The sequence below is a fragment of the Ammodytes marinus genome (assembly GCF_949987685.1).
Source record: "Ammodytes marinus genome assembly, chromosome: 22".
Lineage (NCBI taxonomy): Eukaryota > Metazoa > Chordata > Actinopteri > Uranoscopiformes > Ammodytidae > Ammodytes > Ammodytes marinus.
In genome coordinates, this window is record NC_137226.1 from 20,130,923 (window position 1) to 20,203,011 (window position 72,089).

The 72,089-nt window shown below is 41.9% G+C and overlaps 3 protein-coding genes across 4 annotated transcripts; 1 reads left to right on the forward strand and 2 right to left on the reverse strand.

Moving 5' to 3' along the window:
* Positions 1–580: 580 nt before the first annotated feature.
* krr1 (KRR1 small subunit processome component homolog) lies at positions 581–12,426 on the forward strand. Its single transcript, XM_080050778.1, has 10 exons — positions 581–675; positions 1,238–1,419; positions 1,684–1,818; positions 3,158–3,283; positions 4,830–4,913; positions 5,122–5,178; positions 6,340–6,510; positions 7,026–7,103; positions 11,203–11,299; positions 11,446–12,426. The coding sequence occupies exons 1-10, from the start codon at positions 600–602 to the stop codon at positions 11,595–11,597; spliced, it is 1,158 nt and encodes a 385-aa protein (XP_079906904.1). The 5' UTR covers positions 581–599; the 3' UTR covers positions 11,598–12,426.
* Positions 12,427–13,306: 880 nt separating this feature from the next.
* Positions 13,307–18,324, reverse strand: glipr1a (GLI pathogenesis-related 1a). The gene is made up of 5 exons (XM_080051229.1): positions 18,104–18,324; positions 17,721–17,960; positions 17,435–17,553; positions 15,724–15,809; positions 13,307–15,249 (listed from the first exon to the last, which is right to left on the reverse strand). The coding sequence occupies exons 1-5, from the start codon at positions 18,266–18,268 to the stop codon at positions 15,122–15,124; spliced, it is 738 nt and encodes a 245-aa protein (XP_079907355.1). The 5' UTR covers positions 18,269–18,324; the 3' UTR covers positions 13,307–15,121.
* Positions 18,325–19,507: 1,183 nt separating this feature from the next.
* cmah (cytidine monophospho-N-acetylneuraminic acid hydroxylase) lies at positions 19,508–60,396 on the reverse strand. Of its 2 annotated transcripts, none has more exons than XM_080051170.1 (15): positions 60,290–60,396; positions 51,607–51,817; positions 51,433–51,524; positions 43,542–43,651; positions 34,220–34,410; positions 28,860–28,940; positions 28,322–28,388; positions 28,055–28,136; positions 27,814–27,951; positions 27,159–27,294; positions 26,781–26,924; positions 23,424–23,598; positions 22,693–22,809; positions 22,424–22,539; positions 19,508–20,900 (listed from the first exon to the last, which is right to left on the reverse strand). In XM_080051170.1, the coding sequence occupies exons 2-15, from the start codon at positions 51,810–51,812 to the stop codon at positions 20,762–20,764; spliced, it is 1,794 nt and encodes a 597-aa protein (XP_079907296.1). In that variant the 5' UTR covers positions 51,813–51,817; positions 60,290–60,396; the 3' UTR covers positions 19,508–20,761. The 2 variants fall into 2 exon arrangements, with proteins under 2 accessions (XP_079907296.1, XP_079907297.1); XM_080051171.1 differs by having other exon boundaries at positions 60,295–60,381.
* Between the last annotated feature and the right edge of the window lie 11,693 nt (positions 60,397–72,089).

The window sequence follows — 72,089 nt, forward strand, 5'->3', positions numbered from 1 at the left end:
TATTTCTCTCATGATTTCTCTCCCCGGGGACGTCTTCAGCCAACATCTCTATCACGTGACTATTTCAACCAATAAAAACCAGAGTAAACAAAGCAGGACGAGCTCCCGTCAAGTTGTTATGTTGCTTAGCTACACACTGCAGGTTTAAGTAATAAGGTTGATAATGTAACAAAGTACACCAACATTTTGTATGTGTGATAACAACCTATTACATTATGTAAATGTAGATACTAATTATCACACTTATTTTGCTCCCTTCATAGTGTGATAACTGATGCCAAATGTGATATGATCTTCCTTTATGCACTCAACGTTTTGTTACATTATCAACCAGTTATTACATTATTAGTTTTACAACAAAAAAATGTGTATTACATTATGCGTCCTTATTAGTTCTTATAGGCCTCGCATGAGCATATGTTGGTCTACTTGTCTTATTTACTTCTGCTCGATAAAACAATGGAAGTTGTTATAACGAAAAACTGCCTCAATGTGGCAGCCTAACTACCCTGTGGGTGGCAGCAGTGCGCTGCGTCTGCCGCAGAGTGCAGCAAGCGCCTGAAGAAGAGTTCTCGCGTCACTTCCGCTTCTCCTCAACAATGGCGTCCTCCACGACGGGAGACGGCGTGAGTGAAGCACAAACTGAGAAAAAGGGGAAAAAGACGAAAAGTCAAGGTAAGTCACCTATTCTGCCAAGGCGCACACGATTAATTGACACCAAGCGACCCTTTCGCTGTGAAATAGACCTGAAGTTGTCGGTTTATTGGCGTGTTTACATGTCTTCTGCAAGGCACGCTGGGATTAGCACTAGACTAGCATGTGAAGGGTCGCGTGTTGTAAACATCTGTTGATTGTTATTTTTAAAGATACTTTCCCGTTGTCTGATCCGCTTTGAGCTCACGAGAGGAAAATGACATTGGCAATTCTGTTCGTTTATGTGCTGATTAATCTTAAGGATAAGCCTTTATAAGAAGTATACTTCATGCCCCCAGTCACTACTGTAAACTAGACCATCGCCTCCATGTCAGCTTCCACCACTGTTCTTAAGAACTCTTCATGTTCTTATTTGTCTTTGTACATCGTCACAAAGCTGTGGTGCATTGGACCCAAAAGTAGCCTTTTGAATGATTGGGCCAATATACGAAGACAGCAGTGTCGCTCCTAAACTGACATACATACAATTGTTGTACTTGAGATGTCAAACTTCACCATTATAATCCTGATGTCCCGTGTCAAGCTGTCGTGGATGAAACTGATCTCCTGACTGTTCCTGAGGGATGGAAGGAGCCGTCGTTCACCAAGGACGACAACCCCCGCGGTCTGCTGGAGGAGAGCAGCTTCGCCACACTCTTCCCCAAATACAGAGAGGCGTATCTGAAAGAGTGCTGGCCTCTGGTGGAGAAGGCCTTAGGAGACGTGGTAAGTTGAGAGTTGTTCCCTTAAACAAAACATCTGGTCTGTTTTGTTAGATGAATTCCAATTTCCATATTTTTCTGTCTCTTACGTAGATTCACAAGCACAATAATTGCTGATGGTTATAAAAATGGAAATCGGTCTTTCTTAATACAGTATTTGTGTTTGCTATTTTAGTGGATTCTATTGGCCTCGTCGGATACAATGCAGATTATTATTTTTTATTATATTCCCTGTGAGGTTCCCAACATGTGTTTCTTCTCTCCCCAGCACATCAAAGCCTCTCTGGACCTGATCGAGGGAAGCGTCACCGTTTGCACCACCAAGAAAACCTACGACCCGTACGCCATAGTGAGGGCCAGGGATCTCATCAAGCTGCTGGCCAGGAGTGTGCCATTCGAACAGGTAAGAACAGGGGTGTCCAAACTTTTTTCACTGAGCACCCTTTCATCAAAGATTTGGTTTCTTGAAGGTCGTTCCCTTTGCTTTGGAAAAAAAAACCTTAAATCGGTTTGGCAAAAGCAGCAAACGCAAATACCCTGCGTTCCAAATCACATGCTTTTTCTTTTTACTACACTACATACTAATGTACAGAAGAGTTTTAGGGCCACAGGAGAGAGAAAAAAATCAGATAAGGAAGATTTATTTTCATTATGTCGATAAATGTCAAGAATAAAGACGAATACTCCAAAGTGCTATTGGCGTTGGTGGGGCATTTGTGTATTTTCAGCATACTACAATTGACGTGCATGTATTGGGACATCATAAATCTTTTTTCTAGGGATGCACCGAAATGAAAATTCTTGGCCGAAACCGAATAAAATGAAACAGTTGGCCGAATGGCCGAAGCCGAATACCGAAAGAGGCTTTTGCAGTTTTGTTTATTTATTTTGCCACTTCTTTCAACATTGCATACATGAACTCCCAAATGTTCTCCTCAAACATAGCCTACAACTAAAAAGCAACCTTAAATAAATAAAGAAACAGTAAAACCTTCAAATCTAAGAGTAAAATTAACATTTTACTAGGAATGTGATTGTGAACCACTCATTGATTTGTACCTTGACTTATATGAGGAAGAATCTACAAAAAGATCGACTTATTGCCATTTTTTTGACAATGACAATATGATTATCATTTTCGCCGTCAAACCCGTTTTTTTTTTTGCGCTGCGGCTCTCACCGGCGAGGTGTCAGTGAATGACACCGTTACCAACCGTTAGTTTCACTGGGTGAATCGCTGCTTCGCTCACGCAAGGCTTTTGTGTTTCTAATGTGATAAAACATCAGTCTTGGACGAGCGTTTTATCTTAATGCTGCTTAAAGCATTGCAATGCGCCGTGTTTCATCCAGTTTGAAAAAATGCTCCCACACTGGACTCCGACATAATCATGCACGCAGCCTACAGACTGCTTCTGCTGCGCGCTCCCGACCAGACGTGGACTCGCATACACGGTTACGTCTCTCTTTACTTCCATTTCCTGGTTTGCAAGCGCGCAGCTCTTTTAAAAAAATATTTCCTTATTGTCATTTAGTTTGTCAATATTCGGTAATTTTGTTCGGCCTTTTAACTGTTTCGGGCCGAAACCGAAAATTACTTATTTTGCCATTTTCGGTGGCCGAATGTTCGGTGCATCCCTACTTTTTTCTGGCATACTAATGCCAATCCCCATACTAAAGTATGGGGATTGGAACGCAGGGACAGTAATGCTGGCTCCCTGTACATACTACTCTCTTGCTTCTAGGCCGTGCGGATATTACAGGATGACGTGGCGTGTGACATCATCAAAGTTGGGACGGTGGTTCGGAACAGAGAGCGCTTTGTGAAGCGGAGACAGCGGCTGATTGGTCCCAAGGGCTCCACCCTCAAAGTGAGTTCCACTGTAAAAACAAATGTACATGAACACAGGTCTTACCTCCTGGGAATGAGCAGTTATCTCTGAGTTACTACTTTCCTTTTATTTTTGTTTGGAAGGAAAAAACCTTGATGGTGACTTGCTTCCATATCCAGGCTGACCTAATATTCCTTCATAGATTGAAAACCTGTGTAATATGAATAGGGAAATACATTGCCGTTACAATGTTTTGCACTAACTCCTCACCAAACATGTGCCCTCTAAACTGCATTTTGGGATATGTGTCACTAGGTGGCAGCATTGTATCTTATCAGCCACAAAATCAGTGTTGGCTTTCAATAGAGCATTGAAGCAACTTTGTTCACAGATCATTTCTTTTACAGTTTTTTAAGATTGCTAAACCACAGTGGGCACAACTGGAGAGACAAGTGCAAAACTCTAACAACAGTATGCAGAGCAGCGGTTCATTCGGACCAAACTGTAGCTCGTTTTTCATTGCTTAAACACAATTTTCAAAACTCTACACACCTATCTCATGGCTTAACCACAGCCTGCACAACACTGTAGATTTCCAGCACTTTTTTCAAATGCTAACACACTGCTGCCACAACTGTAAACCACACATTCAAAACAGAATGAATGCATTTCAAACACTGCAGATTGCAATTTCAACTGAAACACTAAATTGTCTTGTTTTAGACTTGTTGGTGAACATTTATACAGTATAAAGGGAAAGCTCAAAAATATATATTTTTTGGGAAATGGACCAAGTAAGACAGGTTGTTGGAGGGTGAAGAGTGGCAGTGAGAGTGTGGATGTGTGGAGGAAGACATAGAGCTGTAATGTCTGATGAAATACAGTAAGGGCTACACTGATAGACCCTGTTGTGAATCATGGTCTCTCATTGAGAGAGGCAGGGTTGAGAGTGCAAAAATCTAAAGTTGCATCTGTAATATGAATTTTCCAGCAAACAAACAGCTTAGAGTTGCATCCTTACAAGTAGAAGTAAATGACAACATTACAGGAATTGATTTCTGTATCACAATAATAGAATATTTACACAGATGAATACTACATTTGGAAATGTTTTCAATAAAATATACAAAATGTGTATCTATTGAAGCAAACTTCTGATTTTCTTTTCTTTGTTTTCCTAAAAAAAACTGGTATGTTATAAAATAAACAATTTCATGTGAAAGAATTTCACCCTTTCATCAAAGAAAATATTACATAATTTGTGTGAAATAACTAAAATGATTCAAACTGTTAAGATTAAAAGTTTGTAATTTATGTATTGGGGTTTGATGCTAGTGTTTGTACTCTGAGCAGGTTCTGAGTGACAGTGTGTGTTATCTCAATGAGGCTGGTTCATAGTGTTTGCTGCACTGAACCTGTTTTGCAGGTGAAGTGAACTGTTCAGCTCCAGTGACTGTAAATAGTACAGACTGTAGTTAGAGTTTTGCACATTGAGCTACAGTTGTGCCCACTGTGGGTTAGCGATCGAAAAAAACTGTAAAGTCAGGAGTTAAATTAACTTGGTGTATTGTCCCCTTTTCCCCAGGCACTAGAGTTGTTGACCAACTGCTACGTGATGGTGCAGGGCAACACAGTGTCGGCCCTGGGCCCATTCAACGGCCTGAAGGAGGTAAGAACTACACAGAGAAAAATTGTAAAGAAACAAAATCATACTCGCATGAATTATAAAATAAAATGTCCTGACAATTTGTACGTTCCTCATCTATTATATATAAAAAATAAATCTTAATTAAGACTGAATACTCAAATCAGAATATTTAAAACAAAAACACAGCGGCTGTACAAATAATTTATCATTTTCTCTGTTGTGTGTAAAGGTACGTAAAGTGGTGATGGACACGATGAAGAACATTCACCCCATCTACAACATCAAGGTATGTTGACAGATGTTGGCAATAGCTCTACAGCAACACACACACAGATGTATTCATGCCCAATGAAGATACTTTCCATCCTTGTTCTTGATATCCTGACTGAGAAAAATCTCTCTGGGATTGACGCCATGGTTGGCTCAACCTGGAGCTGAGGGCATCCATTATTTAAATACTGTCAATTATGAGTCTGACAGCGTTATAGAAGGACAATGCTGATCCGGTGAAGTTGGTTCAAATCATTGTTATCATATATTAACAGAGGTCACCAGTGCTTGTGGTTTAAATAAATGACTATATGACTACTGGAGTAGTTGGCCGATAGCATTATGTTCTTGCGTGGTCCGCCGGTACGTACTGTCCGTCCAGACCATTCTTGTGAGTGGAATATCTTAAGAATGCTTTGGGGGATTTCTTTTTTTAAACTTAACAATACTTTCCACTCTTCACTCAAAGGTAAAGTTCACTGTGCCCTCATGTCTCTCTTAAGAAAATGGTGCACAAACTCACACTTTTGATTAGAAGATGAACTGATTACATTCAAAGGTCACTGTGACCTAACGCATTGTGAACGCATTATCTCAAGAATGCAAGTTGGCACAAATGTCGACTCCGACTCAAAATGAACTGAATAGATTTTCCAAGTCAAAAGTCACTGCAACTGTACACATTTTCAGGTGGCAGAGAACTTGGACCATATTGTATCTTCTAAGGATAAGCTTATTTTTTGTGATCAGTATTTGGACTCACGAAAACAGTTGTTATTTGCCACTGAGATACAGTATGAGTCCATCACATGCTACCTTATTTGAAGAGAAGAGTCTTGTATTAACTGTTGCCTTGCTGGTTTTTACTCTTAGGCAAATAAAATGCTTCCTAATATTTTCCTTGCACTAGTTTTGTCTGAAACAGTTTCGGTTGCTATTGAGAGATTATATTTGAGATTCAACACAGAATTAACATCTTGCTTTAACCACTAAACCTGTGTAATTCCGTATCTAAATCCAGTGGTGATAAAATAAAAAATAAAAATACATTTTAATGCAGACGTTGCTGACTGCATGACAATACACCGAAGTATCACATTTTTTTAAATTCCTTTTACTCCACCCACTCCCCAACACCCCCGTTCCATATTGTGTGACTTGTCTGGAACCAAACCAGACCCTGATGATCAAGCGCGAGCTGTCCAAAGACCCCGACCTGAAGCTGCAGAGCTGGGAACGCTTCCTGCCAAAGTTCCGCCACAAGAACCTGGCCAAGCGCAAGGAACCCAAGAAGAAGAGCGTCAAGAGGGAGTACACACCCTTCCCCCCAGCACAGCCCCAGAGCCAGGTGAGAGGATGAAAACACACTCGTACATTGTCTATTATTAATGCAGTAAAATGGGCTGCTCCGATGGCATAGTGGATAGAGCGCGTACCATATTGGCTCCGGCCTTCGTAGCAGTGGTCGCGGGTTCAAATCCGAACCGTGGACCTTTACTCCAGGTCATCCCCCCTCTCTCTCTGTCTCCCCATTTCAACTCTGTACTGTCTAATAAAGCTTGACAATACCAACAAATATTCTTTTAAAAAAAAGAATGCAGTAATATTAGTTTACTTCATTTAAGAGCTTTAGATAACTTGTAGCGTATCACGTTTATGCTTACTTGCTCGTAAAGTGTTCAGATTTAGAGAAAAGCTACTTTAAAAGTTTTTGTTGACTGTTCATCGTATAACAAGATTTACCTGAATGTGAACTAACCCATAGGAATGTTTTCCCAATGTTTGAACCCCCCTATTTGGACTAATGAACACATTGAGACGATATGTTCAGATATATTTTAACACTGTGTATCATCTTTGCAGGTTGATAGGGAGCTGGCCACAGGAGAATTCTTCCTGCGTGACAGTGTGAAAAAGAGGAAGAAGATGGAAGAGATCAAGGTGAGTGATGAGTGGACTCAGTGCCTGTTATCATGAGGGATATAACAGTAGATAAAGCCAGCTGTCTTCAGGCCACGAGACCACGTTCTGTGTTAGAGCCTGTCTCTTTAAGCCCCGCCTTCCAAAAAGCCCAGTCTGCTCTGATTGGCCCTGAATCTACCTGTCGGTTTGGATCTAACTGGCAATCAGACTAGAGGTATCTGGGGGGTGTGGCTTATCACAGGTGGAGGTAGTGTTAAGTTAGGTTGGTAATGAGATGGCGTGGCTTCTCCCCTTACGACGTCATAAGGGGAGTGAAATCTGACTGGGGTTTTTGAACTGTGGTGAAGGAAAAAGAGAGGGTTGTTTTTTCCTCATACTTTGGGAGTCTCCAGCAGGCCCGTTTGCAGAACATAATGACTCGGGGTGCATCTGAGATTAGAAGGGGTGCAAAAAAAAATTAATTATGCAATTTGAGAAATATTTCAATGTATAATTTCTAAATTTCACTATACCTACTATGTTTGTTTAACATAGTAATCTCCGTCTTTGTCTAATACTGGATTTTTATTTTGAGATTTTCACAAGCTCTGAATAAGGTGACGTGTCAGAAACTAAACCCCTGTAGGTAGGTCTGGGGGCATCGTTTGTGTTTTTAACATGTAATCGGAGCATTCTGGTGCATTCTGGGGAAAAGAATAAAATAAAAAGTCAACATTTATTATAGTTAAGATGAATAGTAAAATTAACAAAACATAACTTGCTAGCAGCCAGATGCTTAACAACTGGACTGAGGGACGGATGACCACTAGCTTTTGCTAATGTTATTGGGGCTACTACTAGCCAAATATATCTTGAATATCTAAAAATTAAATAAACCTTTATTGATCAAATTCTTCATAATTGGAACTACTTACAAAAAAATAACTAAAAAAAAGTTTTATTTTTTTTCCTGTTGCTGTTGTGGGCAGTAGATGCAGTGCTGCTGGCGAGTGGTGATGAATGTCAATCTTACATGTCTGTCATTCACGCGTAGGCCTACATCAGGGGAATAGACAGTCCATATGATCGTACCTTGACCGGTTTTCACCGGTCTTACAAAAGGGGAAAAAACTTGTTAACTTGCTCACCCGCTCGCTGACACACGGAGCCGGTGAGCGAGCGAGAGAGAAAGCGAGAGAGAAAGCAAGAGAGAAACAGTAACGTCACCTTAGCAATAACTACAGCAACTTGAAGGCTGTCATACAGCAATTTTATATATCTTTTTAAAGTAGGCTATATTAATAATATTTTTCAATCCGTCCTCTTTCTCCAATAGAGGGTGTGCAAACATTTCAATTGAGGGTGCAATGCATGCTTATGCACCCTCGTAGAACCGGGCCTGGGGCCTCATTTATAAAGCTTGCGGCGCACAAAAACCTTGCGGCGCACAAAAACCTTGCGTAGACGGACAGAAATGTGCGGGAAAATGTGCGTTGGCAAACGTTGGTATTTATAAAAACATTCTTTGCGGAGAAGTTTGCGTATTCCCACGCCAACTTTCGATCATGCGTAGAGCTACCGCAAGGTTTTCCTGACTCGGGGAATCAGCGACACTCAATGGCAACACCACGAAATAAAGCTCAGTCATCAGAAAAACCCAGACAAATGATGCTTGGCACCCAATATATTTAGTCAATAAAATGTATAAGCTTACCTATAGTTGCGAATATATGGCTACTGTAGTCTATGGCATGCAGTTGTGATGTAGGTTGAATTACTTATCAAGTAGCCTAGGTCTACATGTTTTGGTTATATTTTATAAGTTGAATCTTATAGCACTACTCTATAATAATATCCTATACGTCGGGAGGTGTTTCCGTGAGTGGCCAGCGGGAGAGCAAATTTTAAGAGGTGTGTAAAAAGTAGTTTTGTACAAAGTTAAGCCCAACAGATATTAATTAAAACTATATATTTCGTTAGATAAAATCATGTTATGAATTTAGCAAATCATTACACACATCTCTTTCCCATAACAATTCACCCTGGAAGATTAAACTATAATCTGACGTTGTTGGAAATGTGTGGATCTCACTCGAATAGACTACAGGCATTATTTCACTTGTCACACCATTTTATATAGGCTTACTACAGGTACACTAATACGTGATACAGCACAAAGTTGAGCGAAACTGCTTTACAAAGACAAAACGACTGTGCCAATCATGATATGTGATCAGTGCGCGCGTTTGTGTTTGTGTGACAGTCAGTGTTAATTTCGTAGACCAAGACTATGACGAAAAATATAATTTAACTGACACTATAGTCTACGAATAGGAACTAGACGAAACTGTTAGGGCGGGACGAATGGAGAAGAGATCCAATCAGAACTACTCTTTTTGTGGGACAAGTTGGGAAGAAATCCAATCAGTGCAAAGCAGCGAATGCAACCCTGTGTCGGTGAAAATCGACGGGAGACCGCGCAGGTGTGAGCGGGTGGAGTGAGCCGCTGTGCTGAAAAACTCTGCGGTATGATGGACAAAAATGATAGTCAGGGATATCCTGCCCGTTAACGATGTCTAGGGGAACGGCTAAGTTCCGCGATCTGTTTGTAGTAGGCTCTGTCTCGAGTTTGAATACACAGAGCCATGTGAAACTGCCGCCTCCGTCCGTTAGTTTCTGTTTTTAAGTTACAATCAACTCCGACGCATGGACAGCGTTCAATTAAAACCTCTAATTGTATTATCTAAAAAGCTTTGATGCAAAAGAAGTCCGAACACACACAGCCGCAGCAGTGTTGCTTAAAGGAGGGCGCAGTTGCTCAAATTTATCAGCACCTGAACTGCGTGCTGCTGCTGCCCAGGGGCGGCCTTAACGATCTCGGGGCCCGTTTCAAGACCTAGTGTGGGGCCCCCCACTTTTTTTAAATATTTTCTTTATTTATTTATTTTTTTCATAAATAATGCTTGTGCATGCTCCCCGCAAAAAGAAAAAAGATTGTGGAATCCAGTTGGTTCATAGACAGATCATGAGATGATGGACCCCCGGGCACAGGCTCTTAAAGCCCCCCCTCCCCTCTATCCAGTCAGGTACACTGATTTTATGTGAGATTATTACTAATGAAATAGAATACATGTTTTGTATTACAACCATTAAATATGTGTCTGTATTGCATATTCAAACCTTAATACCATTCAATGAAGAAAAACACTTAGTCGACGAAGTCCGCTGTAGATTTAGTCAAACTAAAATCTGCTTATATTTAGTAGACTAGACTAGACTAAGACTAAAACATTTTAGATGACTAGAATAGGACTAAGACTAAATGGTGTGATATTCAAAAGACTAAGACTAAGACTAAATCAGAATTTGCTGCCAAAATTAACACTGGTGACAGTTACTGCAGCACATACACGTCACAGGCTTTCTTCCTTCCCAGTCGCTTTCTTTGCGGCCGGTTGCCTCGATTTCTCCTCACGTCAGTAAAAATTCCGTGCTTATTAAGAGAGTCATCATATTCAGGAGCTATTTAGCATTCGCCATGTATGGTAGATTGTCGGATGAAATTGGGAGGTGAAGTGGGAGAAAAGTAGTGGGAAAAGTAAAGAGAGAAGCAGGGGAAAGGGCGGGGCCGAGGGCTCTATGGACGAATTATGCGATGCTACGGGCAAATAAGCATGAAGTAGGTAGGAAAACATCTTACTTTATTCTCCGCAGTGTCTGCATTATTGATTTAGTGGGTGCAACAATGTAGGCTAGGTTCCAAACAGGATCTCTCAATCTTCCTCCGTCTGTCTCAATTTTGTTTGCTAGCTGTCTTGTCTACGCATAAACGGACACCTGCCGTGTGCGTGTGTGTGTGTGTCAATATTTTTGCCTATGAGTACGACGATGGTGAATGAATCGAGTTACGAGAGATGGAGAGAGCGACAGCGAGAGAGAGAAACTGTAATAGGCTATACAGCTGTTTATAAACAGGCATAATAAAAGTATGCGATTAATTAATCACAGAGCCTGTAATTAATTAGATACATTTTTTTTAATCGCTTGACAGCCCTAAATAAGATATTTGGAAGATGCAAAGTTGCATCATATTCTGAGAACCGGCAATTGTGTAACTGTCATTGTTGTTGTTTCTCAGGTGAAACAAGCCGAAGCTCTGACCAAGAAGCAGGAAGAGAGAAACAAAGCGTTCATTGCTCCTAAGGAGAAACCTTTAATGAAGAAAAGCACTAAAGGTAAGAGCTGGAGCAAGCCTTTACCTGAGAGCAAAGTGTTTGATATGACACTGTAACAGTACTCACTACACTGTAACAGTACATCTTACCTTACGCACTACACTGTAACAGTACATCTTACCTTACTCTCTCCCTGTCTGTCCCAGATCCGTCAGAAGGCAAACTGGACATTGAAGCCATTAAGGAGAAAGTGAAAAAAGCCAAGACCAAGAAGCTGGGCGCTCCACCAGTGAGCCCAGCGCCTCCGCCAACCATCACAAACAAGAAGAAGAAGAACAAAGGCAAAAGCAAAGGCTAACCCACAGGCTTCCATAACCACTGTTGTACAGTGTACCATGGGATTGGGTGGCCATATTGGACAAAAGGAAAAGGCTCTGTAAGGACACAGGGACATGGGATGTCACACAAACGCAGTGTGGTTTTTGTTTTCCTAGATCTACATGGAGCTATCATGGACGTTTTAACTGAGCTCCTGTTGTTGTGAATATTGTCTATCCATGTAACTTTGTACCTCCTTTTGTATCTCCAGAGCAATTCTCAGACCACCAGTGATTGATGTCATACATTTCTAGATTTTGTACGGCCAGTATTTATGTTTCAAAAATATATTTTCTCCTTCCTTAAGCACCGTCGGATCAGACGGAACTGTAGAATTTAAAGGAAGATTTTTAACAACCTGGATCTAATATTTGTAGGTTTGCCATTATTCTTTTTGGTCAGAAAAAAAACACATTGTCCCAGCAGCTTTATTGTAAGTTTAGTATGGTTATTTGACACAGGTTTATAGTCCATACTAATGGCTGGTCAGAACTACTAAAAAATTTAATCCGATGGTAGTTATATCATCCAATTTTCGAGATGGAAAGATTTGCAGAGTTGTGCTTTTTAACATTAAATAACTATTGTACAGTTTGTTTGATTTTCTTCTTTGTTATGTGGGGTATTAGAGCAAGCTATCAACACATTAAGTTTAAGTGTTTACCATGGTTAGCAACAAACAGTTGCCCATTTACTCATCCAGACAAAAATAGCATTCATTTCCAGCAAAGTCCATTATTCGATGTGGTTTAGCTCTTATTGTGCTCCATAGCACCAATGTTCACCAGCTAGCTGCTAACTCCATTTGTTAGGTGCTGAGCAGGGAGCACAGAGCTGATATAACAAAGCTGCTTTTGAAGAGAACGGCTACACAGTCAAAAAATTTAAACATTAACCTAAATTAAATTTATTTTATCAACAGATCCAACAAAATTGTATTGGGTTATTTAATAGCAAACACGTTAAGATAATCTTAAATTCATAAATTATCATTGCAAGAACACAATGATTATGTATTGAGCCAAATAAAATGAATGACTTCTGATCAAAAGGGAGCCTTCTTATTGTATACTGTAGATGTCCTTTCAACATATATGAGTAGAAGTCAAATACATTTTAACATTTGGTTTTCATCGAATTTATTTTGTACTTATTAATTGCGGCAGGAGCCATACAAATGTATTTAGCACATACATCTTGTGGTGAACCGGCACAGAAGAAAAGAATAGACACTATCACATTGACTTTATTAGACTCATTTAAATGTATTAATTCTAAATTGAATGAAAATAAAAAGGGTTGGATTAAATTATACAGGTGAAACTCGAAAAATTTTAATATCGTGCAAAAGTTCATTTATTTCAGTAATTCAACTTTATAGGTGAAAATAATATATTATACAGACTCATTACATGCAAAGTGAGATATGTGAAGCCTTTATTTTTTATAATTGTGATTATTATGGCTTACAGTTTATAAAAACCCCAAATTCAAAATCTCAGAAAATTAGAATATTACATAAAATCAATAAAAAAAGGATTTTAAATACAGAAATGTCGGCCCTCTAGAAAGTATAATCATGCATATGTACTAAGTACTTGGTTTGGGCCCCTTTTGCATGAATTATTGCCTAAATGCGGCGTGGCATGGATGCTATCAGCCTGTGGCACTGCTGAGGTAACAGCCCAGGTTGCTTTGATGTGGCCTTCAGCTCGTCTGTATTGTTGGGTCTGGTGTGTATCATCTTCCTCTTGACAATAGTCCATAGTTTCTCTATGGAGTTCAGGTCAGGAGAGTTGTCTGGCCATTCATGCACAGTAATACCATGGTCAGTCAACCAGTTACCAGTGGTGTATAGCACTGTGGGCAGGTGCCAAGTCTAGCTGGAAATGGAAATTGTCATCTCCATAAAGCTTGTCAACAGACGGATGAAGTGCTCTAAAATCTTCTGGTAGATGGCTGTGGTGACTTTGGACTTGATAACACAGTGGACCAACAGCAGCAGATGACATGATACCTCAAATCATCACTGATCCAAATTAAATGTTGCGTTTCATTTGGAAATCAAGGTTCCACAGTCTAGAGGAAGAGTGGAGGGGCACAAAATCCAAGGGGCTTGAAGACCACTGTCAAGTTTCAACAGTCAGTGATGATTTGAGGCACCATGTCATCTGATGGTGTTGGTCCACTGTGTTATCAAGTCCAAAGTCACCACAGCTGTCTACCAGGATATTTTAGAGCACTTCATATTTCCTGTCTGTTGACAAGCTTTATGGAGATGCTGAATTACTTTTTCCAGCAAGACTTGACACCTGTCCACAGTGCCAAAACCACAAGTAACTGGTTGACTGACCATGGTATTACTCTGTTGATTGGCCAGACAACTCTCCTGACCTGAACCCAATAGAGAAACTATGGACTATTGTCAAGAGGAAGATGATACGCACCAGACCCAACAATACAGACGAGCTGAAGGCCACTATCAAAGCAACATGGGCTTCCATAACACCTCAGCAGTGCCACAGACTGATAGCGTCCATGCCACACCGCATTTAGGCAATAATTTGTGCAAAAGGGGCCCAAACCAAATACTTAGTACATATGCATGATTATACTTTCTAAAGGGCCGACATTTCTGTATTTAAAATCCTTTTTTTATTGATTTTATGTAATATTCAAATTTTCTGAGATTTTGAATTTGGAGTTTTCATAAGCTGTAAGCCATAATAATCACAATTATAACAAGTAAAGGCTTGAAATATCTCACTTTGAATGAAATGAGTCTATATAATATATTAGTTTCACCATTTAGGTTGAATTACTGAAATAAATGAACTTTTGCACGATATTCTAATTTTTCGAGTTTCACCTGTATAAGTGCACAGCCCACTTTATGTGGGAATGCAGTCATATGTACTTGTTCGTATAGACATTTGACAGTGCAGCTTTAACCTAATGTGTCACTTCAGTTTTCTCACCTGCTGTTTAGCTGGTGGCGTGTTCACTGTCTTGCAGCTTGACATCGGTAGCTAGCAGTGTCACTTCTGTCTCTACAAAGAGGATTGTGTGTAAAATGTAAATATATCTGGTGGGAAAACAAATTTTTTTATTTATTAGAATGAAATGGGGGAGGCTAACAAATACATTTGGTCCCTGTGTGTACAGTGTGTCTGTATTGTGCTCTTAAAAATGTTCATTTTAGCACAGGCTGGTTAAGTCTATGGCTGTTTTCAAAACGGCCTACTAACGTCCTCCGTATATATTGTATATACTAGCCTACAAACTGTCTACTTAACGATCGATTGTGTATGCAAGGTTCATCGGACCGTTTATACTGAAGTATACAGAAGCAATAAAGAATTAAAAAAAAACTTCTGTGTCGTTTGAAAAGACGCAATGCATTGCAACCACAACATACTCAAATTGACGTCAAAATGAGTATGAGTAGGACGTTAGTAGGGCTTTTCGGACATAGCCCCATTCCTTCAGGTAGCCACAGATTGTCTATTCATAGCAGAAGATATCAGGGTAGAAGTGTTTCACTCCGTACGCTGTGATGAAGGTGAAGATGAGGGCAATGGGACGGACAACCAGAATAGACACATAGTCGGAGCCACCGTTCCAGTTGGCGCCTGGAACAACAAATGAAGATAAAAATCATTTTCAAAATGTTTTTAATAACAAATTCTATCATAAATCAGACGATTAACAACATGAAAAAAAAACTGCCATGACCTTAATAATAAGAATAATTTTAGAAAGTTTAATTGATTTAAATGCTTTAGAAGTTGATGGTATTGCAAAACATTATTTTTTAAGATAATGGCCATTAAAGATGGTTGTAGTGGAGAAATCTACAAACGCAAACAGACAAGATTTAGTCAAATTAAGACTTTAATGTACAATACATTTTGGACCTTTTATTTACAGTATACTACTGTGAAAAAATACATGTTATGGATTTTTTAGCAAAATAACCAAAAATCTCAAAATGAGTCGTTGCTTGAAAAAACAAGGTGTTCGCCTGCAGTGTCTCACCTCAACACAAAATCAGTTTATGAAAGCTTTTTTTTTGCATAACCAAACAGTGTAGACGAAATACTCACTGCAGAGATTGTCCACACAGGCGCCTTTACATCCAGAGCAGGCGGCCCCTTGAGATTCATACGGTTGCCTTCCATTCACATTACCCCTGCACAAGGGACAGTCATCATAGCATATTATTGGAACACATTTTTTTCAAAGACTATTATATTGCAGGTAGTTCCATAGCTGTCACATACTATGCTCTGAGATATGGTTGTCTTGAATTTGTTCCACCTGAACATTTCAATGTTTAAGAAACATCTCACAAATATATAGTCAAAAAGTTCATTTCCTAACACTTCAGTTTTCAACAAACAACACTCAAACAGTAGAAAATATTGCAAATAAATTTTGGTGGCTTAATCCGCATTTGTTGCTTACTAATTTCTTGCTTAAAGGTCACATATTATGCTAAATGCACTTTTTAAATGTGTTCTAACATATCCATGGGTCCACAGTGTGTCTAGAGACTGCCAAAATATTTAAAAAAATAACACTCTCCTTTTCTCACAATCCCCCTTTCTGAAACCACCACCCCTCCCCCACCCAATATACTCCAGTCAGAATTTTCCCCTTTTCTGACCTCACAAACTGGAAAGCCAGAAGCTTCCACTGTGCAGCCCACACCCCTATTTCTTATTGGTCCACGGCCCTGACAGACAGAGGGCGAGGCGTATCTGGCTTCGCTTCCGGACAGGGGGCGGGGGCAGCGCAAAGATTGTATATTTACGAGGGGAGCTGCAGCTCTTTTTAAAAAATAGGCCATTGTGAGATTAGCTGAACTTCAGCATAGTACAATAAATTATCTGAAAGTTTTTTTCAGCAAACAATTAAAGAAAAACGTATTAGTGACCACTAAGACCATATAATATGGTGTATAATAGTACCGAAAAGTGTATAATATGGAAGCTTTAATAATGGTGTGTGTGTGGGGGAGGGGGTGTTGAGGGGGTAAGAGTATGCGTTTCTACCATAGATAGTATAATAAAGGTTTCTACTTGGGCACTATTCTACCATAGATAGTATAATAAAGGTTTCTACTTGGGCACTAGTCTCTATGTGTGTGTGTTTCCTGTTGATGAAGGACAGGATATGGGTGGATGGAAAGGGTGTTTCAAATAGTTTTTGGACAACAATTGTGTTCCATGGCACAGGGGAAGATGACCAGACAATACTTTTGGTAGGATACAGTCAGTGTTTGTTTTGATGAGAGTCATTGCTATGCTAACATATAGAATAGTGCCAGCCTTATTGTAATGAACCTTGTTAAGTGCTTTCGATGAATACCCCTGGCAGTTTGCCATTTCCTCTCTTTCACACAAGACCAGGACTTCAAATTTGCCTAACCTTGAACCCAAACTCAGCCTTGAATATGATCAGGGAAATGTATGCAAAAAGAGTGTATGGGGGACATTTGACTGTTGTCGGAGGAAGAAACAAATTTTTCAGGCTTTTTTTATTTTTAAAGAGATGCAAATTTACACATTAATTAGATATTGCCAAATGTTTACTGTATATTTATTCAAACAATTCTCAAAGAAATGCAACACATAATTGTTTTAACGCAAGTAATCAACTGGGAGAGTTTCATGATGATATCTACAGTATAAGTAAAAAAAGATTGTCCCCTAATCATCTGCAGTGTCTCGCCTTAAAGTTAAAGACAGCGGGTTTTTCTTTTAAGTCAAGAATTCAAGAGTTGTTGTCTTAACGTAGATGGATTCAACTTACGCTGGACCATAGGTGCATACAAAAATGACACCCTCCTTATCAGCAAAGTCAGTGCTTTGGACACCGTTGGGGCACAGCTGGGCGGCACAACCAACCATGAAGCTGTTTGCCCACACAACCTGGAGGCAACGGAAAGAGTAAAATTGTGCAATGTAGAGAAAAATAAAACATGACCACTAGTTCCTCTTTTTTCCCTATCTCCTTTAAGACATTTCATAACAAACAAAAAGACAGGCCCAGGCATGTAATCAGTATATTTTCATATCAATAAAGAATGTGCACACACCTGGGTGTAGTGACCACAGACACTTGTGCATTGGTTGCCGTTGAAGTCGTAGTGTTGCTTTTCATCCACCCAACCTTTTATGGCACGCGTCGCATCATATATTGACGGTGGGAAGCCTGCCCATATGTTTTCTCCTAGAGAGAAGGTCTGATTCACTCTGCGGACCTCTTTGGGGCTGTGTTCAAACAGACACTTATTTGCCCACTCTCTTGCGGTGATGGCCAAGCCCTCGTCCCATATCTAGTGGGCACAAAATAAGGAATGTGATGAGAACCAGCTGTATTTCATGATGAATACCTCTTTGTAAATACAGGTTTTAAAGGGTTGGTCCGCCCAAAAAATATGTGGAAATAGTGAGAAATGGAAGTGCCCCTCTTGCCTACCATATGCTGCATGTTACTGGCAGTTGGACTGACGGACGACCGCGCCTTGTTGTGTTCCCTCACACATTCATCGATGAACTTCCTGTCGGTGATATCAGGCAGTGAGGCCGAACACGCCCCCGAATCCAGGAGAATCCAGGCCCACAGTAACATCCCCACCATCATTATGCTCCAGAAGACTTAAACGCTTCAAAGCAAAAAAAAGCACAGAGGCTACTGTGTGTGAAATACACTCAACGCTGACTAAGTGCCACAGGAAATTACACACACCCAAGAGGAACAGGATGTATAAGTGTTGTTTTTGATAGGTTACTTTAAGTGTTTTTTTTTTCTCACAACTTCTGCATCACTAAGCGCGGGGGGGGGGGGGAGTTGTGAGGTGGAGAAATAGGTGAGAAACAGTCGAATATGCATCTGTGCGAACATTATTCTTGTTTTGTGGTTGCCAGTTTCATTTGGTTGCTTGTGAGATTTTTGCAGTCAAACATGCCAAAAAAAGTCCAATCCTAGTTTTAGTGCTCACGTATTTATTTATTTTTTTTACAATATACTAAGCTAATGTCCAAACTAAACTGTTCCCCTGTGACCCAGCTTCATACTGTATGTATAGACTTTTTCTTTTATTCAGCATTTGCACATGTGGACACATGGTCGAGCAATTTTGTTATTTTCAGAACCAAGTTGACTCACAATGGCAATACATTTGATTGATTTTGCTTTTTCAAATGGTCACAAATGTATATTTAAATAATAATAAAGGGTGGAACACTTCATCTTGCAATGGCACACTTCAACGAACCCATCTTCAGATGAATGCTATGTATTTCCCTGTGTCTGCTGGATGTCTAAATTTGGAACTGCAGGCTAGCATGTTCACCTATTACTACACTTTGTAAGATGATGGTGTGTGTTACGTCCAGCTTTGCTAGGGGTAAAAGAATGCAACATACACCAGTTGTACTTGGTTAAACCAAAGTCATTTATTCAATAAAGAAGTTTTAAATTTAAATTGCAATGGGACAAAACACAAGGTGCAGTGAAAACAAACAGTGCCGTAACAGTGTGTTTAGAGCCACCCCCACTCCCCCCAAGTGTCAAAGAAAAACCCCACAACAGTACATACATTCACATACCAAAGCTTTATCATAATAATTAATAATGTACTTTTATTACAGACTCAAAAAAGACAACATGATACGTAAAAAATCCCAAAGGCCCTATACAAATTCCAAATATACAGTATTTAAAAGATGTATGTAAAATAATTAATAAAATAGGCGTCTGGGCCTTACAGTTTTACAATACAAGCAGAACTATCTGAACCTTAATTAAATGAGAACAAATAATTGGCTCACAATATTAAGTAAGTGTAGCAAACTGACTTCAAATTAGTTTAATTGTTCACACACACACACACACACACACACACACACACACACACACACACACACACACACACACACACACACACACACACACACACACACACCTCTTTCTGGTTTCGATTTGAATGTGCTTATTAAAGAACTGAGCACTGAATAACGTATTGCATGACCCATACAAACCCATAAGCTAATCATACATAATTGATAATCACTCAGCAACGAGTTTGAGACATTTAATGTAAACTGTCTTGATTGCATAAAAGTTATTGTAAATTAAGCACAAACTAAAAATAAACGACTCAATCTTCATACGCCAATAATCCACAGTGTTTCCCTTAAGAGTTTGTGAGACTATTGAAGTAATAGGAAGTTTTCATTCGTCCAAACAAAGGTGAGAAAGTACAGATCAGCATGGTGGGGAAGGGGTGGCAATGTTTTGGACAACTGTAACTTTGACCTTCAGCTGTCTCTGATAAAGTGGGAGCTACTGTGAGTGTATAACACACACGTACACCAATGATACAGGGCTTTTTCCGCTTGACTTTTTGATTACCAACAAATAAAGTAACCCATTTCACACTCTTAAGAACTTTGTCATGTCAACCTTAATCGACCAATCGGTGGTTGGACCTTGTTTGGGCCTTTAGGGGTCATGATCCACCCTGCTAATAAAAAGTTGCATATTATATCAAAAGTAAATGCATCAATCTGGTGCAAATTTGAGAGCACAATTTGGAGGTTAGCTCTAAGAAAAAGCTTTGTGTACTAAACAATTTTTAGCTTTGGTATTTTAATCACAAGTGCACCGGTTGTATGTGTATGAAGTGGGAAGACACACTAAAAAGGTTACAACCACAACGCATGGTACATGAGGTCACCGGTTCACAGACACTTCAGCCCTCAAAGAGATGACGCAGCAGTGGTTTCCTGTTTCAACTCTTTTTACATTTTTATTTTTTTTTATATAAAAAAATGAATACATATAATATACAGAATAAATACATGTATTCATTATTTAATTTGAGCTAAAAATAGACTTCCGAAGCAACAGCGATGAATGCGAAGTTTAGGTCCTGATGAGAAGTTTAGAGATGTTGTTGTTTTTGTTTTGGTTACATTACATTTCATTAACAACGCTTTTATCCAAAGTGACTTAAAACTTGCTGTAGGCGGATAGCAAGGGTCTAGTAGTGGTTCATCATCGAACTGTGGCGGGACAAATCAGGCTATTGCGGGCCGCCACAGTCTAGGTTTCTAATGGGATCCATATTATTCACAACACTGTACAGAAGAACCAGGCTTTTGGCTCTTCTTGTGGTGTGTCAGGCTCCTGGATGGAAGGCTCCTGCTGCAGGAAGCGCTCCCATTCCGGCCGGAGAAGTGGTAGCTCTGTCTGGAAGTGGTTCCAGAACCTGGAGACCGACAGAAACGCTTACATTGTAGGACATTTACAATATGTTCATTGGAATAAATCAAATCTACGGTAGACATGTGTGTTCATTGTGCCTCCATCTCTCTTCCACATGTGTGTTCAAATTATGAACAAAGACTGACACAATCTGATCAGTATCATAAGTACAGCAAGGAGACAGATAATATGATGTATTCACAAAATATTTTTTTAAATGAAACAAAAAACTTAAGTGTGCTCACGGTTGGTAATTTGCTGTAGAAGTTGTTCAAAAACAAAAGGGTACTTTGCAGATGCGTAACTTAAAGGTTCAGTAAGCGGAATGGCCAGTTTAGCTAACTTCCTGTCAGTGACTGCAGTTAGCGGTCCCCTACCTCGTCCTATGTCACCACATTAATGCACTGCAGTCTTCAAGCAGCGAGTAATAAAACAGACATTGGGCAGGATTTTTACCTACTCCTTCATTGTAGGCGCATACACATTCACCCATCTGTGCTCTGCACGTGCACCGGCAGTGAGACGGGTGCTGGTTTGTAGCGTTCTCTCTTCTGATTGGTTATCAGTGGTGGGATCCCCGAAAAGTTTATTTGCCGATTACATGCAGAGCGGGTGACTTAGAGATCGGCTTTATAAAACGTGCACACTATATAAGTGATCACTGTATGAATAAAGAGCGATGTAACACTTATATTAACATAAATAAATCGCTTACTTAAGGCAGGTGCGTCGGAGAGGGAAAAGTCAATCCAAAAGAAATTAAGACAGTGTGCGGGAATTCCCCTAGATGTTGAAGCAGTTGAAATAATCAAATAAGTTAAAGTGGAAGTTGATACAGTTATTAAAAGGAGATTACATGGAGGTTTCAAGGATTGAAAAAGAAAGTGAAAATGCTCAAACAGGGTTAAAGATTGTGTTGAAGATTAGCAGTGAGAGGAAGTGAAAGTATGATAAATGGAGCTGCACGTGTCAATTCAGGTGCAAGCACAGAGTTATTGCAATGCCAAAAGAAAAGAAAAAGAATCTTGAACATGCTTGATCAGCATGTAACAGCTTATTTGTACAGATGTGGGCAACTTTGTTTAACCAGAAGTAAAAGAAAATAGCCCTATCCTGTTCGTGGTTTACATGGACAGGATATGAAGGTGTATATAGCCAAGGTCTTGACAGTAACCAGTTGATGTGGTGACACAAGGGAGGCATTGCTGCTACAGTATTTGCGGATGACCGCAGGGCCAATTAGGACCTGCATTCGGACCTATCCTTCATCCCTTATAGCGGAAGGCACTTTCTCATTGGTTCATGTAGTTGTCTATCTAGTCTCGTGAGACTAGCCATATCTCACGAGCTTATTCGTCGATCCATGTTTATGTCTACGACTACACGAACCAATCAGGTTCTCACCTGTGTTTTTGGTTCAGATCGTACACAAAAGTCAAAAGGTCTAGACCAAAATAAATGGTGTGAAAGGGTCATTTATTTTTCACATAACCTTGATGTTTTTGATATACAAGATAGAGTGCCTACTTGTGATGGTAGAGGTCCGGATCTCGGCTTACGCGATTCTGGAAGCCGATGTACAGGTCGTCCCAGAGGCGTCCATGCAGCACCACGTATCTCATCACCCCAACCCTGTTCTTTACCTTAAGGGAGGGAGTCAGGGCACATCAGGGTTACTGCTGTGCCAAGGCAAGACGCTACAGTACAATGTTCCGTACTTAACTTGAACTATTTCCAACAGCGACTGTATAGAATGCTGCAGTGTGTTGTTTGTTTGGCGCTTTGCAATCTCTCACCTCTAAGTAGGAGTGCTCTCTGTCCGGCCTCTTTGTGGGGAAGGACAGATCCAGGAAGTCCACCAAGTAGTCGTAGCCGTTAGTGAGTGGTTCAAAGTTTTCGTCCGTCTCAATCACCTTTTGACAAACATGTAGAGACATTTGAAATTTTGCAATTGCAAATTTGATTTTGACTTTAAAGAAGTTGGCAAAAGCAGAAAGAAAGGAAGAGTGAGTCAGGCCAAAGGAACAGCTTTGAGTCTGAAACAAACCCAAAGGGAACTGACTGTTTTTGAAACGTCACAGCCAGGGAGGATCACTCAAAGCTTGAAGGATAGATAAGATAGATAGTTATGATCACCTGTCCGTACTGTGTGTGTGTGATCAATTCCAATGTAAACACAGCCTAAGCTCTGTAAATGGGCATATTGCTAGCTATGGTGGGCACCCTTTGTTGACCCTTTTTTACATAACAGTGTACAGAGCCTAGGCTGTGTATTAATGCCAGATTATTTTTCAGTGCACACACAGTACAGTGCACACATAGTGCAGTAGGTTGCAGAAGAGATATTCACTGGTTTTGGCAAAAACATTCTCCAGAATCACTTACTCAACCTTTTAAGTAGATAAAAGTACCAACGATCATTTATATGCTACATTGCTCAGATAAGTTCATGCAAAGGAAGAACCAAAGTGTCAATAGTCGGCGTTGCAAGAGAACCGGCAAGTTAATGCTTTCCAGGTATATTTACCCGAACAACAAGGTCGTAGTTTTGAAAGCCAGCCCAGGTGTAATAAAACTGGATCCATTTTCGATGTTTAAATATCTCAGAGCTGATGGCGCTGTTCAGTTCATCCACATACAAGTCGAAAGCCCAACTGTCCTTGTAGATTTTTGCATTGGCTGGGGCTTCGGTGATGGCCTCACTATGTATGGTAGTGTGAGTAAATGAAATATTCACATGGAATAGTTACATAATGAATGCACATGTTTTTAATGTGTGCAGTTTAAAGGATACATTTCAGTTTATCAAACATGGATATGTTTTGTATTGACGCTAGAGCGACAGTTAACTGAAATATCTGTGTGTTTTGGACATTACAATACATTTGAGGACGTCAACATGGGCTTTGGAAAATTTATCAACATTTTTCACCATTTTCTGACATTTTACAGACCAAAACACTAATCGATTAATAATCGATTAATCGAGAAAATAATCGACAGATTAATCGATTAATCAAGAAAATAATCGTTAGTTGCAGCCCTAATTGACGCCCAATGTGCATTAATAATCAATACATTTTCTATAGCGCTTTTCAAAATAATCAGACACATAGCACATGAAAACACTAATCACACATTCAGTTACTAGATTTACCTCTCAAAATCCCAATTTACTTTTGAAACATTGCATCCATTTCAGCAGAACTAAAGCAGCTTCTCATTTTGCGAAAGAAAATGTCAATTATGTTGGTTGAATTGAAAACTGTTGCTCGCATATTTTTTACCAGCTTTCGCTAACTGGTGAATGAAATGCAAACTCCATGGATTGGTCTGAAAACATTGCCGTTGATGCACTTGAAGTATCTGGGCTGGTTTCCATTGGTTTTGAAAAATAAAATAATCTGCTGAGACAGGTTGTGATTTGAGGTGGATAAAAACTGACTTTTTTTAAAGGGGACATATTATGAAAAACCAAACATTGCAGGTGTTTGGGCACACTTTTTAGGTTATTGGGGTCCCTACCAGCACACACAAGCTTCAAAAAGACAAATATGTCAGTTTCTTCTGGGATACTAATTTCGAAAAAGGGGGGATTTGATGGTCTGTTCCAAAAAACACCGACTGATGACGAAATTGGTCGGTTTTCATTAACATAAATACTCCCACGGGAAAGCTCACCAGAAACTCGGCAGTTGATTGATTTTGCCCTGTTTATCAACACACCTGTACCGCACATTTCTTGAGAGTGATCAGACTTCAGACAGATCATATGAATTTGCGGCGCTGTGTAGGAGTTGAGGCAGCCGTTCAGGCAGCCGCCCAGACAACCTCCCGCTCTGACAACAGTTGGATATAAAAATAAAAATAAATCGCCCGTCTCCCGTCACCAACCCCCGCTCCTGTGTTCCCCAGTCAGCAGCTCATGTCTCCTCTTTGTGACTGAAATAGCCCTATGCTGATATAAATCGTAGGACTATTAACATACAATCAAACGTTCCCCAAGAGGTAAATATATACAGGTGAAACTCGAAAAATTAGAATATCGTGCAAAAGTTCATTTATTTCAGTAATTCAACCTAAATGGTGAAACTAATATATTATATAGACTCATTACATTCAAAGTGAGATATTTCAAGCCTTTATTTGTTATAATTGGGATTATTATGGCTTACAGTTTATGAAAATCCCAAATTCAAAATCTCAGAAAATTAGAATATTACATAAAATCAATAAAAAAAGGATTTTAAATACAGAAATGTCGGCCCTCTATAAAGCATAATCATGCATATGTACTGAGTACTTGGTTTGGGCCCCTTTTGCACAAATTATTGCCTAAATGCGGTGTGGCATGGATGCTATCAGTCTGTGGCACTGCTGAGGTGTTATGGAAGCCCAGGTTGCTTTGATAGTGGCCTTCAGCTCGTCTGTATTGTTGGGTCTGGTGTGTATCATCTTCCTCTTGACAATAGTCCATAGTTTCTCTATTGGGTTCAGGTCAGGAGAGTTGTCTGGCCAATCAACACAGTAATACCATGGTCAGTCAACCAGTTACTTGTGGTTTTGGCACTGTGGACAGGTGTCAAGTCTTGCTGGAAAAAGTAATTCAGCATCTCCATAAAGCTTGTCAACAGACAGAAGCATGAAGTGCTCTAAAATCTCCTGGTAGACAGCTGTGGTGACTTTGGACTTGATAACACAGTGGACCAACACCATCAGATGACATGGTGCCTCAAATCATCACTGACTGTTGAAACTTGACAGTGGTCTTCAAGCCCCTTGGATTTTGTGCCCCTCCACTCTTCCTCTAGACTGTGGAACCTTGATTTCCAAATGAAACGCAACATTTAATTTGGATCAGTGATGATTTGAGGTATCATGTCATCTGCTGCTGTTGGTCCACTGTGTTATCAAGTCCAAAGTCACCACAGCCATCTACCAGAAGATTGTAGAGCACTTCATGCTTCCGTCTGTTGACAAACTTTATGGAGATGACAATTTCCATTTCCAGCTAGACTTGGCACCTGCCCACGGTACCATAAACCACTGGTAACTGGTTGACTGACCATGGTATTACTCTGCATGAATGGCCAGACAACTCTCCTGACCTGAACTCCATAGAGAAACTATGGACTATTGTCAAGAGGAAGATGATACACACCAGACCCAACAATACAGACGAGCTGAAGGCCACATCAAAGCAACCTGGGCTTCCATAACACCTCAGCAGTGCCACAGGCTGATAGCATCCATGCCACGCCGCATTTAGGCAATAATTCATGTAAAAGGGGCCCAAACCAAGTACTTAGTACATATGCATGATTATACTTTCTAGAGGGCCGACATTTCTGTATTTAAAATCCTTTTTTTATTGATTTTATGTAATATTCTAATTTTCTGAGATTTTGAATTTGGGGTTTTTATAAACTGTAAGCCATAATAATCACAATTATAACAAATAAAGGCTTGAAATATCTCACTTTGCATGTAATGAGTCTGAATAAGATATTATTTTCACCTTTAAAGTTGAATTACTGAAATAAATGAACTTTTGCACGATATTCTAATTTTTCGAGTTTCACCTGTAGTCTGGACTGCTCATGTTTGTTCGCTTTAGCAATGTCAAAAGTTTCCCAAGTCTCAGCAGTGTGTGTAAAACCCAGTCCATTGAACTTGGCCTGGCGCTGAGGGGTATTTTTAAAGTTTTGTTATTTACCAGTTATTATTGACTTTTTCCTGTCCCACGGTCAGATATGGGATAAAACACACACACACTCCCATTCACACTCCCATTCACTCTCTCTCTCTCTCTCTCTCTCTCTCTCTCTCTCTCTCTCTCTCTCACTCACTCACAAAAAAAAATTGTGCTTGAGGTGCTGTCAACCTGTTAGTGGGATCTTTCAGAACAAGGCCAAGGTCCAGCACTGCACCTGGCTTCGGTGTCCATGTCTTGATGTCTGGTGCAAAGTTATTGATGAGTGCATTGAGGTCCTCTGCACTGTTTTTAACATTTGTATCCTTGATGTATCTGTATAGACACAAACACATATACACACACACACACACACACACACATTTGCACATGTAAGGCAAGGCATGTAGTTAATGTTTGGCAGTTACGGTTACTGTTTCATTGTATTAACAATTGATGGATTTTCAAAAGAACACTACGTATAAAAGTCTGAAATAGAGCCAAACACATCACCTATGATGTCAGGGGAAAATATAGAAGCAAACCAAACCCATTTCAAACAAACCTCACCTGTCTGATGGATGAGCCTCCACAAAGTAGCCAGCGAACGGGCAGTAGATCTTTGGCTGTAGGGACTTCACCAGCTGAGCTTTGTAATTCAGCAGCTTCTTCCTTTCATTCTTGATAAACTCTGCCTTCCAGGAATCTGGGCACAGTCATATACACCTTAATCATACATCGTCATGGTTGCACTGTAGGATATAGTGCTTTGCAATTCAGTTTAGGTTGGTTTTAAAACGTAAAGGTGGAGTCAGTGATTCTGGAGAACGTTTTTTGTCAAAATCAGTTAATATCTCCTCGTGGATCCGCTTCTTGTCCGTACTGTGTGTGCACTGGAAAAAAAGATCTGGTGCTAATACACAGCCTAGGCTCTGTAAACAGGCCTGTTGATAGCAACTGTCTGACCCGTATCTTTACATACCAGTTTACAGAGCCAAAGCTGTGTATGACCACCAGATATTTCCTCAACACAAACACAGGACGAACAGTTAGCGGTTTGTGTGGAGAATATGTTCACTTACTTTGACCAAAAAGGATTTTGACAACAAGCCCTTATCCAGAAGCGCTGACTGCACCTTTAAATCACAATGCATGTAAACGATTCAGACTTTATTATTATTACTGTGACGTGCAGTGAGGTGAACTGGAGTGAGCTTTTCTTTACCGCTGTATTTCCCTCCGTAGAAGGTCATGGGAAATCCAGATGCCCCGCCGGCAAAGTCACTCATCATTAGGTCTACCTTCTCTGGTAGCCTGCCCCCGTTTGGCCTGGTGCAGTCCACGGTGTTCAGGATCATGTGACCTGCAATACAATCAACACATTGTATCAATCCATTCATACAAATAATGATGGTATTTGAACTCTAAAAAAATAATTAGCTATATATATTTGAAAAGCAATGCACCTTTATATTCCACGATGATGCAGGTGTCCATCTCGGGGTGTACACCGTCCATCAAGATCATGAACCTCAGGTTTTCGTCAATCTGATATACAGTAGACCAAAGGACAGGGTGGTGACTGATGACAGTTTTGTTATTTTAACTCTAGCACACTTTTTCCATTTCTCTTTCATTACAGCAGTTCCTATCTTCAATGCCCGTTTCAAAATATTATAATTTCACAATTAATCGCATTACTTATGAACCAGATGTGAGCAGCAGTGACTTACATTTTGCCAGACACCAAAGGGAACGACGTTGATGTTGGTCAGCTTGACTTGACTTTGCTCCAGATACCTGTTGCATCAAGACACAAAGGGATAAGTCAAACATGTAGAAATTATTACTTAAAGCTACAGTGCGTAACTTTTTCATATAAATGAATGTCGGTTACATTCATTTATATGACCATATATATCACCAAATGAGTTGACACAAAGTTGATTAAGCCTATCAGCTCCACAAAACTCTCTCTGTATTTCTCAGTATGGTAGCATTAACAAACTGGTGTCTGCCCCCGACACTGGCGCAGGAGCTCAGAAAAATCCCAAGAAGCGCCCAAGAAAAGTTTCAGTTGTTGATTGTGCTGCTAAGAAAAAACCTGGACGTACAGCAGAAGGTATAAAATCCATGAACGATCACTGAAGGCTTACCTCATGTAAATGCAACATCAGTGTTGTTGTAATTACTCAGGATTCCTCATGGGGGCTACAGAAGTTACAGCTTTAAGACATAAAAAATATACGTAATTGATCAAACTTTACCAACCAAAATACAGGTCTGGATGTGTCACCAACGTAGATTGGGACATCTGGCCTCCTCTCTGACAAGACCTTCAGTGTTGGGTAACTAGAAAAGATACAGAATAGGTCATATCCATACAAGGCATTATACATTCTTTTAAACCCTTAGAGTGCTGTCACACCTGCCTTGTGTAGTTCAGTTGAATTACTTGAGTGTTTAGGCAGTTTTGTTTGAGAAGGTGTGGACCAAAACAACTGCACCGGTTTAGTTAAAAATCAACTCTGATACCATTAATTTTGTGTTAAAGGTGGAGAATGCTTGTTGTCAATATCAGTCTTTGTCAAAATCAGTGTATACAGTATCTCCTCGAGATCCGCTACCTGTCAGTACTGTGTGTGAGCTGAAAAGAAAATCCGATGTTAATACACACAGCCTAGGCTCTAACGCAGGGGTGCCCACTGTTTTTCAGCTTGTGAGCTACTTTTAAAATGACCAAGTCAAAGTGAGCTACCACCTACTATTAGGGGTCAAAAGTCACGGTTCGGTACGTACCTCGGTTTTTAAGTCACGGTTCTGTTCTGTACGGTACGGTTCTCAGTTAAGAGGAAACATGTCTGCAGAATTGCAGCCTAAAGGTATTTTCCAGTATAGAAAAGAAAAAACTGCTGCATACAACCAAAGTCTCCAATAAATAACATACTTCTTAAATAAAAGTGAAAGTTCTGCACCGCAAACCAAACAAGCCTGTACATACAGTGTAGTGTGAAAGTTTGTGAACCCCTTGAGCCTTTTGAAATTTTATTTATTTTAACCATTATTAATACATTTTTATAAATACCAGTATTTTTTATATGAAATAACAGATGTTTGTTTATCAATTCAACATTTTTATTTTCCAGAAATCAACTGTTAAAACAGATAAAAAAATCATTTGACAAATGTATGTGCAAAAGTTTGTGAACCCCGAGCTGCATTGCTTAAATCGAGCAGGTTAACACAGTCAGGTGGGCCAAATTGAGTGATGAAATAGACCAATGTAGTGAGAGATCTTTAGGGAAGAAATTGGGCGGCACTAGATAAAACAAAGATAAAACCAGGTCAGTTTAGGCCCACCAAACTGAACCCATACAGGTCAGACATGCTCAAAGGGGATCAAATCTCAGAGGATCTCAGGAATAGAGTTTTGATGTTGCACATTTGTCTGGGGACAGCTATACATTCATATAAAAAAGTTTGAGCTCCATCGGTCCACCGTGAGGCAAATAATCTACAAATGGAGAGCTTTAAGAGTGACTTAACATCTGCCTAGAAGTGGACTTCCTTCAACAATATCCTCAAGCGCCACAAGAAAAGGGATTTTTCAGGTAAAAGCCAACCCAAACATTACATCTGGAGATTTGCAGACCATTTGCCACCACCGTTCTTCACTTGGGAGAAGGTTCTCTTGGTGGTAGGCAGAGTTGCGTTTTTGTCCAAACATGGCGGTTTTGGTTATGACCAAACAGTTACATTTTGGACTAATCTGTCCACAGAATAAGACTTCAGGTATCTCCAGGTGCTCTCTGGCAAAGTTGTGACAAGCACTTTTGTTCTTTTTTGAGAGTAGAGGCTTCTTCAGCAACCCTCCCTTGAAAGCCATGTTGACTTATTCTTATTCTTATTGTGGAACCATGCACATCTGTCCCAGATGCTGCAAGAGAGGTCTGCAAATCACTAGATGTAATGTTTGGATTGGCTTTTAACTGAAAAATTACTTTTTTTGTGGTGCTTATGGATATTTTTGAAGGAAGTCCACTTCTAGGCAGATATTCAGTCACTCTTAAAGCTCTCCATTTGTAGATGATTTGCCTCACGGAGGACCGATGGAGCTCAAACTTTTTTTAAATTAATTTATAGCTGTCCCAAGACAAATGTGCAACATCACAACTCTATTCCTGAGATCCTCTGAGATTTTTTTTCGCTTTTAGCATGTCTGACCTGTATGGGTTCAACTGACCTGGTTTGATCTCTGTTTTATCTAGTGCCGCCCAATTTCTTCCCTAAAGATCTCTCACTACATTGGTCCATTTCATCACTCAATTTGGCCCATCTGATTGTGTTTACCTGCTCCATTTGAGCAATGCAGCTCAGGGTTCACAAACTTTTGCAGATACAACATTTGTCAAATAATTAGTTTTATCTGTTTTAACAGTTGATTTCTGGAAAAGAAAAATGTTGAATTGATAAACAAACATCTGTTATTTCATATAAAAAATACTGGTATTGATAAAAATGAATTAATAATGGTTAAAATAAATAAAATTCCAAAAGGCTCAAGGGGTTCACAAACTTTCACACAGCACTGTATTTATTTAAACATATTGAAAATGAATGTACAATATAAGTTGGTGTACCTTGCATAACTGCATGAACCTAGGGATGCACCGATCCACTATTTTTAGTTCCGATCCGATTCCGATATCTGGGTTTTGGATATCGGTCGATACCGATACTGTCCGATACAATATCATAATTGTTATACATTTTTTTGTTGGTGGTGATGTTATGTATTAGGCTAGGAAGGCTTAAGCGATTCTAATTTAAAAGAGCAAGAAATATACACAAATGCATATAGGTTGATCTTAAAGGCAGAATTATAGTCATACAAAAAAAATCCTTCTCAATGATCACTTCTGTCCCAATAGAATATGTGGTGGTCTGTTTGTCTGAACAGTCTTCCTCTCTCTGACTGTATTTTACATAGTAGAATTTGTCACAGTGCAGAAGCCTCTCCACTTCCTTGACTTGGATTAGCTTTGGTTAGCTCACTGGCTAACAAACTGATATGTACTGTATGTCAAATTAGAAAGTGGTGTCCTCTCTCCCTCCACCGAACGTCGGCGCATGCTCGCACGGCTCGTTCACTCTTTCATAGTAAAAAATAAATAAATAAATCAATTAAATATATATATATATTTTTTTAAGAATGCCACGCGATCGACCCACACTACCCTCGCGATCGACCGGTCAATCGCGATCAACCTAGTGGGCACCCCTGCTCTAACGGGTATGTTGAGTATGAATAAAGAAGCTGTGATTGCAAAGTCAAATCATTTACGTCCAAGGTAGCTAATGCGCAAATATTCAAAGCGCTACCGTTTCGTCATCGATGGTCGTAGCAAAACTATTTTAAAATAACGTTTTGTCGTGCACATCTGTGGATGTCTGGGTTAGGTTTTGTGTCAATTCCGCAAAAAATGTGGGAGCCCAGATGAAAATTCAGTTTTGCAATTTAGCAAAAAATCTATATTGGCGCAAATGGGCGTGGCCTATCGCAAAAGATGCGGCTGACTTTAGTGAATGTGTGGAAAAAAAGTTTTGAATGTGGGAGGTTCGATGTGGGAGATAAAGCCCCACACAGGTTTTCTTTACTGTAGCCCTGCTAGTTGGTTTGTCGCGCAGACTTATGGTTTGGGCTGTGGACACGCATTTACATGGAGAAAATTCTAAATAAAAATCCTTGCGAAAACAATAGGGCTCCCTGGCCAGGAGGGCTTGGGAACCGCGTTGCTCTGCATAACGCGGTACCAGGCCCTTCTCTGGCTTGGCCCCCTGATAAAAATTCTTACAAAAACAATAGGGTTCCCTGCCTGGCAGGGCTTTGGTCCCACTCCCATGTCTTTCTCGGGCTTGTCCACCTAATTATAATAAAATGTCATCCATCAAACCAGCTAGGCAGAATGGGACGTCACATCATGCGCTTGGTGCTTTTGGGCATGGGGCTGAAAAAGGGCCTTCTGGTTAGAGGTAATAAATAACTTAGAACAAAGTCAACACACAGGTGAACTTCGCCTGATAATTGTAACTGTTGTAATGCACAATGGAATGTTTGGTTCAGTTGGCATGAAGAAGCTTCCAGATATTTATACACCTTAATGCCCTAACAGAAAAACCACATGAATTTATTTCATTCTTCCCACAAGCAGAGCAATCAATCAATCAATCAATCAATATCCTTTATTTAACCAGGTAAAATTCATTGAGATTAAAATCTCTTTTTCAAGAATTACCTGGCCAAGAAGGCAGCACCATGATACAATAAGAACAATCAACCACAATTCTCATACACCACATTCAACATCAGGTAAAGTACAATACAAGATCAGGGACAAGACTATATGAAGATTGAAATGAGTACAGTTAAAAATTAAATGAATAAACTGGTGACAGATGAATGAATAAACCTGGCCGTTATCAGAAAATAGCTTTATAAACAATTGCATTGACCAAGAGAACTATCTTCTCTGTCCTTCAGGATTCCTTTGAATTCTCCCAAGGTGACCAGCTCTGGCAGCTTCAGCTGCTTTTGCACAGTGTTCCAGACAGAAGGCGCAGCATATTTAAAGGCCTTTTTCCCTAACTCAGTTCTAGCTCTGGGTACCAACATCTGTAACCCTAGAACGCAAACCATAGCTGCATTTGTTTGTGGACATGTAAACACATAGATATGAAGGGACCAGCCCAATAAGACACTTGTAAACAAAAAACAACCAATGTGAGAGTCTGCGTACAGATAGCGATGGACATTTTGCAGTGGCATGCAGGGCAGGGCAGGGCAGGGCAGGGCAGGGCAGGGCAGGGCAGGGCAGGGCAGGGCAACGCATCATTCCAACGTCCAGCAGCGACGAAGGTGACATCTATGTATATATATATATATATATATATATATATATATATATATATATATACATATACAGTATCTATGCTGTGACCTCAGTGACGTTATTTTAGCACTTTTTTGTACTGTTATGCGTAAAGTCGTACACGTAGAAATTTGAGTTGTATTCACAAGATTTTGCACTCACAGCTTTTTTATTCATACTCATAAAAAAAATCTTAACCCGAACCCAATTTCACAAACTCACGGATGTGACAGCAGAATGTTTGTGTGCAACAACTTTTTTAACACAGGAATTGTTAACATTATAAATTATTGAATCACGGACAAAAAAAAATTCAGCTACCATACACCATAAAATGTCCGGCAGCTAGTTTACAAAACATATTTACTCTACATGTAATTCTCAGTTCTGGATCATTATATCATCATGAATCAAAACTAAATTATTTTGTATTTCCAAATGTAAGACAAGAATATGTTGTTTGTAAACCAAATTGTGGCATCTGCTGCTGTGAACAACAGTGAAACAGCAACTTTTCAGAAATCTTTCTAACTTCAAACCATATTCCAAGGATCCAATTGTCTGTGAAGAAAGTTTGTTTATTCAGCTATGAGAATATACCTTAGAAATGTGCAATTTCTCTTACACATCAAAAGTTACATAGTGCACCTTTGAAAGGGGACCAGAGAGTGTAATTAACCACACTGACTACATTGCGCTTACCTGAGGTGGTCAGAGTGCATATGGCTGATGTAGATGAGATCCGCAGCACACATTCTGTCCAGGGAGTCGGCTGGTGGCTGGTGGAGGAGCCACCAGCCTCGGGCAAACGCAGGGCCAGTCATCCACGGGTCAAACATGAAGCGCTTCTGTCCCAGCTGCAGCTCCATGCACGCGTGGGTCAAGTACGTCACCTGGGTGGAGAATTCACAATTTGACAGGTAGCAGACAAGGCTTATAAAGTACAATCGGAGGTGGGTTAAGGTCTCATGAAATAGTCACTTCTGATTTGCAGGAGGATTTAGCATAGGTAGGATTTGCTTTTGTCTCCCTAAAAAATATAAAATATGACGAATGTGATATCACGTTAAAGAGGACCTATTATACTTTTTCAACTTTTATGGCCTATAAACGTTGGTATAATGATTTATAGTCATGTTTAACCATACTAAAGTGTCAAGTAATGACTTACATGCATTTAGACTAGGGTTGTCAAATTAACGTGTTAATTTTGATTAATTAATCACAGAAAAATTAACGCGATTAAAAAAATTAACGCAGATTAATCGCACTTCTATAATGCCCTTTGACCCGGTGCAAAAGTGGTGCGCAGCTGCACCGAGCTGCACCCGTAGCTTGCATACACGGCCCACACGGGTGAAAGGGAAAAAAGTAAAGAAGCAGGGGAAAGGGAGGGCTCTATGGACGGTTTATGGGATGCTTCGGGCAAATAAGCATGAAGGTAGGAAGACATCTTTGTGCATTATTGATTTAATGGGTGCAACTATGTAGGCTAGGTTCCAAACAGGATCTCTCAATCCTCCTCTGTGTGTCTCAATTTTGTTTGCTAGCTGTCTCATCTCCCGCGTAAACGGACACCCGCTCCGTGTGTGTGTGTGTCAATATTTTTGCCTATGAGTACGACGATGGTGAATGAATCGGCATAGGCATCTGTGGCAGTGCAGCGCTGTCTGTTGTGGAGACAGAAGTTACGAGAGAGAGAGAGAGAGAAACAAACCAGACTGACTACTGAAGGGAGTTGCATGCTCTGTCTCTGTGCGATTTTAATGTGGTTTTACTTGGGTTTTACTTGGCTTTTATACCTTTTAAACCTTCTTTTAAACCTGCTTCACTTCGCTATCGTTGCCTTGCTGTATGGATTAATTTTTGGAAATCTGCGTGGATTATTGCTCTGCTTTGCCTCGCTGGCGTTCTCCACCTGCAGCCAGCGCTCACCTGCTGCTCCTCCTCCCTCCCTGCCTGCCTGCCTGTCTACCTGCTATCTCTCCTAGCCTGGGTCAGCCAGTTTGAGAAATTCCTCAGCAAGGAACTCCGGAGTGTCCTGCCATCACAAACGGAGACTGAGTTCATCACCAATCACCGGCCCAGTCTCTGGGCCGTGGCGGTAAGTCTCCCTCTGCCTTCGGTTGCTGTTTTGCTACTCTGCTGCTGTTTTACTGTTTCACCTTTACACCGCTGTGGGCTTCTGGATGAAGCCTTGGCGAGTAAGTGTCTAGACCGGCACCTTTTTCTCCTCCGCTGCCTCCCCCGGCACGTAGCTCCCTGTCCTTTTCTTTTGGTTGTCCGCTGGCTGCTGTTCTCCTCCCTCTGTTTCAGTGCTCCCGCTCGCTGCCCGAGTATGCCTCCACTCGCCCCGGTGGACCATGAGTTGTCCTGTCTGAAGTCTGAGCTCCGCTCCATTGCGACCCTCCTGGATGATGTCCTCCTGCGTCAATCCTCGCTCCTCGCCCGGGTGGAAGCGCTACAGCAGGATGATTCCAGCTCGGCCAATGCTGTCCACCGCACATCGGATATCCCTCTTCCCCCCTGGACAAGCGTTGCTAAGAAGGGGAGGCGGGTCTCTCTCCCCTTGTTTTCCCCTGACATGGATGAATGTGATGACGATCCCATCCCGTTGTCAAACTTCTTCTCTCCCCTGGAGAAGCTAGCTGAGCTACCGGCTACTTCCTCAAGCACCGCTTCGGAGCAGCCAATCCCTCCAAACTCCCGACGCAGAAAGCGTCGCACCCCTCCATCCAGCCCGCTGATGTCCCAGGACAAACGTCAAAGGTGCTCATCCCCTTCATCTGCATCCTTCTCAGAAGACTTTCCTCCTCTCCCAGCCCCTCAGCGACCTCTCCCGCTTGGTGCGCTCCCCCCGACGCTCAATGATGACGTCATCTGCGCAGGTGACGTTAATCCCTCTTCTACTGCTCTGCATAACTCTGGTCCCTCCCATGTCTCCCTGCATTCTAAACTGTCATTCTATGACAATGGCTGTAAGAATCAGACTCCTGAAATTCTATTATTTGGTGACTCTATCATCAGAAATGTACATCTCCCTGGCGCCATCACTTACTGTCTCTCCGGTGGGATCACTACTGACTTTATAGAGCTGATACCTGTCTTCATTGATCTCTATCCGTCTGTTCACACTGTTTTGTTGCACATGGGCACAAATGATGTCATGGCCAGGCGCTCCCTCAAACTCTACCATGATCTTGAGTCATTGATTCTCACTGTTGAAAGCCTTGGTAAAAGATGTGTTCTCTCTGGCCCTATTCCTACCCTTTTCAAGAGCTCAGAGCGCTTTAGCCGTCTTTTTGGTTTGCACACATGGATGCAAAACTTCACCACTGCAACAGGCCTTGGTTTTATTAGCAATTTCGACTACTTTTGGACTGAGCATGACCTCTTTAAAGCTGATGGTCTGCATTTGAACAGGAAGGGGTCCGAAAGATTAACAAAGAATTTCATTAATTTCATTGCGTTTAGCCTGAAATGATGTTTTCCCCAGAATGACCCTGACCCTGCCCTGCTCATGTTGTCTTCCTGTCACAACACTGTCTTAGACAGTGCGGGTCCTGCTGTCATCTCTAGTATGGGCGCTGTCCCTGCACTCGGCCCCCTTACTCCACCTTGTTCTCCTGTGGCTATATTACCCATAGCTCATCCCCTGACCCATTTCCCTATGTTAATTTCTGCCCCTATTCGCCTCCATATTCCTATTAGAGTTACTGATAGGCATAATGCTGTACTGCTTGACCCTATGTCCATAGAATCAACATCTTGTGTCAATTACTCTTCTCTTCGATGCAGAAAAGGATTGAAGCTGATTCATTGGAATATTAGGAGTATACTCCAATCTGAGAAATTGGATCACTTGAAAATATTAGCCCTGCAAACTGATCCCGATATTTTGATCATTACTGAGTCATGGTTAAAAAAACATCAAAATGACAGTGATGTGGCCTTGCCTAACTTCAACATTTTTAGATCGGACAGGCCTCAAAGAGGTGGTGGTGTGGCCATTTATGTTAAGTCCTGTCTTTCTGTTTCTGTTTTACTCTCAATCTCTATACCCAAATGTTTTGAATTTCTGGCTCTCAAAATTGATTGTGGTTTTAGTAATTCTCTCATTGTTGTTGGAGTATATAGACCTCCATCAGCTGACGCTGGGTCTATTGATCGTTTGGCTGACCTACTTTCCCATTATTCTAATTCTGAAGTTTTAGTTATGGGTGATTTTAATCTGGATTGGTTGACAAATGCCTCTGATCATTTAAAGGAAATATCTTCTAACCTAAATTTGTCACAGTTAATCACAAATCCAACCAGGCCAAACATGAAAGAACCCTCAAGATCAACACTTATAGACCTAATCTTCTCTAATAAGAGTGATAAAATATCTTTATCTGGAGTACTTGAATTAGGTATAAGTGACCATTGTCCCATTGTATGTGTCCGTGATACACATATAAAAAAATCCTCAGCCAGGGTTTTATTTAAGAGAAACCTAAACATTTTTAATAAGCAAGCCTTTCTTCATGACCTTTATAATAGTGATATTCACAACACCCTGGCTATTCCTGATGTCGAACTAGCTTTAGACTTTTTCATTTCCACCTTTCTATCTATTTTAAATACACATGCCCCCTTTAAGAAGTATAGAGTTAAGGATAGATCCAGTCCTTGGGTTAGTCCAGAACTTACATCTCTTCTCCGAACTAGAAACAAAGCCTGGTCTCTTGCTAGACGTACTAATAACGCCTCACATTGGACTGCATTCAGAGCCTTAAGAAATAAATGTACATCCTTAGTGAGGAAGAATGTATCTGACTACTATTTAAAATTGATCACAGACACCTATTCTAACCCAGCAAAATTCTGGAAGGTGGTTAAAACCAACAAAAATAGCTCTGCTACATCAGCTTCTATTCCAATTCAGGTTAAATTTGATGATAGTTTTATTACCGATCAAACCGAGATCTGCGCTGGTTTTAATAGACATTTTAATGTTGCTGGCCATATCTTCAAAGAGGACAACTCTAGATCTTCTCTAGCAGACAACCAGCTACCCCTTGAACAGGTTCATATGCCTACCACCAATGATGTTCCTCAGTTTTCTATTATTCCTGTGTCCTCCAGTATGGTTCTTGATGCTCTCTTAAGCATTGACCCCAAGAAATCCACTGGAGAAGACAACCTAGACCCATTCTTTCTCCAACTCTCAGCCCCTGTAATTGCAGAGTGTATTACCCACATTTTTAACCTTTCTATATCTTCCTGCGTTATTCCAAGGATCTGGAAATCAGCTTGTGTCCTTCCTTTGTATAAAGCGGGAGAAAAAACTGACCCTAATAACTATAGGCCAATATCCAGACTGTCATGTCTGTCAAAAACGCTGGAATCCCTTATTAATTACCAATTGAAAACATTTCTCTCAAGTCACACTATTTTATCTGTTCACCAATCTGGTTTTAGAACTAACCATAGCACTATCTCTGCCATCACTCTGGTTACTAACAATATTGTCTCTGCCTTAGATAATAGTAATCACTGTGCTGCCCTCTTTATTGATCTCAGTAAAGCCTTTGATACAGTAGACCATTCTTTACTATTAGATAAATTGGCTAACATTGGTATTAGTGAAAATGCGTGTAGCTGGTTCAGTAATTACCTTTCTGACCGATCTCAATGTGTGAAGCTAGGTAATATCCAATCTGGTTTCTTACCCATAACCAAAGGTGTTCCACAAGGTTCAATTTTAGGTCCGGTACTATTCACCATCTACATCAATGATATTGTGTCTCTTGTCAGTGGTTGTCAAATCCATTTATATGCTGATGATACCATCTTGTATTGTGTTGCTGACTCTGCAAAGTCAGCTATTGAGAACCTGCAACTGTCCTTTAATGCTCTTCAGAATGCTCTTATTTCACTTAAACTTGTCCTTAACCAGACTAAAACTAAATTCATGTTGTTCTCTAGGGCTAGAGATTTAGACAATAGTGCATGCATCTATGCTGTAAACGGTTCTTTGATCGAAAAAGTCTCTGAATATAAGTACCTTGGTATCTGGCTAGATGAAAAACTCTCTTTTACATTTCACATAAAAAATCTTGTCTGTCGTCTGCGACAAAAGATTGGATATTTTTATAGGAATAAAGCTACCTTCCCGTTGTTTAGTAGGAAAAGGATTATTGAGGCAGTTTTTATGTCTGTCCTTGATTACGGTGATGTGGTTTATCGGCATGCATCTCGTTCATGCCTTAAACTCCTTGACTCTGTATTTCACTCTGCTTTGAGATTCATTACAGGAGATGCTTATGATACACACCATTGTGTTTTATATGAAAAGGTTGGGTGGTCCTCCCTTAAGGAGAGACGTGATGCACATTGGCATATTTTTATATATAAAGCTCTGACTGGAAAGCTACCACTCTATCTGACAGAAATGCTGCTTATTTCAGATGGGCTTTATCAAACCCGCTCAACTGACATGATCATGTTATATGTCCCCTATGCCCGGTCTGAGCTTGGTAAAACCGCTTTTAGCTATAGTGCCCCTGACTCCTGGAACAGCCTACAACATACAATTAAAATAAATACACTCATATCTGTTAACCAATTTAAAAGTATTATTTTGAATCAACCCCTCCACACTTGTAACTGTTTTAATTAGGCTATTATTTATTTCATTCAATTGATCTGAATGTTTTAAATTGTTGTTGTCTGTGTGTGTGTGTGTGTGTGTGTGTGTAAACTTGTTATGTATTCTCATTGTATATTGTGTATCTGTACTCGACGTCATTGTAAAAGAGGGTCACCCCTCAATTGATCTTTCGAGGTTAAATAAAGGTTACAAACAAACAAACTGTAGCAGGCTATACAGCTGTTTATAAACAGGTGTAAAAGTGTCATAAAAGTATGCGATTAATTTAGATTAATTAATCACAGAGCCTGTAATTAATTAGATACATTTTTTGAATCGCTTGACAGCCCTAATTTAGACATATTCCCTGCTGACCGTCTGGGGTGGCTGTGCAGAGCGCTAAACACTACACAGTAAATTCCCCAGTGTTAAATATGCAGTGTCAAACTACATTAACTCTATCTGAGTTAATATAACAACAGCTGGAGTAGAATGCCTCCTAGTGTTGGTGTCAATTTCGGTAGTTAAAAGACGGGGTGTAGAAAGTACTCTATAAGGCTTTAAATAACACTATACAGTGTATTTTTAACTCTATTTTGAGTTAATTTAACTCTAAAATTGTAACACTTTGAAGAGACTTAATTTAACTCCAATTCTGAGTGGGACCAAATACACTCGGAAATGGTGTTAAATTTAACTCTTTTAGTGTTATTTTAACACTTCAAAATTTACTGTGTAGGGCAGCCGGTCGCGATTCACTTGTTCAAATTTCTGGGATTCGTTACGTGGAGAATCCGGATTTTTCCATGTATGGTAATTAGAGGTGGGCATAGATTAATTTTTTTAATCTAGATTAATCTAGATTAATTTTGGAATTAATCTAGATTAATCTAGATTAAAATGTCTCATTTGAATTCATTCATAACATGTGTGTGCTCCCTAAATAATGACTCAAAGTAAGTCTTTGAGAACGTGTTTCTCAAGCCAGGTGGCGCATCAGACCAGGGGCTCATCTCCTGTTTCCAACATGCATCACAAACTGCTTGAGGAAGCTGGACTACTATGATAATTGGTGATGAAAATAAATAATGTTCAACAAGATGTTACTTAGTAACGCGTTACCGGTGTTGTGCCGAAATCCCACTCCCCGCCGAAATCCCACTCCCCCGCAGGATCCCACTGCCTTCCTAGCGTATCGCTAGTTGTAGTTTGACGAACCGAGGCGATTTTTACAAGCCAAGTTCCTTCGTCTTAGGCTTTGAGGAAACTGTTTGTAGGCTATTTAATTCATGTTTCATCAAAATATAAGTTATGTTGTGCTGCACTTGAGAGTCTATACGATTTGTGCCCTCTGTCCCCCGCACTTTCTACAACCACTTAATTCATTTTTTTATTTTTTTATTTTTTATTAACCTTTATTTATACAGGTAAAATCTCATTGAGACCCAGGGTCTCATTTACAAGAGAGACCCATTTGTTACATGTCGTAACACATTTTTCCGAGCTGTCCTTAAACGCACCATGAGAAGCCTGGTGCGTTTAAGCCTCCTAGAGGGGAGTGGGATTTCGGCGGGGAGTGGGAATTCGGCACAACACCGGCATCGGACCTCTTTTTTCAGTAACGAGTAATCTAACGTGTTACTATCTCCAAACCAGTAATCAGATTAAAGTTACTCATCAAAGTCACTGTGCGTTACTTTTTCTGTAATTTTCCTTAGTGAAACATTTTACATAACTGCACAAATGACTGCGATTGCGATTGTATGTAAATAAATGTGCACGCATGTGTCTCTAAACGCTCCAACTGCTCCAACCGCTCCTCTCGTCTTTTTGGTAGCGCCCCTCTCTGACATGCAGCGTGTGTGTGTGCGCCTGTGTCTGTGTCTGTGTGTGTGTGTGCAGCAGCATTACGGCCGAACTGTGGCGCTAAACAAAGTTTTCCCCCCGATGAAATATAGCGTCTGCTAAGGGGATATTTAGGATTCGGGTACGGTGACGTTGAAGAGATAGAAGTGTTTAAAACTTGGAAACTTATAGTCACGTGGCGACCGGTGGCCACACACACCCACCCTGCGTTCCAATACCCGATTGTGTCGTGGGCAAGTGATGGAGAGAGAGAGCGGCGGGTGTGTGAGAGAATAAAGGCTCCTCAAGTGTCAACAACGGCCCCCGGCTATTATTATCTCCCCTGAGCCGAACAGGAGGTGGAATAAGAGATTAACGGCGATATTTTTTTTATCGCCGATAAGAGTCTAGCGTTAACGCAGCACGTTAACGCCGATAACGGCCCACCACTAATGGTAATGCTGTAACGTGCCCAGGCACGCTCCGGCCATGCCCCCACCTGCCTGCTCAAATCTGCCCGCACCGCTGAAAGTGTTCCGGAAGGAAGGAACCAATCACAACGGAGTGGGATTTGTGAGGGGGCGGAGAAGGACGAAGCGAAGTGTGGACAGAGAATGCTGAGCGCGCCCAGATGAGAGGAAAAGTTTCCCGAAAATATACATGGTTTTTTGTGCTGTGATTCATGTCAGGTTGCTGTATAGGAGTCATTAATGAGAAATTAAGACCAGAAAAGTAGTATAATAGGAGATCTTTAAAGTTTCATGCATTTTCGAAATGTGTACTGTATTAAGTGTTAATTTGTACTTTTTTATGCCTCTGTGCTGGCGATAGCCGAAGGTCAGAGACACACATGTTTTTGCATTGTCCTATACATTGACGTCTGTATGTCCGGGACATTCTTTTAAGCCCAGTATCTCATGAACGCTTTGAGGGATTCTCTTCAAACTTTACAGAAATGTCCACTCTTTTTTTTTTTTTTTTAAAGATATTCTTTTGGGCATTTTTATGCTTTTTTTATTGATAGTGCAGAGAGACAGAGGTGAAATGGGGCAGAGAGGGGAGTGACATGCAGAGAACGATCGCGGGTGGGAATCGAACCCGGGTCTGCTGCTGGGCCCGGCCCGGGAGGGGGACGCCCTACCAACTGAGCTAAAGGCGCCCCCAGAAATGTCCACTCTTATTCACGGATGAACTCTTTACATTTTGTAGGTCAAGGGCACTGTGACCTTGCTTATTGTGAACGCAATAATTTTAGATATTTTCTTCAAAGTTTGCACAAACGTCGACTCTGACTGAAAGATGAACTGAATAGATCTCAGAGGTCAAAGGTGGCAGTGACCTTGCACCATGTTGTAGCTTTTTAGGAGTTTTACCTTCTTAAAAGCATTGCCTACCACCACTGAACTTCAACCTTTCGGCAATATAACTCCTCGTCAAGACATACAACTTCCAAGCTCTTTATTTTTAATGAAAGAATTACATGCTTTTAATCTTCAGTTTGCTGCAAAAAGTATAGACTGTATATTGAAACAGCAGGATACATACTTTAGCTTCTCCTTCCTGGAGCTCTTGAGGCTCTCGAGGGTCAGCCAGCCAGGGGTCGATGGGGCTCAACTCCACCAGCTGAAGCCCCCCATCCTCCAAAACTTCTACTTCTGTGTGTGACATAAAATACGTTCTTAGAGGGAAGTTGAAATAAGAAAACCAAGCAACGGTGAGAGAAAGGTTTCTCGTTAGGTCAAATCAGAATGATAACCCATTCAAATTTGCTGACCAATGGTATCATTTAAACTGTTGTGAACCGATGCCACCATCTTTCTCGTGTTTGCAAAGATTCTTGTTGTTATTCTGGCTTCTTTGTTATTTGAGACAACTAACATAGATGTGGGACACAATACGTGTCTTACTAATAAGATGAGGGACATAAATGACCATGTAGTAGACGTAACCTTTACATTTAGCCTGGTCCTGTTTTAAAGTACCACATGAAGGACTACATTGTAATTCAGTTAAATAGTTATGTGGTGGATTAAGGATGAAACATGAAAAACATGAAGTTTTTGAAGAGTGCAAAATGGGTTACTTGATTTGATGGTAAAGAAAAGTTACTTACAAAGCCAGAAAGACGTCTGCATGCGATTCAGTCAAGCGGAAAAAGCCTTGTGTGCTGTTGTGTGCCTTACACATTGGCCCTCATTTATCAACCTTGCGTAGACCAGAAATGTGGGTGTACGCACATTTCCACGCAAACCTCGGCATTTATCAATATGGACGTGAGCGTAGGATACGCTCAAATCCCACGCCAGCTCTCAGCTCGTGTACACAAGTTTGTAAACAGCATAGACTCGCAGTGCAGGCTGTGCCGAGTAGCCGATTACTTTGTTGGACAATTATTAGAAGATAATACAAATGCAGTGTTTGCTCAGACCGAAATAAAGATATTAATCACTTAAAAATGTGCAGCTTATAGTGTGCAACTGAGTAGGAGAGCTGATTCAATAGTTCGCACACCGGCCACTTAGGAGCGCTGCATGGGACTGCGTAAGGGCAGTTGTCTCCGTCTGGAGCAGCTGGGGGGACACTGAGGCACGGGGGCGGCATTCATTCAAAATGTTAGCCACAGTATTAAATATGTAGTAGGCCTACACTGCTCTTTAAGATAAAAAATACACGGCACAACATTCAGCTTAACATTTTATTTATTTGACGCACTTTTTAGATGTTAGTTCCTCTTTTAATGTGTCATTGATGGCTTAAGCGAGCGATTTATTTCCACCGTTAACCGGCACGTTTTTCCGATCTGCTGGTGGAGCAGGACAGTGGGCGCTCTCACAGCTGATCGTTGCCAGGTCGGCTTGTGCACCTGACGGCCGGGCTGACCACTAGTGCTGTCATACAGTAAAACGCAAAATGTGTTACTTTTAGTTTTTACAAACCTTTTGAGTAGTGCTATCTAAAAGGGCCAATACATTCTAATCATTCAAATCTCTGCAGACCTGTATTTATTTTATGGGGACCATTACCGGACAGTTGGTGCGTCTGTTTCTCCTCTACCATTATGCCCGCACCCTCAGTTGGTTGCATTTCAGAACAGCAACACGCTTTTTTTAGTGGCGATTTGAGTCAGACCACTTTTTCTTCATCTATGTAAAGAAATGGCGACATATAATTGTATATGCTGTTTTATAGCATTTGAGCGATAGTAGCCTACTGATGTAAACCTAAAATGCAAAATCCTCAGCTGGAGATCGTTTGTTGTCAACACCAACGCTGTTGACCGCAGCGGTTATTTCCTTCCTAACTGCTGCCTTCTGTCGTTCTTTGATGCCGCTTGTAATGCTCCGAAATTAAACTCTTTTTTTTTCTACTTTCGCTGTTATTCTGTCAATTTCTACTTCAGAGAAGAAGAAAATATAGGGGCGTGATACGATCGTTTTCAGCCGCCGCATTTATCAATAATGGCCTGGCGTACGCTGAGATTGGCGAGATACGACTGTTTGATAAATCCCACGCGATACCTGGCGTAGGGAGGTATTTGCGCCAGAATCTGCACCAGTTTCCACGCAAGTTTGATAAATGAGGGCCAATGTCACTTAGCCCACCACCCAATCATTATTTTTATTTTATGCATAGTCTTGACACACTATCTCTCGAGTCCTCTCAGTCCGAGACCGAGACAAGACCAAGACTTTGAGAAGTCGAGACACTACACAGGTGCATAAAGAGGTAGTTTAAAAGACAAGACATCCGAGGGAAGCTTTCCACAAACTCTTAGAGGATGCAAAATTAATACATTATATACAAGATAGAGAACAATTTGAATTTTCCAAATGGGTGGAGTATGGACTGATCAAAGAGGTGAGAGTACTATTAGTACGTCCTAAGAAAGTATCAGTATCATTTTACAGAAATACTTCGACATTTTGGGAAAGAAGCTCATTTGCTTTCTAGCCAAGAGCTTCTATCGAACCATTCGTTTGAAGGGGCACTCCACAAGTTTGGTATTGCACTTCACAAGAAATATTTAAAAAAGAATGCTTAAAATGGAAGCAGCCGAGATATCCTGAATGGAGAAGTCCCCTGCTTGGGTCAAGTTCCAAGTGTCACAAGTTTGCATTGCAGGATTTCTGGTTTAAATTCACTGTCTCCAAACCCACGTTACTGTCAACGGACATGTGGAGTGCCCCTTTAAGTTGTCTTCCTAATGCTGGGCTTACACTACACGACTTTTCACGCGATTTGACAGTCGCAGACAATCTTCCAATGTCGGACTGAAATTGCAGAAGTCGTGCTGGAGTTGTGGCGCGCGCACGTGATCTCAGTCCAGGCCCGGAGTGGCTAATCGGGAGAACCGGGAGCATTCCCGGTGGGCCGCTCTGATTTTTGGGCTGCGAGGGCCGGCCCAGTCATGGCACTGGGTTAAAATATCATTATACCTATTGTTGCATTAAAAATCATATTATTAGTCCGCAGTTAAGTTACTGCTAATGGAAACTGACCATTTCCTACAGCGTCAGTTTCACATTAAAAGCATCTAACTGGCGTAACGTGAGATGACTTTTATTTTGAAGCAGAAACAGGAACTAGGGCCTCCTAGCCCTGCTGCGTGTCTCTCACTAGCAGCATGTCTTCCATGTCGGACTACGCGGTGAAAGAAGATAACTTGTAATTCTGCGCTCATACCAAAGGCTTCATAAATTAGTGCCAGCCCCAGTCATTTATTTTCAATGTAGGCCTATGCTCGGGACAATGGCGACTGGAGCATCGGCTGCACTGGGATGAGCCCGAATCCGAACATTTATTCGGATGAGCACGGATAATGAGATCGATCCGAATATTTTTACTTCCCGAATTATTCGGGAAACAACTAGCCTATTTATTTATTTTGCCTATCATGCACTAAATTGACGCAGCGCGTTCTGCCTTAACTTGAGTCGCACCTATCAGCTGTTCATCTCCGCTGCCGTGGCTTAGAAGAGAAAGACCGGCTGCATTTATGCATGGCCCCGTGAGCCGCGGTCTTTCTCCATTCCGCTGGAAGTTTCTGACCCCGACTCACCTTCAGTCCCTCCCGACTTTAATTTATTTCAAATCTCTGAACGTGAACCGCGTCTCTCTAAAGGCCAGGACACACCGGCCAGATAATCGCCGTCGTAGTGTCGGTAGGGGGTCGGGACACGAATCTGTTTGGTGTGTGCCGTGACGTCGGCCGACGTAGACGTCGTCGGGCTTGTTTTGAGCCGATTGTTCAATCGGCGGCCGACTGTCTTTCATTTGGAGCAATTTGATTGGTGGAGGGCTAGCGAATCAGTGAAGCCCGGAAGTGAGGCGGGTAGCACAAACAGCTAACAACAGCTAGCCATCGTTTTAATGTGTTTGTTCGTTTTGTTTTGAAAGTACTCACATGCATCAACCCTTGTTGACTGCTCGACACCATGCTCGACACTCTCTGCTAAAAATTGTGCTCTTATGGTCCATAAATATAAATACGTATTTCTATCTATGTTTATGCTCTAGAGAGCTGTCCCATCATTTCCGGCTTTCGTAATTTTTCGGGCCACAATACAGATTAGCGCCGCCTGCTGTTGTGGAGACATTACGTCCCGCGCAAGCGCAGAGCGTACGGAAAATAAGCAGTCGTCTCGGTGTGTTTTTTGGCCGCGACGGGAAGACTGGAGCTTCCTGAAACGGCGACTCCATTTTTTGGGTAGTCGGAACGAGTCGGACTGGTGTGTCCTGGCCTTAATGGCAACGGGCCGTGTAATTCATTTAATAAAATCGATCTTTAAATATTTGATCTGCAAAGACTTGGCCTGTTTAGTTCATACAATCTGTTTATAAGTAAGAGATTTGCTCAATATCTCAAATATCTCATTATTAATAATATGCCAATATTAAATCAATTTGAGGCTCTGAAGGGACAATAATTGTTGGTGAAAAAATATTCAGACATAAGCCCAGCCCACTTCCGGTTTCATATCCTAATACAGATACAGATAATTGTGTTTGTTGAACAGATAGGGTGAATACTGGCATCTTGGGACAATGGGCATCTTGGGACAGTTAAGCTTAATCTTGTTTTTCTTTTAATGAATAATATTTTATTTCTCTCTTTCAAAGGTTTTTTTATTAAATGTTAATAATAACAAAATTGTAGCACATAGAGTACACATTTTTTCCCCTTTTTCTCCCGAACATACCCCACCCACATCCCACCCTCACACCCAACAACACAAAACACACACCGCAAGAAACAAAAACAAACAATCAATCAATATGAAAAAAAAAAAAAAAAAAAAACACACAAAGAAATAAAATTGAATCAAATAAAAAGGGGCGGGGGGTAGCTACTCTTCAATTAATGTGGTCGGTTTCTTAAAATAGTCTAGGAAGGGGCGCCATATTTTATGAAATTTAGTCTCAGATCCCTGGGTAGTGCAACGAATTTTTTCCAGATTCATACATGACATAATGTCTCTAATCCAATGTGAGTGGGAAGGAGGAGCAGGATCTTTCCACTTGAGAAGGATAGTCCTGCGAGCAAGTAGTGAGGTGAAGGCCAGTACTCTCAGCTTCACTTTGGGTAAGCCCGAATTTGGTGCAATGCCAAAAATTGCAGTGAAAGGGTTTGGCTTAATTTGATGCTGAAGTACTTCAGAAATCGTTTGAAAAACTGATGTCCAGAACTCTAGTCAAGGTGGGACACAACCTGTACATGTGAAAGAGTGATGCCGGTGCGCTCTTACAGCTATTACAGGTCGGGTCTACATCGGGGAACATACGAGCTAATTTAGTTTTAGATATGTGGATACGATGTACTACTTTAAATTGCACAAGAGCATGTCGGGCGCACATGGAGGTAGAGTGTATCCGATCCAGGACTGAATCCCACATGTGATCTGTGAAGGCAGAACCTAGGTCCTGCTCCCACAGGGTTCTTATAGCTGCTAATGAGGGGCTATGCAACTTCGAAATAAGGTTGAAAAACACAGAAATTGAGCCTTTTAATGTGGGGTTCACAGAAAGAAACAAATCAACATGATTGGCTGGCGGTTTATAAGGGAATTGGGGAATTAACTTCTGCGTAAAATGCCTGATTTGCAGAAATCGGAAAAAATGTGTCTTTTCGATACCAAAATGTTTTGTCAATTGGGAAAAACTAGCAAATAGATCAATAATAAAAAAATCACTGATGCATTTTAAGCCTTTTTTATGCCAGATCTTGAATGCACGATCTAATATTTTATTTCTAAAATTCTACACTGAGCCAATCATGAGAAAGTTTGGAATGAAAAAATATTGGTTATGTGGTCATGACATCACTTTTGGTGGCATGGTCTAGCCATATTCAACAGCATGCAGTGAATTTAGATGAAAAGTCAAATGACATAGCGTTTTCTTGTAAATTATGTTAAGATCATAAAAATCTAACAAATGTATGGATGTTTGTAATGTGTATATATTATGTTAGGTAATAGAGTGGTCAATCAGAATTTTAAAAAATCATGTTCAGATCAATCTTATTTTCTGTTAAAAATGTGATTTTGTCACTGTCCCAAGATGCCAATTGCCAATTGGCATCTTGGGACAGTGTATTACTGGCATCATGGGACACAGTGATTCAAGTCATTTTAATGGGGAACTTTGTCCTCATACATTTAGATGGTAAAATTTGCAAATCGATTATTCCAAATAGCTTTTATTTAAAAAAATAATTGGTTTGTAATAGCTAGCAAGCAATTAGCATCACATTTATCATTAGCACTGCCAGCTAGCTCAATGGTAGTTTTAGTGAATATTTGTTGAGTTAATTTTTTTTGATTTTCCTTATAGCTAAACAATGATTAAGATAATCTGTTGCACCCTTCCTTTGAGATTAAAGTGCTTTTTATTTGAATTGCTACTGTTTTATTACTTCAATTTGATATGTTTTAATTGTCCCAAGATGCCAATAAGGTGTCCCAAGATGACAGTAATGCCTTGAAAAATGTTTTTTGGGTCAATGTGTGTTTGCTGAAGAGTCATTCATCCTGTGTTTAATTTTGACTTATTTGTTCTTCTCTGTTGTATAGCAGAGATCTCAAGATGTTTAGAATGGTATCATGTGATAGGAAAAGACAGATAATGACGTCTCCGCACACTCCTACTGCACATAGTAAGCCTAGCACCATGGCAGGCACCTAATAGCTAGGCTACACAGGAGCATTTGAGTCCACACAGTCTAAAAACACATAATTACATTGGTGCAGAGAACAGTGCACTTTTGCAGACGTACATATTAAGGTTGTTATTACATTATATTAATAATGTTGGTCGTGAACTAAAATGGGCCGATCTGAGGCATGAAACTCCAGGGCTGAAAATGAGTCCCACTCCGGCTCTATCTCAGTCGTTTGGTGTAAGGTGGTCATCCGACCCGATTTCAGCCAGTCTTCTTCCCGTCTTGACGTTCCGACATTATCAAACATGTTTGATATTATCGTTAGTCTTAAGGGGTTGGCTCAAGCGAAATGACGTAAACACTGTCACACTCTCGCATGCACCAAGCACGACGCAGGAGGAGCGGCATTAGTCGCGACCTGTGTCCGCCTGTGCAGGCACTTATTTCAAACACTTTTTCCTTGAAGCCTCGGCGGGAGAACCAGGCTGACAGCCGCGCAACCTTAACACTTTACCGTCAAATACAGGGTTAGGAGTTAAAGTTATTGGTGGACGAGATCAGCAAATAAAGATGGTCAAATAACTAAAGAAAGTCCCCCGCTCGGAATATTGAATTAACCTTTTCTTAATTAAATAATCACTATCGCGTTTGCGGAAATAATATTAATCTCAAAAGGAATCTAGATGTAGTCTTGCAATATGAGACACACTGGTTGCGTTCCGAATCGCATACTTTCTACTATATAGTATGTAGAAAAAAGATTTAGGATGTCCCGATTCTTGTGGCCAGATTTAGGATGGTTAGAAGTACCCGGATGTCCTACTTCATGCGGCCAAGATTGTTAGTGTTGAAAACTGCATCCTATTTGGGCGATTCTGACCCACAATCCAGTGTGCACGTGAAGTGACGTCACATCGACGAAGCCTCCATATGAAAACAAACGGGGATGCGACGGATATAAAAGCAAGAGGCAAGATCAAGGCGCAATGTTATGATGAAATAAGAGAGTAAAGTATGTCCCAATAGTATGCCTACTGCATCCTAACTAGATTCTTTTTATCTTCGGATGTAGTATGTAGAATAGAAAAAAGAAAGAGTATGCGATTCGGAACGCAACCCCTGTCTTTTCAAAATCTCACTCTGGTGTGAGTTGATTGTCTTTAGATGTAAGAGGGTTTCAGTCTTCAGTCTTTTCAAAGTCTTTTAAAAGTCCTCTAGTGTAAGCCCAGCATTAGTTGTTAAGTGGTCTTAAACTGAGTGTTTTTGGTATCTTACCGAGCTGATCCTGCAAGAAGCTGTCTGGTGGATTCACATATTTCATCGTTGCCACATTTAACTTCCAGTTGTGTTTAGTGCATTTAACAGTCCTGTAAGAACAGAGTGTGCGATTAGCCATGGAAAGATTCCAGTGACAAAGCAACAAATCCTGCTATGTTATTATGATCTCACATGTCCTCCAGGTCTTCAATGTCCTTGATGAAAAGCCCTCCTTGGTGTTTGCATTGGTTCTTGCATGCTTTGAAGCCGTCTTTGCCCTTGTAGATTATGTAACATTTACCTTCCTTTGGGTTTTTCTTTAAATTGACCCCCTCTTTGAGCGAGGCCACCGCTTCACCATCCAGTGATAGCACCACCTTTGCTTTTTGAGAAGTCATTTTGCCTAAACACAAATGAGAGGGGACTTTTTTTTTTTTTTTTTACAGTAATGTCACAGTTGAATTATGAATGTACTTCTGAAATACCAGATCATAAACAAAAAGCAATCCTGTCCAACCCGTTTGACAACAAGCCTTCTAAATTGAATTGAATGAGCAAAAATGTGAAAACATCCTTTTGAGACACAATTTTGTTTAGCAGAACTTTGATTTGTGTAACAAAGAAGAGATGTTTCACATTCAATTTTCCCCGTATTCGTGCATTGTTATGGAAGGGCGTGGTACGATGACTCTATATACATTTTTCTCCTCTTATTTTTCTTCGACAGAATCTGTTAATAATGTGGCCCAATACAATGCAGCATATGCATGCACAGGCCTTTCTGCAAAGATTTAAATGGCCATAAAGTGGCCCATAAAACAAAAAAAAACTAACTTATCATTATTTTGGTTCCATATGTGTTATCATGCCAGCACTATTTTTCAGTTACCTCCCTTACTAGTCAACAGAACATCTGTTACGAACCTTTATTAGCATCAAAGTTGTATGCTGACTTCCATCAGCCCTAACCCAAGTAAAGCGTATCTACCTGTTTCTGTGAAACCATGACGCTAAATAATTAAGCAATATCACATGAGAGGGAGCATGTTGTCGCTCTATATCAGCGCTGCTGTGATTCGGTCGTAGGTACGAGGCCGCAGGCCGAGTGCCGAAGAGAAACACAGCAGTGCTGATATAGAGCGACAACATTGCGACCTCGAGTGTGATATTGCTTTTATATAGCAGTTTTACAACTTAAATTCACAAACTTTAAAATGTGATCTTTAATCAATTAAGAATGTATTTGCTTCCTCCAACACAAATAGTCCGACAACAGCAGTCAGAGCGGAGCGCGTTGCTAAGCAACGTGTCAACAACTTGACGGGAGTGAGCTCGTCCTGCTTTGTTTACTCTGGTAAAATTAACCACGGCGGCCCAATGTTCTGTTAAAATCACCAAAGTAAAGGAACGGCGGATCTTAATCTAGTTGGTGATAAGGTCCGCTGCCCATTCCAAACCCCCACGCTTCATTTCCCAGAGTTTATGAGTGTATTTCGGCCCGGGGGAAGTAACGTTATACAATGAGGTGGGAAAGCTAGGCTAGGCTAAAGCTATGCAGCGTCCGGATCGCGTCCGCTCGTATTATTCAGCAGTCTGAGTTTATCTCCACACACACTATTGTTGTCTTCAGTAACGTGAGTGTGAGTGACTACCGCACACTGTCTCTGTCTGTGTGGCAGCGATGCCCTCTCAAAGGGGAGAGACTCGCCACAGTCAACCTGAGTCACACACACACACAGACACACAGTTCACACAAGTGAAGCTCCGGCTCGTCAGTGAGCGGACTGATTTTGTCAGTTTGGTGAACAGTCAGAGTGATGTTGTTCGCTCATATCAGCACTCCTTCAGAACGCATAGAAGGTCCCTCGTCCAATCAAATCACTCGCTCAGAACCACTGCTGTATAATGAATTTTATATTATTTTATAGACCCCTTTTCTGTTTATCAACACGGCGGATGCGCGCGCTGCATAGCTGCAGAAAGAACAATTGTTTGGCTGGTTGCCATGGTTACCCGTTTGGTTATAGGCCTATTGCAGTTGCGGTGTTTCTTTATAGGTCCATGGTGCTAAATAGCGATGTTGTCAGCTTACTAAAACAGTTTATCAGCGAGTGATAACATTGGTTATGCGGAAACATTAACACTATTGAACAGGAAACGTCTTAATTTTCATTTCATTTTCATTTAACTTTTATTTATCCTCGAGAGACCAATTGAGGGGTGACCCTCATTTTCAATGACGTCGAGTTAATGGCCCATACGCGTTGCGGGCAGTTGAGTGGATAAATGATGAGAAGAAATGGCCCCGACGACTTCAGTGGCCGGACTGCTGTTGGAGAGTGACAGTAAAGACCGACAGACAGATAGACAGAGAGAGGCAGAGATGCCTTTATTTCATAATGTTGCTTTTTGATTTAAAAGTGATCATAACTAGCCTATAGTGATCATCTGTTTTTAGACTGACTCCTGCTTTCGGGGCATTGGGCTCACGAGCCGACCAGTTTATCAGACCAGCTGTTTGAGACGGAGATGAAAAGGAAAGTGAAACTTATGGTGGCAGTTAAATGAATAAATATTATAACCAAACACAATAATGTGTTGTTATCTGCTTTAGTAGCCTACAGTAGGCTAGCACATGTCGACCCCACTCGGTTTTCGTTTATTGATTTTTCCTAAATGGTAGCCTATTTAGCCTACTTACCGGCTACACGTGCAAACCCCTACTGCCTAGTCAAACCATAGAGTCAAACACAAGGGAAGAGGACGGAGATGTATAACGTGGGTCATTGTAAATAAGCCTCCATTGCTTTCCATTGATATAGCCTCGTCTCCGGTCACTGTCCTTATTGTAAACATTTCACAACTCATTTATGTAATTATACAGCGGTGCATTTGGGCATTTACTTTATCACCATTCAAACAAAAAATAAACGGTTTGTGCATCCAACAGCACAACAAGACATGATTGTGGCTCGTGTCGCTCTTGTCTCTTTCTGCAACGGACATGCGCAGTAGAGCGGGGAGTGACGCTGTGTGACGTAGACTGATAAGGGGTCTATAGGCCTATATCTTTTATATTGCAGCTCATTGGTTCAGGACAGGACTACTTTTAATGACAATATCACAAAAAAGGTATGTAAGTTATGATCTCTGTGTGCTCCCCACAGCAAGTGTGGGAGCCATGACAGGAAATTGTTATTTGTGCCTCATGAAACAAGCATTTGCCACCAGTATTGAAGCTAATTGCCATACGTTGCTAGATTCATTGCACTGAAATATTGTTGGGTGAATATTGCTACTGGCTTTGATCTTTTCTACGTCTTTCAAAGTGCTGTTACTAGTTAGACCAACCGTTTTTTTTCTGTTGTGCCTTCAGGATTTTTTGCAATTTGACCTCTGCTCTGCTCTCCTTTTTAAAGTGTAAATGTATTTATCTATTCATTGTGACACATGTATGTATGGGGCCCATCTGTGAAAACTGTGGGCGAGAGAGCATCGTGTTACGGGTCAGCCTAATCTGTATGGGCTGACGTTTTGGTTTTCCGTTGCTCTGGTTTCCTCCCACAGTCTGAAGAGTCAAACTGAGGCCTGTTTCAGGTAGCTGGTTTTGAGACAATCCAGAGTTTGTTCGCTCTGAGTTAGTGGAAACTCTGGGTTTTCCGTTTCAGGTAGCAGGTTCAGCGCAACCGAGAGTCAGTTACTGCGGCAACATACGCCGTGGGTCTAACCTGCTCGGCAGGTATTTAGACCTACCCTGAGTTTGTTTTCACTTTAAGGCCAGGACACACCAGTCCGACACGTTCTGACTACCCAAAAACTGGAGTCGCCGTTTCAGGAAGCTCCAGTCTTTCCGTCGCGGCCAAAAAACACAACGAGACGACTGCTTATTTTCCGTACGCGCGCGGGACGTAATGTCTCCACAACAGCAGGCGGCGCTAATCTGTATTGTGGCCCGAAAAAATACGAAAGCCGGAAATGATGGGACAGCTCTCTAGAGCATAAACATAGATAGAAATACGTATTTATATTTATGGACCATAAGAGCACAATTTTAAGCAGAGAGTGTCGAGCATGGTGTCGAGCAGTCAACAAGGGTTGATGCATGTGAGTACTCGCAAAACGAAACGAACAAACACATTAAAACGATGGCTAGCTGTTGTTAGCTGTTTGTGCTACCCGCCTCACTTCCGGGCTTCACTGATTCGCTAGCCCTCCACCAATCAAATTGCTCCAAATGAAAGACGGTCGGCCGCCGATTGAACATGTTCAATCGGCGCAAAACAAGCCCGACTACCTCTACGTCGGCCGACGTCACGGCACACACCAAACAGATTCGTGTCCCGACCCCCTACCGACACTACGACGGCGATTATCTGGCCGGTGTGTCCTGGCCTTTACGCTGCAGCTCCGACTGAAGAAAGAGTGTCACTGTCACACGCGTCCCTGTACAGTTTGAAGCAAAGTCACTCCATAGAAATCTCCATCGGGATGTTTTTATCATTTCCTGATGATTTTACGTTTGACCGATCATTCATCTGATCAGTAGCCTTGTTCTCAGCCCTCGGTCCGTTCATATAGGCGGCCACCTTACACATCGTGACATGTTCTACATTCAGATTAATAAACCTATTTGTATTGTATGCTTTTTAATGTCTGTGGCACTGAACAGATTTATGTCAGGTGGATTCATGTAACGCTGCGGCTGCACGCAATCTTTACTGTTCACTTGTGCGATCCTATAATCTGTTATTATCTGTAAATCAATGTTTGTATCCCCACAGATAAATATCTTCTTTTGATTTGCCTTTGAAAGTAATTCTCCCACGTATTCTATAAAGTCTTCCATTTTTGAATCGGGTGTTCTGTACACACAGCTGAAAATTAACATTTATCTTTAATTTGAATTTCAATAGTCACACATTCCATTAGGTTATCAATTGCTGAGCACATTGTATTTATGATTTCAAACCTTATATTTTGACACAAACCAGTTTAAATCCCTTTAGTTCAAAGTCCATGCTTTTGCCTTCTTTAATCCATGTTTCTGACACTGCAATGATGTTGAACTGATTGGAGAACTTTTGTAGATATTCCTTAATTTGTGAAAAGTTAGTGTAGAGACTTCTGCTATTAAAAATGAAAGATGGACAATTTCCCATTTGAGAGAGAGACGAACGGTAGCCTATAGGCCTACAGTTGTTTATAAACAGGCATACAAGTGTCATAAAAGTATGCGATTAATTTAGATTAATTAATAACAGAGCCTGTAATTAATTAGATGACATTTTTTAATCACTTGACAGCCCTAATTATATTATATTATATTATATTATATTATATTATATTATATTATATTATATTATATTATATTATATTATATTATATTATATTATATGTATTTGTCCCAGATCAAATAGTAATGTACCACTTAAAAAAGCACTATTATTATTGCTTATGTTTATTTTTATTCACTTTTACCATATTTAACTAATATTGTAACCTATGTATTAGTCCCTAGTCTTCTTAATTCCTGCAATATGCTTTTATATGTATTTTACTAAGTTTTATTTTTCTTAACTTTTATTTAATGATTTCAAACAAATCACTTTACAGTCAGTATTATTTATTTTACTCATTTATTGTAATAAAACCATTCTGAGTTTGTCCTCTGATGTTTAAGGATTTTGTTTTTTCACTTCCTTTTGTATTTCTCTAATGATCCATGAATTAATTCAGAAAATCGGATTCTTAAGTTTATTTATGTAATGAATTACAGCACAATGTGAGGATTTAATAGAAAATCTGCATATTGCACACATTGTAAATATTTTTCATCGCATTGCACATTTCAATTTAACTGATCTACTTTTTACTTTCTATTCTATTTTATACATACTGTTTTATATTGTACACAAAATAAATCCCTACACTAGGCCTACTAGTATTCAGAATGTATCTAATGTCAATATTGTTTAGGTTACGTTTATTTTATTCTACTCTATATTTTCTTTAGGGCTGTCAAATTAACGCGTTAATTTCGATTAATTAATCACAGAAAAATTAACGCGATTAAAAGAATTAACGCAGATTAATCGCACTTCTATATTGCCCTTTGACCTGGTGCAAAAGAGGTGAGACGATAGCGGAGCTGCACCTGTATCTTGCGGACACGACCCGCACGGGATTAAAGAGTAAAGAAAGAAGCAGAGAGGGCTCTATGGATGTGTTATGGGCTGCTCCGGGAAAATAAGCATGAAGGTAGGAATACGTCTTATGTTATTCTCCGCCGTGTCTCACTTTTTGCTAGTTGCGATCGTCTAGGGGTTCTCAACCTTCTGCAAGCTGGGCCCCCCCAAAGCTGGGTCATTGCAGTTGGGCCCCCCCACCGACCCTGACAACCCCCCCCCCCCCACACACACACACACACACACACACCACCCTACACAGATAGATAGATAGATAGATAGATAGATAGATAGATAGATAGATAGATAGATAGATAGATAGATAGATAGATAGATAGATAATCTATTATTGTTATTATCACAAGGGCTAGGCACAGTGGCGCACCTTTGAGTTGAACATTGGGTTTAGGGTTGGGGTCCGGAAATTTCTTATATTTTAACGTTAAATTCTGGTGCACTTTAAAAGCTAATTATGAGATTGTATCAATGAGACACTGAGGAAATTTTTTTTTTTTAAATCTCCTTAGAAGAGAAGAAAATAGTAGCCTAAATAGAACATACACAGAATAAATTCTACAATAGGTATACCTGTTATGAAAAAGCTTCACAAAACAAAGTCTATGATCAATGGGAAACACTGCTGTCTGACAACCCAGTTCAGAGAATGTTTCAACTATTGAGTCTTGGATTTGGAAAGTGGCCAGATTTAGCTCAAAATGCTACCTGCGATTAATGTGCTGTGCAGCCTGAACGCGGAGTTGTGTGTGTCTCAGTGGCGATTCCAGGAAATTTTTACTGGGGGTGGCCAAGGTGGGCCACAGAGCTAGAGTGGGGTGGCCATCGCACCCCTGAATGAATAGCATGTGATATGCTGTACAACCAATTCAAAGATGATTTATAATCCCAAATGCCCAAATCATGTTAGTATCCATTGTAATGTTTGTCAGAAAACTAAACCCCTGAAGGGGGATCTGGGGGCATCCCCCCCAGAAGATTTGTTTGTGTTTTTAACATGTAATCTAAGCATTCTGGTGCATTCTGGCGAAGATAATAAAGGAAAAAGTCAATATTTATTTCAGTTCAGATGAATAGTAAAATTAGCAAGACAACATAACTTGCTAGCAGTCAGATGCCTAACAACTGGACAGAGGGACGGATGACAACTAGCTTTTGACCAAATATAAGATTTTTATTATTTTTTTTCCATCCCCCTCGCGCCCCCCCCGGTAGAGTGTCCGCGCCCCACCGGTTGAGAACCACTGGTCTAAACGGACACCAGCCCCCTCTCACTCTTCCTAGTTCCTAGCATATGCCTGTCTTTTTTCCTCCTTTGTGTGTGTGTGTGTGTGTGTGTGTGTGTGTGTGTGTGTGTGTGTGTGTGTGTGTGTGTGTGTGTGTGTGTGTGTGTGTGTGTGTGTGTGTGTGTGTGTGTGTGTGTGTGTGCGCGCGCGTCATTTAGCCTGCTTGTTTTTTTGTGTTTTTTTCGGCTCTAGTAGCCTAGTTCCTAAATGTATTTAATGTAGAAGCCTGGCTGAGGGGAAGAGACAGACGGCGAGAGAGAGAGAGAGAGAGAGAGAGAGACGAACGGTAGCCTATAGGCCTAGTGTGTGTGTGTATTTGTGTGTGCGTGTGATTGTGCGTGCGTGTGTGTGTGTGTGATTTGGGTGAAATATGTCTCACAGTTGTAAAGAAATGACACCCTTTTACTTCCAGTTTTACTGCTGGGTCAAATTGACCCGAACAGTAGGCTATGAACATGCAGGGGGTGGTTGCAAATATGTGAGATGAATTATTGGTAGCACTTTACAATAAGGTAGCCTACACAAGGTAGTTACCCTTTTTAAAATGTAAATTTACCTTTTTAAAAGGTAAACTAACCTTTTTAAAAGGTAAACTTACCTTTTAAAAGGTAAACTTACCTTTTAAAAGGTAAATTTACCTTTTAAAAGGTAATTTTACCTTTTAAAAGGTAATTTTACCTTTTTGCCATTTCGGCCGAACTTTCGGTGAACCCCTAAAATACATTATAGGCTAGGGCTATGCTTTCAACTATTGTTACAATATAACAATTTGCATATGAAAAGTGAAACAAAGCCTGAAAGGTGCATGAAAATACCGTAATAAATAAATGAGCATAATAATCTTGTGGCAGTTCAAATGTAGGGTGAATTCGGGTAATCTGGGACATTGGGTAATCTGGGACACCTAAACTCAAATGTGTTTATTTCCTTATCTAACAAAGTTTTTTCAAAAAAAAAAAAATACTACAGGATTAGTATGAATGTCACGCAACTGAAATGATATGACTTCATGGGGGGGGGGGGGGGGGTTGTCACAGGAAGAGGAAGAGCACGGTAACACTTTACAATAAGGTACACAAAAAAAGAGTAGCTACCCTTTTTAAAAGGTAAATTTACATTTTAAAAGGTAACTACTCTTTTTTGTGTACCTTATTGTAAAGTGTTACCAAGAGCACTTATCAAACAGAACACACTTATAACTATATATTAGGCCTATACGATATTATATTATATTTGTTTAATCATTACTTTAGCCTATAGGCTTATTATAACCACGCACACAACTGCACATGCACCCCTTTATAATTTCACATAAAACGCGCCCCTCTTACACCTGTCCGTTCACGCAGTGAAAGAGCGTTTAAAACAGCATAATTCATCTGGACTTACCCTACCCCTAAAGAGATGTTTTATTCCAAGACAGGGAGTGAGAGACAAAAACAATAAAAAATCCAAGGGAGCTGTCTTTACTTCGCATAGGTGCCACGGAATATGACTGGACACAGTTATTCAATAGACATAAGGGTCGGGGCGTGTCAGAGAACACTGTGCCCGTCCGTAGCCTACTGATGGAGGCGTAGGCCTACAAGCGCTTCCTCTGAACGCAACACCCCAGGGGGGAAAAAAAACTCTTTCCTAGCACCCAACAGGGACTGTGTGTGACCTGTGTGTTGTGCTAAGGCACTGACATTCTGATGGGAAGTGTGTTATTGATATGGGGAACGAAATTATCCCAATAGTCGTCATGCAATCATGCATTGTCTGGAGTTTTTAAATTTTATTTATTTATTTATTTATTATTATTCTTCCGGACAATTACACATAATACATAATTTTCTCATTGCATATTCATACATATTACTTTGTGTTATCGTCCGAAGGGAAGCAGGAGAAGCCAAAGGCTTATCGGGTCCCGCCCCCACTGCCATAAGATTCAGATACACAGATACACAGCTACTACAGTTAGAACATTTTTTTTCTTTTTTTTTAAGAAGATTCATTCTAATACACAGATCATTTTAGGTCTCTATTTTCCTCTCTGCCTGTGACAATGCAGATATGGCCTTGTCCATTTCTTCTCTAGTAGTCTAAACACATCTGCAAAAGTATTCAAAACAGTCAGTGTGTCTGCTGACCTCGGCTACAGTCCCATAACATGCAGTGTATTTACAAATTCTTCAGTCAGAGAAAGTCTTCCAATTTTGAATCGGGTGTTCTGAACACACAGCTGATAATTAACATTTGTCACACATTCCATTAGGTTATCAATAGCAGAGCACATTTTATTTACGTTATTTACATTTTATTTCAAACCTTATATTTTGACACAAACCAGTTTAAATCCCTTTAGTTCAAAGTCCATGCTTTTGCCTTCTTTAATCCTCGTCCCTCCGGTGTTGTGCCGAATTCCCACTCCCCCGCAGGATCCCACTCCCCTCCGAGGCGATTCTTAGGCTTTGAGGAAACTGTTAGTAGGCTATTTAATTCATGGTTCATCAAAATACAAGTTATGTTGTGCTGCACTTGAGAGCCTATACGATTTGTATGTCGTGCTACTCGTAAAGTCCGAATGATTGTCTCACGAAAATAGACGTACTTTGGAGCTGCACTTGAAAAACGATGTTGATGTCGATGTTGTGCTACACTGTCCTATTATCGAAATGAGGGTAATATGTGAATTGGCTCCTCATGCCCTGTAGAGTGTGCCATAAAAAGCTTTTGATACTAGTTGCATGAATGTAAAAGTTAGAAGGGGAGTAGGATTTTGGCAACACTGTTTTTCATACCTGCCGAAATACCCCCCCCCCCCAAAACTACAAGTAGCAATACGTAGGGGAGTGGGATCCTGCGGGGGAGTGGGAATTCGGCACAACACCTGCACCTGCATACGACCTTGGTTTAATATCCATTCCAGTTATTATCACATCTCTGTTTTTTGCTTGTTGTTCTTGATCATCAATTGTATCTCCAAGCTCTTTCAAGAGCTGATCTTTCTTCACATTGACGGCTTGAAGTTCCTTCAATTCGATCATCAGTGGCTTCAGACCAGCAGCAACTTTCTCTTTGATTTTTACATCAAAACGCCCAATCAATTCGTCCATAATCCCAGCCAGTTCAGCCTTCCGCAGTGCTCGCTCCGTCTCCCTCTCACTTTTTATTTCTCTCTTCAAATCTGCCAACATTCCTTTCTTCAAGTCTGCCAACTGTTTTTTAATTTCTTCCGCAAAAACTTTGTCTTCCTCCATTGCCTTATCAGTGGTTTTTCCTTTTTTGGACATCTCCAGAGATTTTCAGAGATTTTTAATGCTGTGAATCTGAGTTCTCCGCTGCTCTCAAAAAATAGCTCAAATTTGGACATGCATGGATATTCCGTTCATTTTCTTACAAATAGGCTATACCGACCCCCCTATAATATTGTAATGACCACAGGCGAGGCAGTGAATGAAGTCTTGCTTAACAGCGGGTTTTAATGACATTCTTTACGTGAACATGTAGGTCACAGCTTGACCGGAAAACACAACAACAACCCCGCGAAGAAGAAGTCACACTAAGAACCCCCTCTGAGATGACCCGCCCCTATCTCCCCAACCCGTGACGCTACATTACCCCCCCTTCACAAAGTTCCTCGCCCCGAGGAATCCACAGAAAAACGGCACTCAGATTAACGTAACTGCCCTTTAACATAATGAGCTTCAACCCCCAATATAACAACATGCACAACACTGTAAAACATTACTTTTCTTTTCCTACAGATAGCAGACAAAGTCTTTTAAGTGCCCTGGTGGCCTCCTTGGTCGCCGAGGACCCCCGCTCCAGGACTCCGGTGTACAGGGTATGGGGCTATCAGCCCCTGGGAGGGGAAGGGGGGGCTGGGGGCCAAGGGTATCGGATACAGGGGAGGGGTGGTAACCCCCGGTAGCTGGGGGAAGGGAGCCAGACCGCGGCCCCGCCGGTGTGGTCGGGGGGGTGGGCTGTGGGGAGGCAGGCCGACCGCGAGGAGACGCTAGACCCCCCTGGGCCAGAGGGGCAGCACCCCCTCTGTATGGAGCCAGTCTGTCTCTGTGAAGTGCCACCCTTCTTCCTTTAGGTGGTAAGTGCAACCGGTACACCACCTCACCCAGCCTCTCCAGAACTCGACAGGGACCCACCCAAGGACTGTCCAATTTGGGGCATCTTCCCTTCTTCCTTTGAGGGTTGAACACCCAAACTAGTTCTCCTGCCTGGAAATGCCTGCCTTTGCTTTTCACATCATAGTTCCTTTTCTGCCTCACCCCTGCCCTCTGCTGCTGCTCCTGGGCAAATAGGTGGGCCGACTCCAGGCGATCTTGGAGTCTCCTGGCATACTCGGGGCCCAGGGAACCGTCTGGGGCATCAGGTGGTCGACCAAACGCTAGCTCTGCTGGGGTACGTAGCTCCCTTCCCAGCATGAGAAGGGACGGCGTGCATGCCGTAGACTCCTGCACGGCGGTGCGGCAAGACATGAGAACCAGGGGCAGGTGGTTATCCCAGTCTCTCTGGTGCTGGGAGGTGAGGATGGCCAGCTGTTGGCCCATAGTGCGGTGAAATCGCTCCACCAGTCCATCACTCTGCGGCCTCTGGGGAGTGGTGCGGGTCTTGTGAATGCCCAGGCGCTCACACATAGCGGCAAACACCCGAGACTCAAAGTTTCTCCCCTGGTCGCTATGCAAAGTCTCAGGCACCCCGAAACGGCTGAACATGCCTTCCAACAGGGCGTCTGCCACGGTCTCCGCTTCCTGATCGGGGATGGCATAGGCTTCCGGCCACTTGGTGAAGTAGTCAATGGCCGTGAGAACATAACGGTTGCCTCTGTCCGAGCGGGGCAGCGGCCCCACTACATCTACCGCCACCCTCTCCATAGGTGCGCCCACCAGAAACTGCTGAAGGGGAGCATGTGAGCGCCCGGTGGGACCTTTTCGTGCGGTGCAGGGGTCACACCGCCGGCAAAAGTCCTCCACGTCCCTCCGGGACCGGCCCCAGTAAAAACCCTGGCGTAGGCGTCGGAGTGTCTTAGCAACCCCAAAGTGCCCTGACCCTGCGGCTCCATGCATGGCCTCGAGCACTGTCCCCTGCAGGCCTTTGGGGACCACAACCTGCCACCTCTCCTCGCCTGTGGCCGGCTCCTTCCAGGCCTGCTGCAGCACGCCCTGGCAGAGACGCAGGACCCCAAACTTGGCCCACAGTCCCTTGACAACTCTGGAGAGGGCGGCCACCTCTTCCCACGGTGGTTTTCGCTGAGCCTCCACCCACTGCAATACCGGCCGAATGTCGGTATCTTGTTCCTGATGCTTTCTCCAATCACCTCCCTCTATGGTCTCCAGCTCTCGGCAGACGACCTCCACCTGCTGCACCGCGGCGCAGCCTTCCTCCTCTGCCCGCAGTTCCCTCTCGCGGGCCTCCTTCCTCTCGCAGCAGCGACACCCCTCTGCAGCGCAGGGTCGCCGAGAGAGCGCATCGGCGTTGGTGTGTCGGGCTCCAGCCCGGTGTTCCACTCTGAAGACGTAGGCCTGGAGTTCCTCCAACCACCTGGCCACCTGCCCTTCTGGCTCTTTGAAGGTCATGAGCCACTGGAGAGCAGCGTGGTCTGTCCTCACTGTAAAAGGCAGGCCGCAGAGGTAGTACTTGAAGTGACGGATGGAGAGCACTACGGCCAAGAGCTCTCTGCGGGTGACGCAGTAGCGCCGCTCCGCCTTGTTAAAGGCCCGGCTAAAGTACGCCACCACTCTCTCTCCATCAGGCCCCACTTGGGAGAGCACCCCTCCCACCCCGACGCCGCTAGCATCGGTGTCCAGCATGAAGGGCAGTGAGGGGTCGGCTGGGGCCAGCACGGGGGACTCGCTCAGGGCACGCTGAAGGCTGCTGAACGCCCCCTGGCACTGCTCGGTCCACACAAAGTCACTGTCCTTTTGCAGCAGCCCATAAAGAGGAGCAGCCAAGCATGAAAAACCCCGTACAAACTTCCGGTAATAGGAAGCCAGGCCCAGGAAGCTCTTTAGCTGCTTCTGATTAGCAGGGGTGGGCCAGTCTGCCACCGCCTGCACTTTCGCCTCCATTGTGCTGATGCCCTCCCCCCCCACCGTGTGTCCCAAGAACTGTACCTCTTTGCGCATAAAGTGACACTTCTCCGGGTGTAGCTTCAGGCCTGCTGCACGGATTCGTTCCAGCACCTGGCGCAGGGACTCGAGGGCGGAGTCAAAGGAGCTGCCGTGCGCCAGGATATCGTCAAGGTATACCAGGCACTGCTGGCGGGGGATGCCTGACAGAACCCGGTCCATCAGCCGGGCGAAGGTGGCTGGGGCGTTACACAGTCCGAAACTAAGGACTTTGAACTGCCACAAACCCCGGCCTGTGCAGAAAGCTGTCTTGGGTCTTGCTTCTGGGGAGAGGGGCACCTGGTAATACCCACTGCGGAGGTCCAAGGCAGAGAACCAGGACGATCCTGAGACCAAGTCCAGAGACTCGTCAATGCGCGGCAGGGGGTACGAGTCTTTTCTGGTCACCCCGTTCACCGGCCTGTAGTCTGGGCAGAGCCGCCAGGTACTGTTCTTTTTGGGGACCATGACGACAGCGGACGCCCAGGGACTGTCACAAGGCTCAATTATGCCTGACTGCAGCATGTCCTCCACCGCTTGGTCACACGCCTCCTGACGTGCCAAAGGGAGACGCCGCGGGCGACACTTGATAGGCCTGGCATCTCCGGTGTCGATCTCGTGCAGCACCAAGTGAGTCTGGCCCACCTCATCCTCTTTCATAGCAAAACTGTCCTGGAACTCAAGCAGCAACTGCCACAACTGTTCCTGCTGCTGGTCGTCCAGCCCCTCCCGGTTCTTTATCCATATCTCTCTCACGGTCGGCGGGGACCCCTCTCCCTCTAGCTGTCGTGACTGGGCCGGGGCTGCTTGGGGTACATACGTCCTGGGAATGGGTACCGACACCACTGGCCGGGGATTGCTGACTTCAGGCTCCACTGCACACACCGCTGGCGAGATGGGCCCCACAGGCGGCCTGGAACCTGAGCCAACGGGCACCAAAGCGATCACAGGCCCCCCTCGGAAGCTCACCGTGCCCTCGTCCAGATCGAGTCGACAGCCTGTGGCCTTCAAAAAGTCAAAGCCCAGAATACATGGGTCCTGCACCGCTGCTACCCACACTGGGTGACGTACGTCCTTTCCCCCCAGAGTCACTGTAAGCAGCCCTCTACCTTTCATCGGAGCCAGTCCCCCTGTGGCTGTGCGCAGCTGCACGTCAGTGGGCTCCAACTGAATCCACTCCGGGCACACGTCTGGTCTGAGCACAGTCACTGATGACCCTGTATCCACCAGGGCTGAACACGGCACCCCCTCGACGGCTACGGGGACATAGCACGAATCCCCGCCACCGAGTCGACCCACCACCACCGCCGTCCTTGAAGCTTTGATGTCGTCTACTTCTGGGGGGAGTGAGGCTTGGCTCCCCCGGCTGTGATGACTTTGCCCCTCCATATCTGGTACAGCTGGTGCGGGAGGAGTGGGGGGAGAACTGTTCAAGGTCCGCACATCCCCCCCTGTGCGGGCCCTGTGGCGTTTCCCGGACCCGCACGTGGAGTGGGGCAGTCTCTGACCAAATGCCCAGGTTGGCCACACCCCCAGCAGGCTCTTTGGTCAGGGCGCTGTCGTATGCGTGACGGCTGCAGTGATACGGCCCTTATTAGTTCAGTCATTTCTGTTACCCATGCCGGCTTTTCCTCCTCTGCTGGGCCCTGGGCTGCGACGGCTGCTCTCCTTGCTGGATAACTCCCTCTTTGGCCCACCTCAGCAACCACGCCCCACACTATTTCCCTCTCCACGGCCATCTCCAAAGCCGTCTGTAGAGTACTTGGATGCTGTAACTGCACCTGGACACGCAGCTCCGGAGGAAGCAGGGCTCTGATGAACTGGTCCCTGGCCAACTCGCTCTGTACGCTGGGGGGCATGTGTGCATATGCCCTACGTGTCAGGCTCTCAATGTCGTTAGCCAACACCCTCAGCGGCTCCCCCGGCTTCCTGCCGCGGTTACTGAGTTCATTACGCAGGAGCTCTGGCTTTACACATTGTCCAAAACGCCTCTGCAGGGCCCCCACTAAAGCACTGTAATCATGTCTTTCACCTGGGGTAAGCAGCAGTAGGCATGACAAGGCATCGTCTGTGAGGCACAAAGCCAGCTGCAGTGATTTAGTCTCTACTGTCCATCCCCCAGCATCAGCCAGCAGTTCAAATTGAGCGTAAAAGGCCTCCCAGTCAGACCTACCGGAGTACTTCGGCGTCTTTACTGCTGCGGCGGCAACTGGAACATGGGCGCCGCCATGTTTGTTTACATCCCGTGCCGCGGGATTCTGCTCCGGGCGAGCGGGAAGCGAAGACAACCCTGCGTCGGCCGCTAGCTTCCTTGCAGCTCCTCTCAACCCATCTTTGGTCTCTCGGGAAACTCTTAGAAACTCCTCGTACGCCTCGTCTGTCCATCCGCACGCCCCACTCTCCCGCTCCACCTTCTCCTCCTTCACTTTCGGGTAAGACATGACCGACGCTAGCTTGTGACACAGTGAAGCTTAACGTTGTAGCCTGACCGCGACGTAATTCCTCGGCAGTCCTCCGCTTGGATGCACAAACTTTTTACTCACTCTCGTCGTTTGTTCACTTCTGACACCAATGTAATGACCACAGGCGAGGCAGTGAATGAAGTCTTGCTTAACAGCGGGTTTTAATGACATTCTTTACGTGAACATGTAGGTCACAGCTTGACCGGAAAACACAACAACAACCCCGCGAAGAAGAAGTCACACTAAGAACCCCCTCTGAGATGACCCGCCCCTATCTCCCCAACCCGTGACGCTACAATATTTACCAGGGTAGTAGGCTATACAGTACGGTGGCGCTGAGCATTCACCAAATAAAAAAAAGTTTCACAGCAGGATCTCGTAATTACGAGATAAGTATCTCGTGAGAGGGTGATCCTTATCTCGTAATTACGAGATCCTGCTGTGAAACTTTTTTTTATTTGGTGAATGCTCAGCGCCACCGTAATACAGTGAGTAGTCGCTGAAAAAATAAAACAAATACTTTCCTCTTTTTACTGCTCTGTTGTAGGCCTAATGGGTCTGGGTACTATAGTATAATTCCTTTTTTCATTGATATCAAAATTGAAAAAACTGAAAACTTCTGTTGGTTTCAAACCAATAACGGACTGAATTGGTTTTTTTGTCTGAATCGAAAGACAAACAGAACTGCCCAAAGTGCTCCGTTTTTCGTTTTTGCCGATACCTTTTATACATTTTCGATTTGAATTGAATAAGGAAATGGGCTGCCAGCTGATTCCTTTTTTGATTTTGTGCTCAAAACGAAAAACGAAGTCACATGGTGTGAAACAGGAAAGAGGTCATGTGACAATACCATAGTCGAATTGTGTCCTTCAAAATAAAAGTGCATTTGTAAGGCATTGCTAGCTGATGTGGGAAAACTTTTTTTTTTTTTTTTTTTTTTAAATAATGAAAAATACAGAGCTTTATCTACAAACAGTTTAAATATAGATATGCTATTGTCAAATAGTTATGTATTGTTGGCTATATTATGCAGTATAACCAATTGCTAACCCATTGTGTAATTTAAAAGAAAAAAAAGACTTCAGAATCAAACAGATAAACAACAGTCATGAGGATGTTTTTTTATTGATGCTGCTCACCTCTCTGCTCACCTCTCTTCAACTATACTTTTTGACCCAAACAGACAGAAAATGATTTCATTGAACACACTCGCAAATAGGCCTAATATCTTCACTTGTGTTAACATTTCAACAATTCTTGAACACATACAGGCCTACTGGTAGAAGAAAAGCTCTGGTAACAAGAATGAGCAGAAAGAGCAGTGGGTGGTGAATTGTCCTTTACTTTTAAGTCCACAACTCTGTCCATCCTGCCTTGCAATCTAGCTTACATTCCCTTATACACATGGCAGCCACTCAGAATGTTTGACAGACTCAGTGACTGTGTGGTATTCATGGTACAGAATATGATGGGGTACTTGAGGGACAGCTTGAGTCTGGTTGGTTTGGTCAGGATTGTTAATTTTTTTATGAAGGTGAATAATCAACCCAGTATAACGATCAAACTCCTTCGTGAATTTTCTCTACTTATGACATCCAGAGCCGGCCCAAGCCTTCATGGGGCCCTAAGCGGAATATGATTAAGGGGCCCCTCTCTGACGATAGCGCTGCCCCAAATTATTGACTTTTGTTTAATGTCCCTCACACACCCAGTGTTTTCCGCTAGTGCCTCCACTGTGCAGCTGTGCGAAAATATTAGACAGCCGAGATTCAGAGCCTTCTAGGGGGATTTTTTTAACCTTTTTAAAATTAAATGCATGAATCTGGTGCACTTTGAGAGGAAAATTAAGAGGCTAAATCTGAGAAATTTTGTGTGAACAAATAATTTGGAGACACTGGGTCAGATGAATTAGAAGCTATTGAAGAAGGACACATGGATTTTCCATAAAAATATTAATATAAAATAAAAAATTATGGAGGGTCCTCTGGGTTGGGCTTGGAGCTCTTTTTCTTTTATGGGACATATTTCTCTGTAATATAATGAATGCATTTAAATGCAGTGAGAGGAACGAAGCAGAAAAACTCTGTTGTCCAGCTACTGTATCTTTTTTTCCACAGACGAGGCTGAAATAGGCTATAGACTATACACAGTGCATGGGCAACTGAGGGCAGCCCCATTTCCAATTGTTTTTAAATAAACTCAATACACACTGTGCATGGATGTGAACGTGACATGATCAGATAATTTCGGATTAACTCCCAGATGAACTGATTACATTTTTAGTCTATTAATTATCTAGACCAAACATTTGTATTCCTTCTTTTGTATGATAACTTCCATTTGCATAATATGATGTTAAATCAAACACACAAACTAAAAAAAAATATATATATATATATATATTTTTTTTTTTTTTTTTTTAGGGAGGGGGCCCTAAGCAACCGCTTAGTTTGCTTATGCCTCGGGCCGGCTCTGTATATATATATATATATATATATATATATATATATATAGTCTCACAGTGAAGTGTTTACTAATATGGCCCACAACTCAATTAATTATAGTTTCACAAAAACAGCCCTGCAATCATGAGATTATCAAGTATTTTTCTTAGCCTACAATTTAAATGAATGCGCTGTGGGCCAACGTAGTTAGATCAAATCAAATCAAATCTAATAATTTTTATTTGTAGCCTATAGCCCAATATCACAAATAGACATTTGCCTCAGTGGGCTTTACATTCCATTCAATATGACACCCTGCCCTTACACCCTTAGCTTGGCTGAGAAAAAACTCCCAGTAAAAAACCCTTTACCGGGATTAAAAAAAAATAAGAGAAATCTCAGGGAGAGTCGACAGAGCAAGGGATCCCTCTCCCAGGACGGACATACTGCAATAGATGTCATCAGAGCCGGCATAAGCGAACTAAGCGGTCGCTTAGGGCCCCCGACCGCCAGGGGCCCCCTCCCTAAAAAAAATAAATAAATATATATATATATATACATATATTTTTTTTTAGTTTGTGTGTTTGATTTAACATCATATTATGCAAATGGAAGTTATCATACAAAAGAAGGAATACAAATGTTTTGGTCTAGATAATTAATAGACTAAAAATGTAATCATTTCATCTCTGAGTTAATCCGAAATTATCTGGGGCCTGTTTCAGGTAGCTGGTTTTGAGGCAACCCAGAGTTTGTTCGCTCTGAGTTAGTGGAAACTCTGGGTTTTCCGTTTCAGGTAGCAGGTTCAGCGCAACCGAGAGTCAGTTACTGCGGCAACATACGCCGTGGGTCTAACCTGCTCGGGAGGTGGTTAGACCTACCCTGAGTTTGTTTTCACTTTAAGCTGCAGCTCCGACTGAAGAAAGAGTGTCACTGTCACACGCGTCCCTGTACAGTTTAAAGCAAAGTCACTCCATAGAAATCTCCATCGGAATGTTTTTATCATTTCCTGATGATTTTACGTTTGACCGATCATTTATCTGATCAGTAGCCTTGTTCTCAGCCCTCGGTCCGTTCATATAGGCGGCCACCTTACACATCGTGACATGCTCTACATTCAGATTAATAAACCTATTTGTATTGTATGTTTTTTAACGTCTGTGCCACTGAACAGATTTATGTCAGGTGGATTCATGTAACGCTGCGGCTGCACGCGATCGTTACTTGTGCGATCCTAAAGTCACAGACGAGCCTCGTTAAATAGCCTAATATGAATATAACAATGATATAATCATTTAAACTGTGATCACTTGAGGAAAATGGATCTGGTAATAAATCAATCAGGCTCTTCAATGGAAACTGTCACCTAATGTGTCTGATGTTAATGTCTTTCACTCCCCATTTAAAAGAAGCGACAGTCTGTTCTGTTTACTGCACAGTAGGCTATTAGGCTATAGCTTGCCAACATATTATACAGTGAATATAAAACACTGTCAGCAATGCTGTGCCGCGCCAGCTTTATTACTTTACAGCTGATATGAGTAACTTTTTAAAATAGACAATGGCTTCTCATACGGAAGCGAAATGATTATCTTGACAAAAAATGTTTGCTCTGTTTTATTTTCTGAATTGCCGAGGAGATTAGATCAGAGTTAAGAGACAATATCCCGTTAATTCTTCTCCATAGGCTACCATAAGCTCATTCGTTAATATTTCTAACTCAGTGGGAGGAGCGGAGATTTCTTTTTTTCTTTTTTGAGAAGTGGAGAAGTGGGAGGATCAAGCATTTGTTTCTTCTGTTTCCATGGTGAATCATGTTATCAGCGATCCATTGACGATGGCTTTTACGCACATGCTCCACCCAGAGTGAACACGCTCAGAGTTGATAAACCCAACGCTGATCCACTGTTCTGAAACCGAAAACCCAGAGTTACTCATCAACCCTGCGCTCTGAGTTTACCAACTCAGAGCGCAGGATTAAACTCAGAGTATGTAAAACCAGCTACCTGAAACAGGCCCCTGATCATGTCACGTTCACATCCATGCACAGTGTGTATTGAGTTTATTTAAAAACAATTGGAAATGGGGCTGCCCTCAGTTGCCCATGCACTGTGTATAGTCTATAGCCTATTTCAGCCTCGTCTGTGGAAAAAAAGATACAGTAGCTGGACAA

Coding starts and splice junctions, on each gene's coding strand:
- cmah (XM_080051170.1), bottom strand. CDS start 51,812: ATGACTTCTCAAAAAGCAAAGGTGGTGCTATCACTGGATGGTGAAGCG. Junction 27,295..27,813: donor CTACGGAGGGAAATACAGCG/GTAAAGAAAAGC, acceptor GACTGTGCCCAG/ATTCCTGGAAGGCAGAGTTT. Junction 22,540..22,692: donor GAGAGCACTCCTACTTAGAG/GTGAGAGATTGC, acceptor CCCTCCCTTAAG/GTAAAGAACAGGGTTGGGGT.
- krr1 (XM_080050778.1), top strand. CDS start 600: ATGGCGTCCTCCACGACGGGAGACGGCGTGAGTGAAGCACAAACTGAG. Junction 3,284..4,829: donor CCAAGGGCTCCACCCTCAAA/GTGAGTTCCACT, acceptor CCTTTTCCCCAG/GCACTAGAGTTGTTGACCAA. Junction 5,179..6,339: donor ACCCCATCTACAACATCAAG/GTATGTTGACAG, acceptor GAACCAAACCAG/ACCCTGATGATCAAGCGCGA.
- glipr1a (XM_080051229.1), bottom strand. CDS start 18,268: ATGATGGTGGGGATGTTACTGTGGGCCTGGATTCTCCTGGATTCGGGG. Junction 17,554..17,720: donor TCTGTGGTCACTACACCCAG/GTGTGTGCACAT, acceptor CGTTGCCTCCAG/GTTGTGTGGGCAAACAGCTT. Junction 15,810..17,434: donor GTATGCACCTATGGTCCAGC/GTAAGTTGAATC, acceptor TCCCTTGTGCAG/GGGTAATGTGAATGGAAGGC.